At 40.6% G+C, this 72,089-nt stretch overlaps 1 protein-coding gene and 2 long non-coding RNA genes across 3 annotated transcripts; 2 read left to right on the forward strand and 1 right to left on the reverse strand.

Annotated features, from left to right (window-relative positions):
- Positions 1-19,567: 19,567 nt before the first annotated feature.
- Positions 19,568-40,054, forward strand: LOC126401850 (uncharacterized). Its single transcript, XR_007571127.1, has 3 exons — positions 19,568-20,056; positions 25,287-25,355; positions 36,973-40,054. It is a non-coding gene; the product is annotated as an uncharacterized LOC126401850 (long non-coding RNA).
- LOC126402059 (uncharacterized) lies at positions 27,435-34,241 on the reverse strand. Its single transcript, XR_007571156.1, has 6 exons — positions 34,046-34,241; positions 30,281-30,387; positions 30,039-30,077; positions 29,676-29,794; positions 29,132-29,203; positions 27,435-27,633 (listed from the first exon to the last, which is right to left on the reverse strand). It is a non-coding gene; the product is annotated as an uncharacterized LOC126402059 (long non-coding RNA).
- Positions 40,055-40,522: 468 nt separating the features above from the next.
- Positions 40,523-44,533, forward strand: LOC126402009 (transcription factor Sox-1a-like). The gene has a single exon (XM_050063643.1). It carries the CDS (start codon positions 40,839-40,841, stop codon positions 41,901-41,903), a length of 1,065 nt encoding a protein of 354 aa, XP_049919600.1. The 5' UTR covers positions 40,523-40,838; the 3' UTR covers positions 41,904-44,533.
- Positions 44,534-72,089: the final 27,556 nt, after the last annotated feature.

Consider the following 72,089-nt stretch of genomic DNA (forward strand, 5'->3'; position numbering starts at 1 on the left):
TAGTCCGGGACTGTTCATTTGGATATATGGAGGTAAATTGTATCTGTGTTATACTTTTAATAGTCATCAGTTGTTTTAATTGAAACATTTGATGTCAAATGTTACGTCTGCCCCAACATGCAGGAGTGATTGTAAGAGCATATGTGGTATGAGAGGCATTTTATTAAAACGAAATTCGACATTTACAACAGTGCACAAATGTGTGTCTAAAGCCCTTGTCCTAACAGTTGATGTGCTAAATATCTTCCAGCAGTGCAAAATTAAAGTCACACACTTCAGCACTACTGCTGGATAATTCAGTTTACTGTATAGACATGCATCATTACGGAAATCCTCATAATTGGTGTTACAAATTGTAATCTACAAAGTCAGTACTAACTATGGCTGTCAAATACACGTTGACGGTGTTGCAGTTGTGTCTTAATAGGTGGGTATATGCTACTGTGGCTTCTCCCCAGGCTTGGAGTACTTCCTGTTTGTTGCTTGGGAGGATGCACTGCCTTAAAGGCTGAGGTCAGCTAATTGCAAAGATTACATGAAAGATAGTATGATGTTTGGCTGCAGTCTTGCTCTGTAAAGCCCCTTTCCCCCTGGACAAAAAACCCACAACACCCACTAACATCTGGCTTTTGTCTGTAATGGGAAAAGTTGCAATCAGCATTCATTCTCGAGCCAAATGTCTCTAGAGTCGTCATCGCCTCCAGCTCCAATCAGCAGTGATAGAAACATGACACCCAGGTGGACACGCAGAATTTTGCCCCTTTTCTGGTGCGACCGTCTGTAATTTCTGCAACTCTTTGTCATCTCAGCTACAAATTCTGTCCGTCTTTGTCCATGCAGCGCTAAAAAATCATTTCAGATTTGTTGACGCTGAGTTTAAAAAAAAGAGACTGAATAATAAACATATAAAAAAAACTGTAACATTCTCACTGGGCTTTATACTACTTCCTGTTGTTGTTTAAGAAACCCTGTTTTCAGGCACATTTGTGATGTCAAACTTGACACACCACTAGAAAAGACAGAAAGGCACACTCTATGAGTAAAGGGCAAACAGTCCATCACCTGTTTTTAAAGGGTTTTCCCATGTTATTAAAAGCTTGTGCTGATTTTGGTGGTATAAGGTTGGACAGAGATACTGATTACTACAGTATTTTAGAACTGTACTTAGTTACAGTACTTGAGTAAATGTACTATTACTTCCCTGCACTGCCTAATCAGCTCTGATACCAATGCTCCAGATGAGCTCAGGGCACCTAACAGCGGACCTCCTGTCTGACTGAATGATACGTGCTTTTAAAGAAAAGCTAATGTTGGCTCCGTGTCCTGTCTAACCTTCACAGAGAGAGTGCTGTCTCCATCTCTTTGCTGGAGTGGCAGATAAGCTATAGGGCAGCCCTCCCAGTGCACTACTGGTAATTTAGGAAATCCTTACTGGCAGGTTGAGATGACACGGCCACTGTGTTTGTGGCAGCGCTCTGTAATTTGCTTGTTTTCCACTCCGCCATAGAGCTGACGCACTGCAGGAGCAGGCAAGCCAAGGAGCATCTCTCTCTCTCTCTCTCTGTCACTGTCTCCCTCCCTATCTCTTTCTCTTGCTCCCTCGCTCATTTGCTCCGGGTTCGCTCTCTCCTATTGTTGTCATTGTGTTATTCAGCTCAGCTCTGTGGCCTCCGAGTAAAAAGAAAAACACAGGCTGCAACCACCACAGAAATCAGAGCCTAATCTCTTACAGCGATGAAATCCACTGCAGGAGTGAAAACGCAGTCCTCTGGCACGTTTGAATACAGGGATTTTTTTAGTTTTCAGAAACTGAATGTGAAATATAAATGAAAAATAAATATCTGTATAATGAGTAGAACTTTTAACAAAACTGAAACTGCCAATCATCGGTCTCTTGTGAAATCCTTTTGATTGAAAGGTGATTTAAAAAGTGTCTAAATATGGAGCTGGTGTTTAACTGTTAATGTCATTATTTCCATTTCCTAAAAATGCTATTTTTCACATATGAAAAATTGCAAAAAAAAAATTAACAGGATTTGGTACAAGAGCCTTCATCTGTCTACTAATGAATGTATGTGCCTCTCTTTTGGCCTGGAGCATTGTAGGGAATTCCTGCCCGGGATATTTTAACAGGGTTATTTTTCCAAAATGAAGTGTAAAATATAAATTCTACTTAAATGTAATTAATACACGTTTTATGAACATTTTCCAAATCATGAAACTGCCAGTCAGTCTCTGTCGAAATATGGATACAGTATTGATGCATGTCTGTTGGTCACTTTTTATGTACTCTTCCTAAAAATGCTCAAACACCCAAAAGAAAACAAACAAAAAATTGCCAAAAAGTGACCTGAGTTTGGTTAAAGCTTGTTTCTTGATGTCTTTGAATGAATCATGAATCTTCTGTGTTCTGCACAGTGTATCGTTTTCCTCCCTGTTGCCCTGGAGCATTATGGGGAATTCCCTCCTGTCATGGCGTACAGCTTTCTCCCTCTTTATCTACTTTCATTAGTCTCTGAATAAAACTATTCAGTTTGAATTGTAATTGTTTTCCGAGGAAAAAGCAGCGTCGGACACAGGCTACATTTGTGTATGTGGAGAGTGTGCGTGTGTGTCTGTGTGTGAGCGCGCATGTGTGTTAAAAGAACTTTGACAAACACCTCCCCTGTTTACCATGGCGACGCCGTGGCCTGTGTTCTCTCGTCTCTACGGTAACCAAGGCCCTGAGCTCTCTTATTGGCTCAGCCATTGAACTCCCAGCTAGAGACAAAAGAGAAGGACCCGGCGCTGGTAATTTCTTATCACCAAATCCCATTAGGCTCAGGGTTTTTCAGGGTTTTTTTTCATTAACCCACACAAAAGTAAAGTGGAAATCACCATACTCAGTCAGCTCAGCCCCTACTGTGCGCCTGACTAGGCCCCCTAATAACATCACTGTGCTCCAGCTCGTCTGGATTAATACAAGAGATACATGCAAAAAGTGCATTAATAGAATCAATCCAAAATGGAAAATAAAAAGCTTTGGTTGTATTTTAAAAGTGCAATACTTAATTATCACATTAAATCCTGATGCCTTTGTGAGAAATCATTGTGAGCAAATGAGAATGGCAGACAAAGATAGCCTCTGTATTATGTAAGTGATACTGTTAATTAATAATTTATTTGTTTCTATAGACGGGTAAGGGACACCCAGAGATGTAGAAATAAATTATCTAAACATAAATAACAAAAACCTAAGAAATAGATAATACTCTAAATCTACTTTTTTTTTTTTCTTTCTGGAGAGGTGAATAATAAGAAAAGGGATTTTAACACCAGCCTTTCACTTTGTATACCATCCTGTTGGTGTTTGCTGGTGGCTCCCTGCATGTAAATAACATATGATATGATCCACAGATTAAACATCCAATAAAGGAACACTCTCCCAAAGTGATCAGGGAATGTGTATGGGAACACATCATGGTCCTGGGAATTTTGAACATCAAACAGTTTCCTGCATTCTAGTAAATTTTATCAAGTGGCAATCTCCGCAGCTAAATAACATGAAGCCTGCAGTTCCTCTAATGGCCACTTGAGGCTGGCTCCAAAACAGAGTAAATCCCCATAGACCCCCATGTTAAAATGCCCAACTTTACAGCAGAAATAAACATGTTTACAGCCTGGTACAAAAAAACAGTTTTGGTCTCTTTAGCTAATTTCAACATTCATGACAACTGTATGGAGGTGATTTTTTTATATAACACACCCATTTTCATTTTATTAAGGCTTAAAATTACCATAATTTACCCCTCGCTCCTCCACAGCTCCACCCTCTCATCCAAATATGGTCTTTTCTGGCTCCAAAAATCCAAGATGGCGACAGTTGAAATGCCAAACTCGATGCTTCTAAACGTGAATCCACAAACCAGTTGCTGACTAAATTGCTGGCATTCACATGGGAGGTTGGGATAGATCCAAGTATAAGTGTTGTAAAAAATGATATGTGGGAAACCTCAAGCAACACTAAACATACAATGCTGCTAACAAATTATATCACATTTGGCGCCTTCTGAGATTAAACACCAGCAGGGTCATTACATCAATGTATGTTGAACCATAAAGTGGATTTTACAGCCAATTCAACCCACGGACATAAAATGCAACACTGAACTCTCAGTCTTCAACAGCGATCTTTTTCTTTCTTTTACAATAATTATACTAAAATCTCAAAGTTAATGAGGTAATGGCTTCGTTAAAAGCATGTATCACCTCTGAGGAGTGCAGGGCCTTAAGTGCTGTTTTGAGCATATCTCAAAGTGATCTTGTAAGAGGGAGGAAATGCTAGGAAAAGGAAAAGCTTGTATGTCCAAGAAACTGGCCAAAAAACAGTTTGTGCTTTGGGCCATCTACATTGTTTTAATTTTGTGCTGAAAAATGCATAAAACTTTATTCCACAGCAGAGTCGGCTGATGATCTCTACTGACATCTCAAGTGCTTTTTCTTCCCGTATTTCCTGTCAGAGTGAAATTTTCACTGTGCACAAAAATATTTGATTGTTAAAGAAACAAGAGTGAATAATGCCAATATATTACTTTCTCAAAAAGTCCTTTCTCAGAGGTCTGGAACAATAAAGCCTACCATAGTAATACCGGTAAACTTGTGAATACCTGCCGTCTTTTTGACATTTCGGCCAATCCAGTCATCATTTCTCCATCTGACACCTCTCAGCGCACTGAATGGGCCTTATATACCTACGGCCATAATCACTGACGTTTCTGCACGAGTGTGTGTGACAGTAGGTGGTGGTTAGGTGTATCTGCTCGTGTGTGCGCGTGATAACCGCCTCTATGAAGTTGGATTGACAGACAAAAGCCTAATCGCTCCTCAGCTCCAGCAGCCAAACAGCTCAGAGGAAGTATTGACCCAAAAGCACCATAATCCCCTTCACCTAACACGGGCAATTTCATGTAATACCTGTAATAACACGCATTTAGCTCAAAGTAGTCATCAAAAGAGCTCTGAGCATCTGATTTTGAAAGGTGAGCTGTTTGAATAAAAGGGACCTGAAGAGTATATCAATCTGTAATAACAACATCGTGGCCCGGACTCGCTTTCTTTTCAACTCCCCTTATCGCCGCTCCTGTGAATCACTTTCACTGGCGTTCTCTCACTCTCTTTGTCTCTCCCTGTCTAAATGTGTTCCTCAAGTTGCTTTGTGCTTTTCAGCTTTTTGGAGTTGTTTTAAAGAAACATATGGAGTCTCGCATGGTAAAGAAAAGCTGTGTCAAGTGGAGGTTTCACTTTCTTTGTATGCGTCTGCAAGTATGTTTCCTTATGTTTGACATTTGAAATGCCTTTGTACGGTACAGTTTGCATACTTCTTGTCATTTCTTGTTCTCTGCTGTCAGTAAGGGTCTTGTACCAGTGTTCAAACATCATGCTAATACAGCAAGACTATTGAGATTACTCTAGAAGTTCTAAAGTTCTCACGTTGTCCAGTTCATGAAAGACGCGGCATGTGTACTGCCCCTTAAACCTCCAATAAAGGTACTATACAGTGCACTCCTGCTGCTTCCCAAACCCCCTAAGCTAGCTATCCTATGAGAGCTGGATACTATTGGTTAGGACAGAGCCTTGATTACCTGGGCCCCCCCAAAATCCAGGATCGCCACTGCTGACTCCTAATCTGGGAACTACTGCATTTAAAGTATTTAGATCCTCTGTGGACAGGTGGGAAACTAATTAATCTTTGCTGCTGAGCAGCTAATAAAACACTGAAAACTTATTTTCTGTGTGCACCATTTCTCTCTGGTGAGATTTAGACAATTGTTGTTTTTCTAAATACCTTGACAGAAATGTGTAACTGTTTCTGCAGGTCTTATTGTTTGTCTTGATTAAGCTCATTATGAGGAGTCATCAGGTCAAACTGTATTAAAATAAAAACAAAAGGAAGCACACACGGTCAAAGTAGTTTTAAAAGCAAAATGTTTAACTTTTTACTTTTCAGATAAACAGGAAACACAAAATCCACTTTTTCTAGCTGGCTGTTTGTGGCTGGATGCCTCTAAAATATTTAGCAGTGAACTTATTTTTGCCGACCAAACCTCACGGCTGAGATTCTTTCTTTTTGTTAGCACTTGTGTGTTTTGCTGCTGCACACAGAGTGTGTATAATGTGAGGCTTAGCGAGGAGAAGTGGTGCACATGATGGAGCACATGGTATTCTCTGTTTGTGTTGGGCTACATACACACACACAGCAATAAAGATCAAGAAAAGAATCACTAGCGTGTTTTTGGAAAACGTATCTAAAAAATACACAGAGGTACGTTCAGGGTCAGTGTTGTGGAGAGTTTATGAGTTTGGAGACTATAGATAGGAGATAGATTTGACTATAGATCGAGTCATTTATCTCACTGGAGTGAAGTGTAGTGCTCCTTGTTTATTCGAATCCAAATATTCAGATTCTGGTTTGAGTATATATGTTTTAGGATCAGAACCTTATTTTCTCAAGCTCTTCGAAACATGTTTTCCCACATGACCTGATGGAGGTATCTGCACAATGACATTGTTAAGTATAAACCCTCTAACCCACTAATGTGCCTCTTCGTGACTGAGCCAATCCTCCTTTGTGAATTATGTGTCATCGATCTTCCAAATTAGCTATATTCCGTCCGTCAACATGAACTTCTGTCTTCACAGGAAACGTTATGTTTGGCAACAATAATTCTTGGTTACATTTAGAAAAATGATCATGGTTTTGGTTAAAATAACCACGAATTTACAGTTACTTAATGAGTATTTCACTTGACGATTATTTCATGTGACATACACCAGTAACTATGATTTGTGGTTAAAAAAACTAAAGATGACTTTGGGTTTCACACTTGAGCAGCAGCGTCCTCTGTGAAAGTCCGGTGTGTGTTTGACCCATCCACAACAACTCTCTCCTTCCTTAATCAGATTTTTTGCTCACTCTTCTAGAGCTGCAATGATAAATGGATTAGTTGTCAACTATTAATTAATCGCCAACTAGTCTTATAATCGATCAGTCAGTTTGAGTGTTTTATTTAAAGACAAAAAAATCTCTTTGGGTTGTGGACAAAACAAGACATCTGAGGACGTCATCTTGGCTTTGGGAAACATTGATCGACATTTTTCACCATTTGCTTACATTTTTAGAATGAACAACTAATCAATTAATCAAGAAAATAATTGAACATTAAAATAATCTTTAATTGCAGCCCTTCTTTTTATTACATAATTCCTGCAGACTGGATTACATTCCAGCCCGGGGCATCTCACTTTGTGAGTCAGTAACAGAAGCTGAAGGCCACTGACCAGGCTGCCATATATGACACCTGGGGAATGACGCAAAAGTCACACGATAACACAAACTAGCTAACCAATTGAGGCAGCGGTAAACCAGCAACTCCTGTGTTCTGCAAGGTAAAATTACTCTTTTGTCAAAGGAATCTGGTGGCTTTGAAGAGAGCGATATTATGCCTTCTCTCCACTCCATCTCCACTCTTATCTACGTCACTGATTTTTGCTAACAGCTGAGTAGGCATTTCCATTTTAGAAAACCCGGAAAAGAACGCAGATACAGTTGACCTTTAACTTTTGAAACACATTCGTAAGAATCACATTCTGTGACAAATAAAAAGTTGAATTCACAAGCAATAAAACACACTAATGATCAGTCCAACAAACACAGGGTGGTTTGCTGGTACTGTCTTGACTGGTATGTCCAGAAGCTAACGGTGGCTAACATTAAGAGGGGCTCTACTCTTTGTCTTATAAACTTTAAAAAAGAAAAAGCATTTTGATATTTTTTGTGCAGGAGATGATGTATTGAGTCTGAAACCTGATCTGATTGACTGCTGAAGAAGTGGTTTGTGTCATCATCATCACATCCTCAATCTTTGCTGTATGCATTCACTCACACACACTTTTTAGCCTGATTTGGTATTTATGTCACAGCGATTAATCAACCTCATCGCTGTCACACACTGATACACACACTACAGTTACACCCTGTACCTGTGTCTAGGTAGTTGTGTGTGTGTGTGTGTGTGTGTGTGTGTGTGCCTCTATCACCATTCTGCTTATCTGCATATTAGCGCTGGACCATCCCTTTAATTTCCTACAGCAGCTGATAACCATCTCATCTCTCGGCCTCTTAGTCACTCCCACACAGCACTCTGAGATTTTATATGAGTGTGTATTTGTTGTTGACTAATACCATCAGTTCTTTCTGTTACCCAACACACACACACACACATACACACACACACACACCGGGACTGTCAGACAGGCATTGACATCGTATTGATTTACTTTTCTCTTTGATAAGTGAAATGATCTGTGTGCCATTAAAAGGAGATGTAGAGAGCGGTGGGGATGAGACAGGAGGTCAAACAAGCTGTGGGAGGTGTTTAATGATATTGAAATGGTGTGCAGGCCATCACAGGGCACTAAAACTCTCCACCAAAACGCAGGTTGATAACAGTCTGAATTGTAATTACATTAGATTCGCAAACTTTTACATTCGCTTACTTTGAATCTGTTAAAAACGTCTCAGTAGAATCAGTTCTTTTTCGTTCCTACTATAGATGTCCAGTGTGACAAACATTGTTTATCATGTGATGATTAAGCCAATCTGACAATCAAACACTTCCCAGGAGTAGGATATGTTGACAGCTGCTGGTCAGTTTGCAATTAAATTTGGTCCACATGATTTTCAGTTACTTCTGACCTTGTGTGTTAACATTACATACACTGCTACATGTAGCTACATGCTAACATCAGGGAAACTTGTAATCTTGGTTGCCGATGTTTATTTCTTTGAGATCTTGGATCATATTCCTGCTGGAACATGTCTGGCTATGAAGATTTTGGTTGAGAAGCTTTCAATGGTGCTTTGTTTACAGTAGAAAGTGCCGCCATACTCTGTTGCAGTCATACCCTAGCTGTGAGCACACTGCTACATGTAGCTACGTGCTAACATCAGAGAAACATATCATCTTTGGTGTTGATGTTGTTACTTTCACGGTTTTATCAAATCAAAAACATGTCCCATTGTGTTTCGAAGCTGTTATTGGTAATTTTTCACAGTAGAACCCAGAAATGCTGACCAATCAGAGCAGACTGGGCTTTTTTGGGAGGGGGGGCTTAAAGAGACAGGTGCTAAAAGGAAGAGTTTCAGACAGAGGGTGAATACAGGTGTTCCAGCACAGACAGTGTGAGGAAAATAAAGTGTTTTTTGAATGTTAAAGCCTGTAAACATGTCCAAAATACAAATATGAACCTGAAAATGAGCATATTAGGTCCTCTTTAATGTAACTGGCTCTGGAGGAAGCAAATTAAACAGCACAATGACTGTCAAACCAAAGCAGAGTGAATAAGTATAACACATCCTGTCCACAAACAACCAGACAAAGATACATTTTTAATATTGCATAGAAAGGACTCGAAGCTTTAGAAACTTGCAGTGACAGGTCAGGTGACCGCCGTTAGTCTGCAGTAGGTGGGTGTTGAGTGTTTTGTGTGCATGTAGCCTGGCGGGCGGTTCACATGTATGGTATTGATTTTTACCTCTGATTTGGTGATGAGATGGTTGTTTTGACTGATAAACAGTCAGACCTAAAATTACATGATGTACATAAATGATATACAGGCTTTATATAGAAATTAATGATTACGCTTTCATGTGACTGCAAAGTGTGTGATTGGATTAATAACATTTTAATATCAGGTGTGAATAAGGGATGAACTGTGAGTCAAATTAGCTCAGTATTATGCTTTTGATGTAACTCTTATGGTTTTTGTGATTTTAGTTTATCCGTAATCTGACTAAACGCGACACATTCATCTGTACATTCAAGTGATCCATTCAGGAGATAAAGTGTGTGTGTGTTGCATGCTGCAAAATGTTTGCGTAGGTGTTTGTGTGTGTGTTACATACTACATATGGTGACAAGAGTGTGTTTGACAGCTCCACAGCAATTATTGCTTCACCTTAATTAACTCTGTGAGGTCTAGGCGAGTGGCCTTGCAGCAGCCTGTGTGTTTGCGCGCGTGTGCACTGTGTGTACTGAGTCACACCGCATCGTGAGGAGGCGAATGCTAATCTGCCATTTGCTATTATTCTGAGAGACCTTGGGTGAGACGAGAGGATGGAGGTAGAGATGGGGNTGTGTGTGTGTGTGTGTGTGTGTGTGTGTGTGTGTGTGTGTGTGTGTGTGTGTGTGTGTGTGTGTGTGTGAGTGTGTGTTGGTTGTAGAAAAGAGAAGTAGTGCGAATTAGAAGTATGAGAGGAGCGAGCGCCTGTATGTGAGAAAGAAGTGAGGCGGTGAGAGGCGTCATGTGTCTGGCGCCCATTATGTACATCTGCACCTCACCAAGGTCGCTGAGAAAGAGAAGAAGTCTGTTAAAGTTTCTTTAAGCACAAATATGTTTGATCAAGTTTGTATTTTACCGAGGACTCAGGTGTAATGGATTTACAGTAGCTGATGTTTGTGACAAAGACAGTTGACCTTGGTGTAATGACTCAGCTCAAAGCCAGTTCCCTGACCAATCATAGGTTGACAGAGTTGACAGAGTTAGCTTGTGACCAGAATATTGGTGGTTCTGTCCTCACAGTGCCATCACTAAGGTGCCCTTGAGCAAGGCCCTTAACCCCACCTGCTCCAGCAGAGCTGCTCTGTAACCATCTGATACAACTGTGTGAACAGGGCCTGACAACAATGGTTGCAAGGTTGCCATTGGCAACTATTTTGAGAAATTGGCAACCAGTGCTTGGCCTTTGGATGCAATCAGTGGCAACCACTTTTTAAAATATGAAAAATAGTGACAGCAAAATGTGCACCCCAAAATAAATCAGTGTCTAATATGTGTTGCATTAGTGATCTTTAAGTATTGCTGTTACAGTCAGCAGTGGAACCTGACAATGCTGCACATACATTGGAGTTAAGGCTGCACACATTAACTGATGACACTCAAAGGATCAGTGTGCAGGATTTAAACTGGTCCTTTTTCACAGGGCATCCTCTAGAAACAAAATATAAATAAATTGTGCCAAAAATTAAATCAACAGAGCACTGATCTCACTTTCATCTTGTCTTACATTCCTGCTGATTAAAAGAAAATCATTGCATCAAAATCAGACTTAAAAATCAGATTCTTCTTCACCTGAATTTAGTGCATCTCCTATGGCTGTCACTGTATTATTTTCTTTTCACGGTACTGTGACTGCTCTACAGCAGCTCTGTTATGAATGTTTGAGTTGACACTGGACAAGGACGGGGATTCAGTGATTCTTCTTGGCCTTCATGCATTCATCACACTGCAGATTGTGATGTTTTTTTCAGGGAGTTTAACAAGTTAGTTACCAGTAGTTCTATGCATATGATTTGTTCTCTCCTAAATCTGAAATACTTCCAAACAACAGATGATGACGGTTGCTGAATGGATGATTTTCGTTTAGCCTGTCTGCAGTTGCAACATTTCGGAAAGTTTTTCATAGACTGTAACTGCAGTCTATGAAAAACGTTAGGTTGCAGTTTAGGGAGTGCTTGATTTGATTTGCAGCAGAGTGGGGCACACATTTTAAATTTCAATAAAACAGCTGATCACGTTTATTTAATTGTGGGAAACCAAAATCGTGATTGTGATTAAAATTCGATAAATTGTGCAGCCCTAATTCATAACTATGTTTTCATGACTGTATAATCATGTTGTCATCAAAATAAGAATCATTGTTTTTTCATTACATATAACGACTATATAACTATATAACAAATGTTTATATCTACATACGGAGTGGCTCCTCTTCCATAGAGTTTGCCATGTTATCTCTACAGTAGCCCAGAATGGACAAACCAAACACTGGCTCTAGATAGGGCCATTCATGTTTTCACCTCGACCACTGTAAGTCTCCTACGTGCTTGGCACACAGGAGACGTTTCAGCTGGTTGTAGTCTGAAACCTCACTTCTAGATGCCACTGAATCCAACACACTGGACCTTTAAGATTAGAAATCTTTAAAGTTTAAGATGAAACATAAACTATAAAGAATTTTTAACTGTGAGTGTGAAAAAAAGAGCTTTTTTCTGTCAGTGAAACTTTGGATGAGTAAAGTGTGTGAATTGCACACAGCAGAACATCTTTATCAGACTTTCTTTTTTTCACAATGCCTAAAGAAAAAGAAATACATCCTATTCCTCTCTTCTACTTCTTTTTTAGCTGCTAAGAATCCGTACTGAAGCCCACAAAGATCAGGTGTTCCTCTGAACTGCTTTGTTGTTCATATTGAATTTACCTGCAGAAATCACTGAGTGAGTAACCGTCTTTTATTTCTCTGTTTCCCAGGCTCGACATGGCATGGCGACTTACGCTGAAGTTGACAACAGAGACGATCAACACCTCTGAAAAAGACGCAACCTGTGCCTGATGCTGACCATCCTTTCCAAAGGTGAGCAGCCTTCAATCAACGTGTTAGATCAATCTGATAAACTTAAAGCAGGCTGTGAAGGTTGCTCTTATTGACTGCATGTTTTTATTGACTCTATAAAACTCGGACACATCACGCTGTCCTTTGTTTGTAGCAGAAGGATACATACTGCATGACCCCCGCGTTGAAGTGCAAAGTTTGGTACAAACGAAAATCCTGGTGGTAATTTTATTTTGACATTCAAATTGTTACATTTTAATTTATGACTTTGGGCTTTTGTACGAGTTTAGTTAGATCAACTGCATCTGTGGCCATTCGTTGCTTGGACCTTCCCACTACAAAAAGTTTTTTTTTTTTTCATCTCTTTCAATCCTCCCAAGGCTGATACCGAGTGTGTGTGTGTGTGTCTGAGTATGTGTATGAGTGTGTGTAAGAAGCTTTCAATGAGATAAACACTTGAGCTACAGATTCTGTGCGGAGGGAAATCTATAATGTTTAATACCAAGGTCAGAGTTATTGTTTCTGTCTCTCTCTGCCTGTACGCTCTGCCACAATAGGCGTATTTTTCTCCCTCAAAGAAGAAAAGTTTCCAATCAAACCCTGCAGCTGAACGCGTGCGCGCAGCATGGATGAGGTGAAGTGTCAACACCTCCATCTGCACCTTAAATCGGCAACTAATTATCAGAGGCCCTTTGAATGAGGACTTCTCTTAGCAGTATCTGGATAAAGCTGGATTTAGTTTTGTCTGATGAACAATACAGGACTTCTACTAAAGTGAGTTTAACCCAAGTACTTTGTGAACACACTCACAGACAAGCAAGCTTTGAAGGACGAGGCTGGTAATATTTTAAAAAAAATTTGCCCTAAAAAAAAATCCCCTCAAAACCTCTTCTTGTTCCTCCGTGCCACAGAGCTCTATTTTTGTCCAAGAACTATTAAAAACACACCAATGAGCCACAATCCTGCTCTTGTTCCATCATTACAGTGTCACTTTATGTTATCATGAATCTAACATATGCAGGATTACCTTTAAACCATCTCATGTTTATTGTGCTCATTGATTAAGTCAGCTCGGGCTGAAACTAACAACATTTTTATTACTATCATTGAACAATCTGCTTATTATTGTCCTCCGTCAATTTATAGTTTAGGCCGTAAAATGTCAGAAAATGGTGGAAAACGTTTGCCAGAGAGTCCAAAATTAAAGATATTCAATTAACTCTCATATATGACACAGAACAGTGTCAAGTCCTTACATTTAAGGGGCAAATATTTGATCATCTTTAAATCCAAATGTGACAGCTGACACTTAAATTTAGCTTCTTATATTGTTGTCAGTTGACAGAGGCATTTTATGTTTTCACATGTTACAGGTTGATACCTAGAATCTTATGTATTTGTAAATCTGTAAATCACTCTATAGCTACTCATAAAAATGGAAGTGGAAGCATTCTTACTAAATTTTGAATAAATAAAGTATTTTAAAAATAAGTATGTTTTAATAGTACAAAATTGTAAAAGAAAAAAAAATCATGATACAAAATGTGTCCATTCTAACCTGTTATAAAATACCTTCAGAATCAGAAAACCTTTACTGTCCCTTGCAAGAAGCAATGGAAATGTGTCTTTGACATGCTCACAGATGTACATAGAATAAAAACACAAGTTAAAACACAGTTTAAACATAGGACGTCAATACAGAATAAATACAGTGAGGACATTAAAAGATTTCATTGTGAGTTGTTGATGATGTTGATGGCGGATGAAATGAATGATTTTTTTACTAAGTTTATTCTTGCTCTGGGGACCCTGTATCTACAGCCTGAGGTTTTGGTGTCACTGCTTAATTAAAAACAGCAGTACACAAGCACTGCCCACACCATCAGATAATATTTGGATAAAATATTTCATTGGATATGAAACATATGAGTTGTGACTGGCAGATGTGGGCTAGGCTTAAGGTAGGATCTACCATAACTTCTATGAGAGACAATGAGTTTTTAGGATTCTAGGACACTCAAGGTTTAACCCGGACGTCTGTTGGAGGGTCCAGGAGATCCTCTCCTGGCACTTAGCCCTGATAAATATGCTTTATTTTGATGCCTTGTTTGCAGTCGAAGTCCACAAAAAGTTCTTAGTGCAAACCAATTTATTTTTTATTGTGAATTATAAAATGGTTGGTGGGCCATACGTTGAGTATTACTGTGACAGAGGGAGAGTAATGAGGGTGGTGATGGGGACGGGCAGTGCAGTGGATTTATAGAAGTGTTTGAAGTGAGGTCCCTCTCCTGAGCGTTGGTTCAATTATCTCAGAGTCAGGAGGAAGGACACCATCAAATAGGACGAGAATATACAGTAATAGTTGTGTTTGGTGGATGCATGGTTTGGATTTTATGTTCCTAAAAATACGCTTATGTTGTCTGCCGGACTGAAAAACTGAATCTTATCAGTGCAGAGCGACAGTATGTGCTACTATATAGAGCGATATATGTAGTGTATGTGTGAGTGTGTGTGTTTTGTGTGTGTGTGTGGCCCAGAAGGAATAGAGTGCTGACAGCACAATGATGAGATGATAATGTATGTTCTTCAGACAGAATGATGGACACGGCTGCTTCCTGCTCTTATCCTGATCATCTGTCCAGTACCACTGACTGAGCAGTGACGCTCCGCAGTCTTCACCCAGTCAACCTAAATACCTACCTGACATGCACGTGGAGGACGGTGTGTGGTGTGTGGAGGGATGAATGATGTATGAAAACTAAAAATCACATGATGTCAGTCAGGACGGCTGCAGGGACAGCTGAATGATTTTTGGATGTATTTTCCAGAGCAACCTCCAAACTAAAATATCTCAACAGATATTGAATGGATTGCCATGAACATGTGACCCACACTAGGAATAAAAAGTTAGCATTTCTCACCCTCTGTCACCACAATCTTTTTAAATACTAGATATTTTTAATGCAGTATCTTTAATTTCCAAACTGTCTCCTTAGCGCCCCCCCCCCCCCCCACCGAACACCTCCCGCCGTCCTCCTGTCATGCACTCGATCCCTCCACCGCTGTCATGTCACTGCTTTTATCTCGTCACCCTAAGCAACACCTCTCCATCTTATTGTCCCGCTGCTGCTATCTGCCTCTTTGTTGCTCTGATGAGGGTCAGCGGGTCAGCCGGAGGGCTTGTCATTAGCTGGAAGTGTGCACGTACATGTGCATACATGTGAAGTGTGTACACAAGATAATAAGGTCCTTTAATGACCGCTGAGAGGAAATTGTAGCGGAGAGGGAAAGTAGCAGGACAAAGCATTTAAAGGAGAAATAAATGAATATATGCGGAAAACAACATTACACACTCGGCCTTTCAAAGTGCTTTGACTTGCCTAAATATAACTTCAAAAACATGATCCAGATTACTTTAAATTTACTGTTAAAAATTAGTTTGTGGAGACAGACTTGCTGCCAGCCCACATGCCTCACTAAATTTAACTCCGAGACACTTAACCCTCAGAAATCGATGTAGAATCATCACAGGAAAATTATATTTTAATGCTATTTTACCAGCTGATATCCTGTTTAAGCGTTCAGCAATTCATGTGTAAATAAAAAGTAAAGAAATTAAACTCCTTAGATATAACATGCCGTATAAATGGAGATATTTATAGTGTGTATTTTCCCCTGACACATGCAGTCACTCTGCCAGGCGTCTCCCTCTTTCTGTCGCCTTCCATGCTGACCAGTTGATGTCTCTCTCTTTCTCTGTGGTGCTTTATCTGTGTCAGCCCAACAATAGGCACCAATAGGAAACTGCTGATGCCGTTGTGGTGGTAGTAAACAAACAGCATCCAGAGCTGTCCACCAGCCTCCCATTCGATCATTTACCGCTCTCGCCACTCTTTTCTCTGGGTAAATTTAGCACATTTCTATCAGCAGTGAGCCTGTGCGATGTTGGAAATAAAAACCTATTTACAGATATGAATTTTTACCACAACACATTAAGCTATATTAAGATGAATCTAACGTTAAAGTGTGCTGGAGGAGAGTGTGTGTTGCTCGCTGGCCTGTCCCTCCAATTTATTGTGTAATGAAAGACTCGCTGGGTATTGACCATGTAGCTTTTCTGTCTATGTGTGTGTGTGAGACCATAGCTTATTGTGCTGGCTGGTAATGAGAGCTGCTTGGCGTGTGCTGCTACCGTCGCTGGGCCTGTTTGTTTAGGTGCTGGTGTTCTGCGTGTGTGTATTTACATACACATGTGCACGTGTGTGTTTGGATGCCACTATTTGTTCAGCTTCGCCTGCTTTCTCAAGGTTGCCTCATCGCAGCCAGGAGACAAGCATAATAGTGGTGTGGGTGTGTGTGTGTGTGTGTGCGCGCGTGTGTTTGCCTGGGGGAATAGAATCTAGAGTAAACACACATGTCCATCTCTTTCCCAGGTGGAGTTGGATGAATGAATGAGCCGACAGTGGTATTGACAAGCTGACCCACTGCTCATGTATGTGTGTGTCGTGTGTGTGTGTGTGTTGCTCTAAAACATGGACGCATGGGAGAGAAATTTGAGTTGCAGCTTGCACACACTTGTTCTGTATTTCAGCAGCAACAGTTGTCAGTTTAACTAATTAGAAATCAACTTATTTACCTTTATGGATTTTTTTTAAACCTGCAAATTACAACATTTACAACTGACATTTTCGGTGAGTAATTAAAGTCCAACGTCTAATTTCAGTCCACTGTCTATTTTTGACATATAGCTTCAGTGTCTGGTCTACATTTCCCATGAGCTGCGAGCGAATCTGGCAAAAAAAAAAAAAAAAAAAACACTGATAATCTACTCTGAACAATATAAGGGATATTAGATATTATACAAGTGATCTAAACATGATATATCAAGAAATATGCAGCTAGTGCTTCCACTTATGTCAGTCGTGTCAAAACAGAGAGCAAGAGAGACGAGCAGTCACACACAAACACACACACAAGCAAATGGAGACAGAGCTTTACGTGTGATTAGAAAGCAGGGGAGCAGAATCGCTTGCTGACTGGTGCAGAGAATCAGGGTGCTTCTGCATCCAGTGTGGACATGGCGTCAGGCTGATAAGTCCAGTGGTTGTTGTTTGTAGATACACTCATTCACACACACAAGTATGCACACAAACAACGAAATGCAAGATCCCAATGTGAAATAATGTGCCTTTCTTTTATAAATGAAAAGTCAAAATCATAAGCAATGAAATGCCAATAGCTTATAGTGGCTAATGTTAGCTTATATTAGCATACTTTAGATCGATATTACCTGGTATTAATGACTCAGTTCACTGACTTCATGACTCCTTTCTATTACGTCACAGTGCTCACCTTGGCTCACTTTAACGCTCGACCCCATTAATCACATAATGAATCACATAGTGGAATTCCATGAAAAACTGAAATTAAACATATTCAGAATCACAAATAGTTCTGTCTGTAAAAAGTAAGATGTGTAGTTAAGGACTTTAAATGCTGACTATGTTTTAGTAAGACTTTAACATTTAAAACAGAGGGTCAACATGAGAACAGACCCAGATTAAGGTGATGAATTCTGCCATCACAACCTGTCTGATGTTGACTAGTAGGGCTGGATTGATATGCTTATTATTACTGCGATTTTTCAGTACTCCAGCTGTACAAGTACCATGACTCAATATTAAGATTATTTGCAATTTTTGTTTACTTTTTTAACACCAGGCCACTAGGAAAAGGTAAATGATGCACTTTTAGAGACTCTATATCATGAGACATTTTAAAAAACGATGCACGTCTCATGTCAGTTAGTCTTTGTGGCGGTTTGTGTAAAAGTGTAGAAAACTTTCTTGCTTACTAAAATGTGTTATATTGACTATAGAATGAATGAAAAACATACTTTTTTTATAAAGTAAACTTAAACTGCTACAATAAGCTGTCCCTGCTCATCAAGCCTGCTGTGTTTCCCATACATTGCTTTATTTGTGGCGGCTGCCTCAGTATCTCCAGCAGGCTGGATCTAATTTGTGTCACTGCAGCAACAGAAAGTTCGCTGATCCGGTGGGGAGTTTACAGCGGGCCGGCTGGATTTGAGTTGCTTATAGCAGCTGAGGGTTTGTCCACCATTGTCTGCTTTCCTACTTCCTACTGTTCTCTTTTCCCACCTAAGTGATAAGCTAACGATATGATGTTGGGGGGGTTTTGCACTGAAAATGTTCTTTTGCCCCTTCAACCAGCAGTTTTAAGCTGAGAGCAGGTCAAAGTTGGAGCAGGAAGTTGGTCTGTACACTGGGATTGACGGATGGATCTGGCCTGTTTAATGTCTTTTTAATTTTAGCAGTTAACATGGTGAGTACTGTGTTAGTATTTATGGTTACGACTGTGAAAATAAGAGCTCAGTTGTAATAAAACCCAATCCCCACAGTCAAATGTGCACCATGGTAATGCATATGCAGTCATCAATTTGTGTGCAGACAGAAGCGTATGTGCTCACTGTTATTAGTCATTACTCACAAGGTAAGCTAAGTGTTAGCATGTAGCACTGAAACCAGTTTTTGGTACGTTCTCTTCTCTTCAGACGATCTATCAAAGTGTAACAGGGTAAACAGGGACACGAGAGAGAGAGAGATGATGCATCGAGCTGCTGTGATAACGTCTCTCTCTTTCAGTCTCTAAAAAGAAAGGGATAAAGGGCCTTTTCTCCATCCCACATGCCAGGCAACTCCCAGCGGCCTCTTTGTTGACACAGCCGCCACAATGGGAACTAAAGGCCTCCCAATGCCTCCCATTATGAGCCTAACCCAGGGCCCAGTCGCTGCGCTGCAGGGTTATCCAGTGCAGGCCAGCCAGCATTGGCCAAAGCCCCCTTGAATATCAGCCTGGATATATAAGACTACCCCCCCTGCCCCCTGCTGCATTGTTCAGCGTTATTCTGCTCCCACAATGGGACATCACACTTTGGAAGTAATTTTCAAAAAGGGGAAGCCAATCAAAAATAATGGCACTTATTGTTTCTCTTTTGACACACATTGCTGAGCGGCCTGCCCCTCCCTCGTCTGTCGCTTTCTCTGCCTGTGTAGCCCTAAACCCCGGGGTTCATTCACGTCTATTATACGGACAAATTAAATAAAACCCAGTATGGGTCGGAGGGGAGCGGAGAGCCACGCTGGCTGTCGGCGGTGGTGCTAGAAAGAGTCAGGGATGGGAGGAACGCCATGGAGGGAAAGACTGAGAAGTCAACAGGGAGAGCAGAGCTTGAGGAGGGCATGAAGGGACGCAAACAGGCCCAGGTGGAAGGACGCTGGAAAAGACATGGCTGCTGAGGGTAGGGACAGAGTTCAGTTTGTGTTGCAGCAAGTCATCAGGTAGGGTTTCAGTTTCCGCTGTTGATGGACACATTAGCTCTGTGGGAATTTAACTGAAGATGTGATGCTGCTAGGCTGAGACAGTGAGAACCTGTGAGGAGTAAGGGGAACATCACTTGGAGACTGTACACTTGGCTTCCATATCTTTCTCCTGCTGTACTCCACGGGAGGAATAGAGTGTGTAAATGACATCCTGGATGGACTAACCGATGGATATATCTCCTGCTTTCTGCCATGGATAGATGGATGCCTGGTGACAGGGAAGGTATGTTGCTACTTACCAAAGGGGGGAGGGCCTATTGAGGCATGAAGGTGTGCATTCGGTGGTTGAGGTTCACTGGCTCATGATCAGCTGCATTTGCAGTAAAGGTTGCTCTACTTCTCGGTTTTAGGTTCAATTCAAATTTAAGATTAAGCTGATAAATGTAATCTCACTGAAAATAATACAAAAAAGTGGATGACTTATCTTTTGACCCTGATGCAGAACAATAACTTTCACTACATGTGCACAGAAATTAAAAGGCGGCTTTCACGTCATTTGAACATTGGTGGAAAAATAATAACATAATTGCATCCACTTGTAGCAGCAGGGTCCCGCACAGAGCTGCTGTACAACTCTGCAGCTACAGAAATGTTCTGGGGTGTCCGGCTGTTTGATGGCTGACTGCAGTTTCTTGATCTGTTAGTTGGAGGTGGAATTAGAAAAACACCGGTCAGGTTTAGTTGATGTTTTGCCTTTCAAAAGCTCTCCACCTGATTGGATTGACATGAGTGCATGAATGGGTTTAACATCACGAGTGGTGTCTTTTTTAAATCTTGTGTTGATCTAAATGTTGGTCAAGACGTCTCATGGCCCTGATGTGACCAAAAAGTTTTTACTCTTTCTAGGTAGCAGGTCAAAAGACGTCTAGACTTGGTTCTTGCTTCAGCCAAGCCCTGCCTACTTGTGACCCCCTCCTGTTGGGTTGCACATCTGTGAGCTATGAGCAGTGAATTAGAGTTGTCGGATTGCTTCATTTTAAGAGGTAAAACTGCTGCATTTGAGAAAAGTCGGAAAAAAGTAAAGACAGTTTTGCATAGCAGAAATGTTTCCTATCATGTTTGTCGTCTTGTGACCTCTCCAATTAATCATTAGAACCCTAAGGGAACCAGACCCACAGGTTGGAAAACACATGTCCGGAAGTCTTGATAAACATTTATTGGAAAAAAATTAACTTTTGAGACGTCAAGGTTTGGTCCCTCTAGGATTGTGCGACTGTTTTTAGGATTGTTGTGGCCTAAAGTCTTGCTCAAGTATGAATCGTGCAGTGAAGAGCAGAAAAAGCCAAATATTACAGCTGTAGAAAAATAAAAAAGGAAAGGTATGAAGACGAGAACGGTGCAGCTGCGTGATAGAGAGGAAGCACGATAAGAAGAAGAGGAGAGGAAGGTGACGTGAGGGACAGGACTGGAACGAAAGGAAGAAGAAAAGGTTGTTGAGGGACGGGAGGAAAGGGCAGGAGGAGGAGAGCTGCTCTTTGGGGTCTTTGAAAGCAGCAGGTCCCGGCCGCTAGCTTGACCCCATTTAGGAGGAGTGAGGGACACGGAGGAGAAGTGTGAGGCAGGAAGAGAGAGGGCGAGACACTCCTCAGCCCTGCACTTAAAGGCCCTCCCCAGGAAGCCCTCATTCTTCCCCTGAGCCCGACACCCCCCACCAACAGCAGAGAAGATGGAGGAAAAAGCCCTCATTTAAGATGAGTGGAGCAGAGAGAGGACCCCCATCCTCCTCTGAGGGGGGCCCTCATATCAAAACTTTCCCTCAGCAGGATGGAGAGAAATGTCAGAGAGAAGGAAAGGTTTAGTGTCTTTTATCATTTGATCTGGATATTGATTTGTGTGTGCAAAGCTTGTCATCAACCCCTTTGACCTTTTCAACATTTTGTGATGTTGAATTCAAAATCGAGCGAACTATTGTTTGTCACTGATCGACATGATATACATTCAAAAAACTCAAGTCGTACAGCAGAAAATAAGTGTTTCAGATCAGTGTAAGTCAATGTAGCCAAGTATATTTACTCAGGTACATGAGAACATTTATTTTGTGGCCTTTATTCCTCTACTGAGCCACATTTTAGAGGAGCATTTGTACATTTGCTTTAATATGTCTATACTTTTACTTAACTAGGATTTTTCATGTGGTGGTATCACTGCTGTGACTTAAAAGATCTGAATATTTCTTCTGTCGCTGCATTTTGGTGCCTAAATTTTGATTCTGTCGGCATTTCTCTTGTACCTGTGTGCTTGTATGTGCTCATTACATAGTGTTACCTTCCTGTTTTCCTAGTTCTGGCCACTGTACTATTAGTCATGACATTTAACTTGTCAGTTTCATTGTAGAGACTCAGACACTACAGTCAGCTTTAGGTTGAGTTCAGATAACTGGCTCCAGTTTAGGTATATTATCATATAGGTATGAAATAGTTCAGTAGTATTGTTTCTCCATGTCTGTGCTATAATGTCGTGTTGTGTTTTTGTAGCTGCAGTAATTGTAGTTGTTTATATAATGGCATTTTTCTCACAACTTTACTTTATGGGCACTTAAAACAGGTTAAAAATGTTCAAGTCTGTCTCAAAACAACTGTCTGATGATACGAACATTGTTCTATGACAGTTCTTGTTGCTCTAATCACTCCTGTTTATCCTGGACATTAAATGACCCCTAATAGAAAAGCCATTTTCACTGTTGACATGGAGACAGTGAAAATGTGTTTGTGGCTTGAGACGTCAGTGTGTCGTTATGAGGCATTACAAAAGTGGTGATGTTTCATGCAGTGGCAGACGTAACAAAAATAGTGCTGGTTCTAACCTTACTAACAGGACTTTTTACATGTTTACACATCAGCGATCAGTTACTCTTCGACAATACTGAGGAACAGTATGGTAGCGTATTTTCAGGCTTCTGATTGGCCAACATCTGCCTCTGCTTCAGGATTGCAGTTATATTGTCTCCTGTTGGTTTGGTATGCTCTTTGCAACACTGTAGCTGTGATTTTGCGGTTTCACTTTGACAGAGATTTTTCTATAACAGTGTGTGTGGACAGGATCTTTTGAGAATGAAAACCCAGTTTTCAAAATACTGGTCCATGTGTGGACCAGGCCACAGACAAATCAAGCTGGTATCTCCTAAGTAGGGCTGTAGTGGTACACTGTGATTTACAAGTTGATGACTGTGAATCTGTCCTTTAAAATGTCAGGACGACAGGTGGATGTGGTTCTTTAAAAAAAGTCTTTCTGACTGTGTTGTCATGTTCAGCTCACAGAACTTTCTGCCCTACAGAATCATTTTCAGATGTGTCAGTTAAAATCAGACATGATGGTGCTGCTGGGGGTTGAGTGGGATTAGCTGGTCTTGGCCACTCAATGACACACACACACACACCTACAATTCTGCCAATGTTGCACAACAGCAGAGAAAACAGCTGACTGTCAACTCGAGAGGTTCAACCTGCTGGGCTGACACCTCTGTGTGTGTGTGTGTGTGTGTGTGTGTGTGTGTGTGTGAGAGAGAGACTTGTAAATGCTCCCAGCCAGGCAGACACGACTAATATTGTTATAAAATCATTTTCAAAGTAAAATAGAGCTTAAAATGAACTTATACAGGACCAAAGGTCTCACTGTGCTGAGGTCCATGTGTGTGTTATGTGTATATGTTTGCATTAGTCAGACAGGTTGGACTGATGCTGATCACTTTAATGTGGTCATTGTTATTGTGTGTGTGTGTGTGTGTGTGTGTGTTGGCTGGGACTGGCTGCTCCCTCAGAGGGACTATCATTGCTGGTAATCCTCTTCATGGTCCACTAATCTGTTTTCGCCGGGGTCACTCCATCGCAGTCCTTCCCTCCCTCCGTCCTCTCTCCTTTCCTTTTTCTTTTCACAGCTCCTCAGTGGGGTTCTCCCGTCTCTCTTTACCTCATCCTGCAAAGGTCAATCCTTCATTCTTTCCTCCGTCTCACCATGTTTCCCTCCATCCTTCCTCCCCCTCCTCTCTGGCTGCCCTTCTCCCTTTAATAACACTAATCTTGGTACATAGAGAATCAAAGCTTTCATGTTTACCTCCTGTCCATCAGAAAATCAAACTCATAATGAGAGATTAGGCATCTTCTCTCCTCCACATCTACCCTTTCCTCCACATCACTGGTTAAGTTATGGACACTGATACCAACCTCTTTTAGGCTAGCTGGCTTCATCCAGTCTTGATGCTAAGCTAGGCTAACCACGTCCAGGCTGCAGCTTTGTACTCTTGGGGGGACAAAAGGGAATTCCCCAATCTGTTACAGCCATATTTTAGAATTGACCAATTGTGTGGCAGAATTGACACAATCTATGAAATTGATGTATCAGCTCCTTCCTCCCCCCTCCGTCTTCTCTCATTCTCTTGTATCCTCATATCCAATCATCCCCTCATCCTTTTTAACCCTTCAGCCTACCTCTGCTCTCACCACCAACAAAACCACAATCAGATTTCTTCATTTCCTCCCACCTCCGACACACACACACACACACACACACACACACACGTAAACAGGGAACTCAAACANCACACACACACACACACACACACGTAAACAGGGGAACTCAAACACATGGTCTAATCATATTTCCTCCTATCTAGAAGCAATCAGTGATAGTGTTGGCTGCTTGCGAGCACTTTGACAATACTGGCAGAGAGGGAGGCTGCACATTCTCTAATTAAATTAAATGTATGTGCTGGTGTGTCAGTGTGTGTGTGTGTGTGTGTGTGTGTGTTTGGGGGGCTTTGATGAGGGAGAGGGAGGTCCAAATAAAATGCAGCCGCTGCATCATCACTGCTTGACCCGCCTGTAGCAGATGGAAGGATGATGGGAAACAAAGGTTTGATGTGAAGAGCTCAGCTGAGAGTATCAAAGGTCAGAGCAGGATGCTGATCAGCACTGCTGCGCGCTAATATAACATCAGTCATTGTTTTCAATCATCTGTTTTAGCACAGCGTTTCTTAGACATAGCATTATATTTTAGTCATTACCAGTCCACATCAATACTTTACTCTTTAGTAGCTTACATTGAATACATTTCTCAGCTACTGCGTCAAACTGCGCTCTGCTGACAAGCATCTGTCAGGTTAGGAATGACAACTTGTAGAAAGCTGATTGTATAGCGATTTGTGGCACCTTGTGAGTGTCACAGGCATTACTTTGTGTCATCAGTGCCAGTGCTGTTAGCTACAGTTAGCGATTTTGATGGACATCTCGGCAGTTTAATGTGGAAGTGAGATGGAAAGGATCTTTTGTTTGATATGTGCTCTTCTCCTGTGCAGCCCTCAATCACATGCTGGTTCCTTAAAGTTGCACTCGGTCATCATAACTTTGAGAACCCCTGGTACAGTACAGATATGTCTACAGGCTATGTCTGTTATTGGAGCAGGAGACACCTTAAATGTCTTCAAAGTGTTGGTAAATATGTCTCTGTTTTCTGTCCAGACTGCTGAATGCCCTCAGGGACTTGAAGAGCCTGGAAGAGACAATGGATCGCATGGAACTAAAAATTTGGTAATTAATCAATTTATTTGATTTCTAACTTAGCACACAGCCTCCCTTCTGTTTCTATAGCAGTGGTTCTAGTATTTGGAATAGTAGTTGTTGTTGTAGTATTTGTGGTAGTAACAGTAATGGTAGAATGATATGAAAAAGTAATTTAAAAAGGTCATAGTGTCATATGTCATGGTATTGTACCAGGGTTCCTGCAGCTCGAGGCGAGTTAGATTCAAGACTTTTTCAGGCTTTTTTTTTGACACTCAGAATGAAACTTAAGACCAGTTTTACAAAAACTAAACTTGAGAAGAAGGAAAACATGAACTATCACCAGATACCTAGGGTTAGGGCCAATTTTGCCCAAACTGATTGTAGGCATACACTCAAATAGTGTTTGGAGATCTGTTGCTGCTGACCCTGGTGTTGATATAAGAGATACTTTAAGATTTTACAATTTAATATTACAAAAAACAATTCATAAAATCCTACTTCCCATGTCTTTACATGTTTAGGGCTTCTGAATGACTGTTTTGTGATATTATAATATCAGTTACCTTATTTTCTGACTAATTAAAAGACTTTTTATGGATGTACAGAAACCCTGAGTTTGCCTTCTAAAATGTCACCAAAAACAGCATTGTATGTCATAAATAATGTGAAAAGATTAATCCATAGAAAAGGTCAGAAAAATACCAGTCATTGTAAGGTACTGCGAAACAATGTCATTTATATGTAAAATACAATAAACCTTGTCAGTATAGTATACTCTGGATCAAACTTGAATGAGTTAGTTTCATGTATTTATGCAGTTGTCACTGAACAACACATCAATAAATACTTATATTTTATCAAAATTCTGGTTTTCTGTGCCATAATCCCTGCATTTCATTTCCCCGAAACACTGGGAGGAGACGCACGTCTCAACTCCCTTTTCCACCTCCGCAGTGGAGCTCTGGACACAGTGCCCTCACAACGGTGAGAACCGAACCCGGCTCTGGCGTCTTCCAAACCGGGAACTGACAGACCACACCACCATGCCACGCACACTTGGAACTGTTCTCTTCGTGTATTTCACCATGCCACGCACACTTGGAACTGTTCTCTTCGTGTATTTGTCTTCTTCATTTTGGGAATGATGTCTCAAAATTCACTGCACCAAATGAGTATTGAACTCTCAGCCTCCAGTCTTCAGACCAGTCTCCTTCCTCTCTGAGCTATCTCATGAGATGCTTCACTATGGTTTAATAGCATATGTCTTCTTCACTTTGGGTTGTTTGACTACAAAATTGAACATACCAACTAAGTATTGAACTCATGATCTCTGGTCCACAGACCAGTGTTCTACCACACTGTGCTATCTGATCAAACATGCTTCATAACTTTCCCATAGTGTATTTGTCTTCTTTCCTTAGGGTGTTGGACCTCAAATTCACTACATTACATCGCGATTAAACGCACCCTCTCCAGTCTTCCAACAAATCTTCTATCACGCTGAACTACCTGAGACATTTAGCCTCTGTTACTACTTCCTTCTCACATTGTGCAGATACTAGTTTTTCCAGAGGTTTTGTGTGTTTGAGTTGAGTGGAAGTGGTATGACCAAGTAGTTCAGGCTGTTAGTAGACTTCTCAGAAGGCAAAGGTTTTAAGGTCCAACACCCAAAGTGAAGAAGACAAATACACAACAGAAGAGTATCATAGTGTGTTGGATCAGATAGCACAGTGTGGTAGAAGACTTGGGCTGTAATCCAGAGGCTGAGAGTTCAATACTTAGCTGGTGCAGTGAATTTTGTCTAAGACACAAAATGAAGAAGACAAATATGCGATTAGTCATTAACCATTTGTGTCATGAGATAGCTCAGAGAGGAAGGAGACTGGTCTGAAGGTTGAGAGTTCAATACTCATTTGGTGCAGTGAATTTTGAGACATCATTCCCAAAATGAAGAAGACAAATACACGAAGAGAACAGTTCCAAGTGTGCGTGGCATGGTGGCGTGGTCTGTCAGTTCCCGGTTTGGAAGGCGCCAGAGCCGGGTTCGGTTCTCACCGTTGTGAGGGCACTGTGTCCAGAGCTTCACTGTGGAAAGGGAGTTGAGACGTGCGTCTCCTCCCGGTGTTTCGGGGAAGTAAAACGCAGGGGTTATGGCACAGAAAACCAGAATTTTACTTTATTCGAACTTATCATTGAGACCAAACAAAGCACTGTGACACTGCAGAACTGACAGTCAGTAGAAGATGGCGACAATGATGTGAAGAAACTTGCTAGCTTCAGGTTGGTTCAGAAGCTGGGCACTTATCTGGGGAGAAAAGAAGAGAAGGATGACATCAGAATTGGCATTAAAGTCACATACATATCAGTGTACATACTAAAACTACAAAATCAATTAATATTACAGAAAAAAACTACAAAACAACAACAAGTTTTTGTAAGTGCTAACTTAGGGAGCCACAAAGGAAAGCTGTACCCTGTGGCATACTATCCACCTTATTCCTAGGGGGTGCTACTTGAGAAAAGATTATTGGTAAAACCTCTGGTGAGATAGCAGAAGTAGCAGTAAGCTAGTTAGTCCCATTGACTGTCTATTGTTAGCTTCATTGGCTAATCATGGTGACTAACCACCAACAGCAGTTCTTCTTTTATGTAATTTGCCTTCAATTTAGCAAACACTGCTTTGTTTGTCAACAATCATTTAACTCAATTAACATTAACTAATTAGCATTTTCTAAATGTTCTTGTGGAGCTCTGGTACCTGTTGCACCTCTACATCTGTAACGTCACTAACAGCCAGACAAAGCTAAATTTGTGGATATAACAACAGTGTTAAACGCGCACCCCGAACAAAAACGGATTGTTTCTGTAACCATCGCCTAGGAATAGGTTGCCACCTGTTCTGTATAATATCGGATTGTCCCGTATTGAAAAAGTAATTAAAGTGTGCCTTACTGAATCAATATGGGACACAATTGGTCCAGTATTTTTGTGCCTACATTAGAAAATTGCCTGTCATAAAATATACTGAGCAGCATACCTTGAATTGTGTTATGTCACCTAGGCTGAGAATGTGTTACTGATTTGCTGTATGTCTTTCATATCATATAAAAATAAATGCTTTAAGTTATACATTTTACACTTTATTTACTATGACAGATTTTCTGCTAAATTCAGTATTATGTTTAATTCAGCAGAGCTCAGATTTAATAAATTAAGCAGTGATTAAACTGTGTAAACTGCGTCGTTAGCTGGGAAACATCACATTTATTCATGGAGCTAAAATTAATACTGAATTATGTTAAATGCTTGCCGAACGTTAGTGTCCGTTCATGAGTCATGTGAAATCATAAATCATCTTTTAGAAGGAGTAGATGCTAACAGTCAGCTAGCGCAGCTCTGTTAAGGGGAATGTTTTAAGGGGAATTGAGCCCATTTTCAAATTCATACATTTTATTCTCATTGTCTTAAGCCCAGTTCAGACCAATAATTCACTGGTGGTGTGTTCCACATGTTTTATTTCCCAATCATCCTAGGAAGAGGATTAGTGTGCAGTTACCAATGGAGAACACTGGTTGCGGTTCAGCGCTGTAAGTCGCGGGATAATTCACGCAACATATCATGGGGGCTAGGAGTAAGGTGGATATTATAACATTTTTCAATTACTTTTTATCACTTTTTTAAATTAGAGTTTTATGGCATACTATACATGAGACTTCTACAACCACTTATACATCACGTACATGACAACTACAACATCAACTACTATGACTACAACTACTGGTACAAGTTAATTTCATAGGTACCACATTTTGGTTTGGTGCACTCCACTTGCCGTCTCCTCTGGGCCCTTCAAGTCCCTTTGTTCATTCAGCAGACTGGACATAAAACAGAGACATTTTCACCCACATTTACAAAACATATAAAGTCTCTCCAGATCCAAACCCTAACCCATTTTTAAACAGACCTTTTGCATCAGTTTTCATGCAAGATACATCAAAACACAGGTGTATATATACTGGGACATACTTGATAATCTGATGATATAATCAAAATGTTCCTGGTGTGATGGTGACAAGGTGTGAAAAGTGATTTCATCACACATAAAGCCCTTTAAGTCACAAAATAGCTCACAATGATAAAATGGAGACTTTCACTGTCTTTCAGTCCATTCATTTGGTCACAAGTGTAACAGAATAGAAAATATATAAAGAAAAAAGAAATAAAACATTCCTGTAAAAGTTCTCAAATGGCAAAATGCCGCAAAAATATCTTCAACACAAAACACATAAAAAAAACTTGAAATAATAAAGTATACAAAGAATATTCTGCTTACTGATGTTTCCTTACTCTGTGAGTTCGTCTGGCATCCTCTGCTTGTCTTTGACCTTGTCTCAGAGGCAGCTGAGCTGCTTCTGAATAACTCCCTGTGGTTCTCTCGCTGCTTCTCCAGCATTGTCTGCAAATGACTAAACACATTACCGACACACAATCATTCAAATATCGAAATCATTTCATTATATGGTATGCCATAAAAATGGCATAAAAAATGTAACAGTATGCAATAAAAAATGTAAAAATAAATCATAAAGTATGTCATAGTAAATTAAAAAAAAGGTCATAGTACAGTATGTCATAAAAAGTCCTTGTATAGTAAATCATAAAAATATCATAAAAATGTTTGACATTCAATAGAGAGGCAAAATTCAGCACCTTCCACCCATGGAAACTTGTTTCGGAAAAGCAACTCTCCTGCAGATGATAGCAATAGACATGCCATGAATTACTTGTTTGTCAATTTAAAAGATAATTTTGCAAGTTGAGAAAGTCGCAGTTGGTTGTAAAACTGTTTAAGTAAGACTGCGAAAATACGCAACAAGAAAGAGAACACAGGCCGCGTAAGTGACGTCAAAACTTCTCCCTCTTGCTGAAGCTACAATACCTGTGTTACGTACCAGGATGTGCTCACAGAGGGTGACGTAACAGGTCTTGCTTGTTCTTTTGCTTCCTAACTTGTGCCATGTCATTATTCAGCAGCTCATTTTTCCAAAACCCCAATAGTCTGAAAAAAAAACAACAACAACAGGACATTAGGACGGACGGTAGGATGGACAACCCGAAAACATAATCACAACCCAAATATAGTGTTTATAGTGTAAATCTGCCTGGACAGAACGCCCATTTGTTCGCATAATCGCCGAAAACAAAGGCCCACTGCTCTAGTGGCCCATTGCTCAAAAAATACAAGCTCTTCCTGTAGTTAGAACCACCAAATTCTAATCAGACCATTGTCGAGTCCAGATGAATGTTTGTCCCAAATTCGAAAAAAATCTTTTAGGGTGTTCTTGAGATATCGCATTTATGAGAATGAGATGGATGCAAGGTCACAATGATCCTGACTTTTGACCACCAAAATCTAATCAGCTCATCAGTGAGTCAAACTGTGCATTTGTGCCAAATTTGAAGAAATTTCGTCTGAGTGTTATTGTGATATTGCATCACGAGAATGGGACAGATAGATCGACGACCCAAAAAACAAACAGCATGTTACTCCAGTGATAATCATTTTAAGTTTGAAGTCAAGTACAGTAAAATACTGATTCTCCAGCTCATGGAAAGGGTTACTATGACATACAGTGATTACATTAATCTATGTGTCACCAAAAAAAAAAAAAATAATGGTGAGATTAACCAAGAAAGAAAGATCCTTAGGTGCAGCCCTAATTGGCACCTGGGAAGGTCTGGTGATCTGTTTGGAGGAGTGTGTATTTTACGAGCAATTGGTGTTTCTTTTTGTGATAACTGGCAGTCGGACAAATGGTCTTTCGGTTAAATGGATTACTGGTGTTTAGGAATAATGAGCAGCCGGAACATTGAATTGCGCCGAAGGAACGGACGAACTGTATGGAGCAGACACGAAGACAGTTAAAAATGCAATCAAAAAATTATTTGTCACTTCCTTTTGACTACTGTTCATATTTTTTACTGAATAAGGTCCCATGAAGTACACCTGAAGGGGAGGGACTTGGTCTCTCTATACACTACTTGGCTACTGCATCAAATTCACCCTTTGTTGGCCTTCTGATTGGTCTACTGACCCACCAACCAGAGTGCTCCTCCCCATAGCAACAGTTGTTAACGTACTGGGATTCGCCAAACATTGCCCCAGGCTGTGTTCTCCCAGGCTCGTTGTTAATGGCATCACGGTGAAACGCAGAGCTTTCTGGCTGGCAAACACGGATAAATCAGTGATTTATATTATTTTAACATGATTAAAAGCTGTGCTTGGGGTGTCTGCAACAGTGATTCCAGATATCCAGAACGTATTCCCGGAGTAGTTTTTATTCCATTTCCAAAACCTAAGGGAAATCATGTCTCCTTTGGATTCGACTCTGTGGACGACCACAATGGCAGTTCAACACATCGACTATCAATAAGTATACTATCATATGCTCGAAAATAAGAGAAGCAATGTGGTTTTCATATTTTATAATAAGTGATGTGATCCAACAATGTTACCCTAGCTACAGACTGTTGTTAGCTCGCTATGCTAACCTGTTGGGCAGGCCTCAGACAGGTCCAGCTCGTATTAAATGTTAACTTGCTGGCAACGTTAACGTTTGTAGAGGACAACATTGCTATTCATATAACGTCAGCTAACTATTACTGTGGTGTTAAACTTGTAAACACTCTCAATATAACGTTAACGTCAGACAAGAGAGCTAGCAACCGCGGAGGGACAGCTCACGTTAGTGGCCATGGCTACCGTCAGACATCGGGACAAAACAACGATTTTCACCAGTTTTCGGATATGTCATGTAATGCCCGTTCACTCAACTGTAGCCACATTTGTTCTCTATCACTGACACCACGTTTTGGACAGAATGATCGATTCAATTCGAATTACGAGAAAGTTAAATCTCCCGGTATTTTCCATTGTTTCCTATGGGAATAAACCCACGCGAGACTAGTTTTGTCGAACCTAGCAACAGTAACCAAGGAGGGCGGGACCATGTGCGGGTCTTGACAAAAGGTGAATTGCAGTTCCTTTAATGAGCGTTTGCCAGGTTAGGAATGACAACTTGGAGAAAGCTGGTTGCATGGCAACTAGTGGCACTTCAGTAGTGTAGCGTGATATATATTCTGTCATCAATGCTCGTGCTGTTAGCTTAAGTTTGTGACTTCAGTGGACAACTTTGCAGTTTAATGTGGGAGTGAGTTGTAAAAGATATTTCGTATGACGTGTGCACTTTTAAGACACTCAGTCATCAATACTTCGATAGCATTTGCTGTGTAGTGAGTGGTATGTAGCACTCATGATTTGGTCCATGTCTGCACTGTTTTTTAAGACATAAAAACAATCTTTCTCCCACTAGTTTCAGACCATTATAGCTGGAGCCTATTAGCGATGAGTGATGTGGCTGCTAATTGCAAAAGTACTCGGTGAGAGATGCTGTTGAAAATGACTGAAGGGCTTATTTACATTGGGAGCTCAATGCTGAACTTCCCTTTTTCAGCACACACAAAACTGATGTGAACATGGATGTGCTCTCCACAACAAGAAAGAGCAGCTCAGAATATATATATTGTTGGGTTGGTTTTGTCTGTTACAACAGCTCTAAGTATGTTACATCTGTGTGAGAAATGACAGAATAAATAGTCTTGAAGCTCTGGTGTAAACGCAGACTTCTCTGCCTAAAGCCTGGGCTGTCTGGCAGACAGGCAAAACCCATTAGCAAGGCTCTGTTAGCGATCGTCTTGTAAACTGAGACCCCGGGCATTCATTAGGCATCAATCAAAGGACGAGGTGCGATGATTAAATGATGAGTGCAAATGCTTAACAGTGTTCGGTACACCAGGCCACTTTACTCTGACACTTGAAAGTGGGGGAAAATGGATGGAAGAAAGATGATGTTAGTCTCCGTGTAGATGGCTGCAACTGGTTAATTTATTCATGGAAGTTATTAAAGAAAGTGAATTTCAAAACCTTGAAGTCAAAGCTTGATGATGCCTCCAAATGCTGTTGGAGCAAAGGGAATTCATTCGCATTGGCTCCCAGTAATCATCATTAAATTGCACTCAATTTAGGAATTCACAGACTTTGTTCCTGTTTCAAAGCTCAGAGTATCAGCAGGCGCCAGTTGAATGGAACACGACCACCAAGTTTGAGTCTGTGATACACTAAAAACTTGAACATGCTTAGGCATCCATCCATTTTCATAGCAGCTCATATGGGTCAGGGTCGCAACGATGAAGAGGCACCTGACTTAGAAACAGGCCAGAATTTTTTACTGAAAGGTAGTTTTAAGGCCTTTATTATTTCAGTGAATATTGAGCTTACATGGTACAGTTTAAATGTGTGCTTAAAGTTTAACTGAGAAAAAATATTAGCACTTTTAAGATATGAGAATAGATGTCTTTGTTTTGACTTATTTATGCTTACCAAGAAGAAGAAATTGAACTGTTCTGCAGTGATAGTGCCCCCTATATTGGTGTTGACCAGAGCGTGTGCATTATGGTACCAGCATTAGCAATTACATCGTCCAATCTGTGTTTTCAGCACTGCCTACGTTAATCCATCTGGAAATAAAGCCATACTGTCATAAAAGTTTTCATAATACAGCATGCCATGAAGATTTCATAAAAAAGACATGCCAAAAATGTCACAAAAATTCACAATACAGTGTGTCATTAAAAAAAATGTTGGTTGCAGAACTCACAGCCATCCAACTTCTTCTCATCAGGATTTTTCTGTGTGCGCATATTGTCCAGGTTCTTCTGTGTTGGGCTTTTTGTCAGTGCAGTGTATTCCTCCACCTGCAGTGAACACAGGTGAGAGCCATATTGGAGGTCTGCTACAACATCAGAGTAGTAGTATGAAAGTCGTTGTATGGTATGTCGGGAAAAGCCATAGTAAAGTATGCCATAAAAAAGTCATAGTGTAGTATTTCACAAAAAAAATGGTGTGGTATGTCAGAAAAAATGTAATAAAAAAAGTCATAGTATAAAGTGTCATTTAAAAAGTCACACTATGTCAAAAAGTCAAAGTCAGTGTATAAAAGTCAGATCACAATGTAACAGCTCTCCCTTCACAGCAGAAATAAAGTAGAAGTACCTTGAGTGACAAAATACACAGCAATAGAAATTACACTGAGCTGATATCTGACAAATGTGTTTCATTCCTTTATGAATGGAGAGAACATAGGGCTTTCAGAAGATACAGTATTTTGCCAAGAGACTACTGATCCGATTTTCTATTAAACGTAATCTCAGCTCTACCAGTATTATTAGATATGCTGAAAAGTTGTCCTTTACATGAAAAAAACCTTTCAGTTTCAACAAAATACTGTTGCAGTACTATTAATGACTATTTTCATCATCAGCTGTGTGAGTGCTGTGGGTCATATTTAAAGTTCAGAAGGCCTGACTGTATTTCTGAGCACTTAATGTGACATATGTCATAGCTTGTTGTTGTATGTATGTATGTACTGTATGCATGCATGTGTGTGTTAGTGTGCTCCCTGCTCTGTCTGTAAGGCTGAGCTCCAGTAGAGCTGACAGCTTGCTGTGACAGAGAGCCTTAAACAAACCCACTGGGTCGGCTGCTGCACAGGAGAAATGCCTTTGATTCTATTAGGCCTGTGTGTGTGTGTGTGTGTGTGTGTGTGTGTGTGTGGCCTGTTGGCTTAGAGATTTCAGGCCTAATAGCAGTGTGAAGATGTGAAGAACATCCTTACTGCTGTGTTTATCTCCAAGCACTCTTTGATCCTGTGCTCTGTCCATGAGTGTGTGTTGAGAAAAACAAAGTAGTGATAGCTAATGCGTGATTATATGTATTCATCAACATGATTGGTTTAGTTCTGATGTCTCTGACTTTTGGTGGCAGTTGGTTACACTGAGTTTCGAAAAATTCAATTTGTCCTTTTTTTCTCAATATAATTCCTCAAACCTTTTGGTTTATGCTAAAAAAGTGTGTTTGAAACAATATATGTTGAAGAGAATCTAAGCTCAAAGGTCCACTTATTGATGATTTGGAGATTTCCACCTCATCTCATGGTTCACTGAGTAAAAGACCATGCGTCTGGATTCTCTTCACCATATATTGCACCCAGAGATCAAGAGTGATCTTCCACCTATAGAATGATGGTTTGACTTGTATGGGTTATTTATATGTGTGAGCTAAAGCTGCAAATACATGACTCATGCATGCATTTGAAAGCCAACAGCTTCTAAAAATGTTCACAGTTCAGGACAAAGTGTTAACCAGGGGGAAGTGGAGGGTGGGCGCTACGCCTCAGCGACAACACCATCCCTATATTAGCAGTACCCGTTGTTTAAGCGCAGTGCAAAGCAGCTGCATGAGCTGGCAAGTGGAATACACACATGCACTAACATGCATGCTCAGCCGGACCTGCTCACCACAACAAACCACAGAGAAGCTCAGACTGCAACACACACTGATAGTGTCCATTATGTCATGGTATCTTCACATGGTTTACTGCTATACTAATGCTCTGAATGTCTCATACAAAACACCAGCAATTAGACCTGTCTACTGGAAGTTGCTTTTTGAGTGGCAAAGACCTGGTGCTGCCAATTTCATTGATGAGCGTAACTGACCTAAGCTATTAACTTCCTAGATGTGAACATTTTACAATGCAGGCTTCAGAATAATTTAGATTAACAACAATAAATATTTATATATTTTGTATAAGTTATTAATTTAAATAGATTCATTTTGCAGCTCACACAATTTTGACTTTTTTTTAGGATTTATATCTACTACTGGGGAATTCTTATATTCAACTTCAATAATTTAATTTATGTTGTGAGTTATTTTAACTGATATGATAATCTGCATTTTGTTGTTATGTTTTTCAAATTTTCTATTTTATCTTTGACTGTATTCACCTGAATGGTAAGACTTTGATAGGGTCATTATCTACATGGCATCATTAACATTATATTACAAAGAACTTCAGTGTAGCTCAGACACAGCGTACACAAGGTTACATTACTTGTCTGCAATTCGCAGTAAAAGCCAAATAACCCCTTAAAACCAAGGTTAAGTCAAAGTAACCCAGAGCAGCAGAAGTGCATGCAGTGTTTCCAGCACTGTCCCATTGGTCCACTGGCTGTCCTGTTCCACACAATACCTGTTACAGTTCTCTCTGGGTATTTCCAGTTAGGCTACGCTGGCTCTACACTGCTGCCTGCTGAATATCTACAACATGTGGGTTACTTGTTCATTTTATTGTAACTACCACACAGGCTGTGCTTAAACTCGTGGAGTTAAGAGGCAAAAAAAAAATATTGCAAGTTACTTATTTTAAGGATTTTAAGAGGTCTGACGAGTCGAAATTATCTATTATTTAACAGTTTTACTCTCTAGAGGCAAACATTTGTCAAAAACAGGATCAAATTAACCCAAATAACCCAATCACACTATTTAACTCTGTTGTACCATGCGATATTAGAGGACAGTTATAAATGATGCCATGTATTGACCTGCATTAGCTGGGTTTGTCAGTATTTGATATCTGTGCATATTTAAATACAGAGAAGAGTTATTGTTTTCTGATTGTGTTTCCTGTCCCTGCTGCTATCAATTCTTTTCAGCTTTATCAAAGATACTGTTTTATTGCAGATATGGAAATCTCTGCTTCACAAACTTCTTCAGGGAAACTCTGTGGGAAGACGAAATCACCCCCAGCAGAACAGCGTGTTTGGACACAGTTGGGAACAATCAGTCCTGCAGGCTTTCATTGATCTGGAGCAGAAGTAGAACCTGTCATGGAACTCCATCTGATGTGTCACCATCCAGCTACAGAGACACTGAATGGATAAACTCAGAAACTCTGCACAAAAATACCATCTTACTATCCAACTTCTGTCTGCTACTTCTCTTTAAATCATGTGTCCCATATCCCACAGACAGACAGCAGCCTGCCTCCTCTCCTTCATATGTAACTTATGAGCACATCAGCTTGTTGAACAAGCAACCAAACAAACACTAGATGGCCGATAAGCTGCATCACATTAAACAGCATGTAAACACACCTGTACTTCTTCTGTTTTAGATGCTGCTAACCACACACTGTCTGCCCATGTTTGTTTACATTATATCTGACTGCAAAGAGGGATGACTAAATATGATTTTAAATAGACTTTGATCAACCCAGTACAGACTGCAGTTCCTTCTCTCTCCACAACACAGAAGAAACATGCAACTTTTTTAAAAACGCGACACTGAATCAGTACTATTAAAATCAGAGCACCTCTCATGTGTTGCTTGATTTGTCTGAATTACTGTCTCAATCATTTTGTAATTGCATTTTGGATATGTATGTAAAGTAGAGCTGCAACAAATAATCAGTTTACTATCATCAGGGGTGTCATGCAATTTAATTATAGTGGGTCATTTTGAAGGTTACGTAATCAACTTTTCTGTCCTGTTTCCTGTTCAAGCACTTAAAAAACGTGCATGGATTTCAACCAGATCATGTGAACTACAAATATTCTATTTCCTCACTTGGAGGAAAAAGTGTCGGATTGTCTTTCCAGCAGCACGACACCCCTGGTTGTCAACTATTAAATTAATCACCAACTATCTGACAATCAATTATTTGGTTTGAGTCATTTTTTAAGAAAAAAAAAGTCAAAATTCTCTGATTTCAGCTTCTTAAATGTGAATAATTTCTGGTTTCTTTGCACCTCTATAACAGAAAATTACCATTTTCTTATATTTTATAGACCAAACAACTAATCGATAAAATAATCAACAATGAAAATAATCATTAACCATTATCACTAATGTAAACAAGCTTTGATTATGCCATCGTCACTCTTAAACATTGTAAAGTTGGTCAAGACACAAGTGCAATGGTTTGTATGAACCACCTGGTGGTCAAAATTCACAAATAGGGCCACTATACTCAGCTCATCAGGCGCCATTTCAGACCCTCATTTCCTCAACAGTGTAATTCAGCTGCAGTAAATCAGCACGGCAAAAAGCATCGCACATGAACCGAGAAAACAATAAAATACAAAGAGCTATGATGTGACAGAGCCGATGATGGTGGTGTCCTTCTTTCTGTTCACTTATCAAACAAAGCCAACACACAGGCGTCGACTCTCAAAGGTCAACATGTCCAAGACAGTGTTGTAAATGAACCATCTGAACGTCCCTGAAAATCTTAATTCTCCATATCAGCTGTTAATTCAGTAATCTATAAAATGCCTCAAGACTGAGAGTAAATTCAATAAGACTCACAATGCCACAAAGTCTCGGCACATGAATCAATAGATGAATAGACAGCACATTAGAACACTGAGCAAAGTGTGCTCACGGACAAGACATTATTATTTAGTCAATGTGAAATATTTCTGCCCATTCGCTGATTTGATTTCCACCTCAAGGACTAACTGCTAAATTTTCATGATATGTTGTACGTTTCAGAGATACAATGTGCTTGTCTCTGTGTGTCCATGTGTTTCTGTGCCGGATGCAAAAAGGCAGAAAGAGAGGAGATTGTGAGTAAAACAGATCATACAAGCCACTTAGCAGCACTATAGCCGACTGGTACAAGGGAGCGAGAGGAAAATCCAGCCATGCCAGCATGCCAATATAGTTTACAGCTCGCTGAGAGGCGGGCCGCACCTGACAGATGCCACTTGGGAGCATAATCCCAGAGGGCTGAAAAGATCCTCCACATGACGGGAAGCCAGTGAAGCAGGAGGAGACTGGAATACCAAATGACAAATCGCAACGTTAAATCAAATATATATCTCTTCCTTTCTTTTCATTAGAGCCAAATGCAAGGAAATTAAAGCATTTCAACAGAGCAACTGTAAAATAACGAGGTGCAATGATTAGTGGGTCAACAAAAATAATAATCAGGGACTACTGTGATGATGGATGAATTTTCTGAATTATTTCTTGAGCAAAACACGAAATATTTGCTGGTTTTAGATACTCAAGTGTTCAGTTTGTCTGGGTCCCTTTGTCTTGTATGATTGTAAACTGAATATCTGAATGTTGTGGACAAAAAGCTCTTGGGAATTTTGGTCTATGTGTATTAGTAATATTAATATTATTGGCAGTAGGAGTATCAGATGCAGGAATAGAAATAGATTTAATATATTTTAACAGTTTAATAACACAGGTATTTTTTGACAACAGCACACTCCTTTCCAGACTCAATAAAATTATATCTTTCAGGAGAACTGCTTGGCAGAATTGTCCTTGATCCTTATTATAAGAACAGGAGCATGTAAGCGGTCTCAGGCCTCCTGCAGCAGGCCCGCAGCTGCAGGTTTATGGCGCCCACATCATATTTCATTACATTATTAAAACGTTATCATGAACAACATATATATTTCTAACATTTATGATAGGATTACAGTAGTTTTTCTAGGAGGGGTTAAATCTCTCCCTCTTTCTCTCGTGCTCTCCCTCAGCTTTGGTGAAACAAACAAAAGGGGCGCTTTGAATGGCACGTGCTCCGGGCGTCAGTCACCTGTTTCCTAGCAACGGGCACAACAGAAAAGCACCTGTGGCTCTGAATAGGAGGCGGTGGAGCCCTTAGTTTGACAAAAACCAGGGAGAATTTTTTTAAAATATATAGTCCTTTCCCCACAGATAATTATATCTATAAATTATATACCCTATTTCTGATTTGGTAATGAGCTTTAAAGGCTACTTGAGTGTTTGTAGTTATGCTCCTAAATTAGCTCCCGTACATTGTGAATATAGAGAACAGCCTATTTTAAATGTAAATATTGTGTACCCAGTTGGGAACATTTGTGCTTGTAGTTGTGATGATGAAGATGATAGGATTATTAAAGCTCTGATGAAACATTCTGCTTTTTTCAACAGCTTCCATATTTACTTTATTTTGATTAAATTCATCTTACTTGTAACATATCTGTTGTTGCGCTGGAGCCAATGTCGTTGTCATTAAACTTATATTTTCTCTGCAGTGAAATATCAGAGCGCACAGACTCTGTGTAGGACATGCGCAAAATTATGGGAATTAAACTGTTTACATGTTGTGTGTTTTTTTTTCCACACACACCAGCTACACACGCAAAACAGATGACAGAGGGAGTAATTTTTAGGTCTCGCGCTCCGACGTCACCAGAACCTCGAGCATGCAAATCACGTCTCCACTCGAGCCTCTCCATTGGCCGTCTCTCGCTCATTTAGCTGCTGTCAAAGCGCGCGGCCCGGGCACGCTCTGGTAACTTTTCCCAGTACAGCTTCAACCAAAGTAAGCTCAAACAACTGGTTTCTATTCTTCGCTGCGCTCGCGGATGACAGCAAAAAAGGCGAAAAGGGGAAGTGAGGAGCAAGTTTACCTCTGAGTGGATTTCATCCTGAGCACCTTTTCATCTCCCTCCGTGTCTTTCACTCTTCATCTGTCTCTTCCTCGGAGGTTTAGCTGCGCGCGGGCCAGCCTGAATGTTTCTGTGTTTTTGACTGAGAAGTGTTGTCCTACAAAGACGAGGTGAATGTACAGCATCATGATGGAAACGGACTTACATTCCCCCGTGGTGCCCCAGACCAACCCATCCAACCCGGGGGGACACGCGGGAGGAGGAGGCGGGGGGCCCGGCGGTAAGGTCCCCCAGGACAGAATCAAGAGACCCATGAACGCCTTCATGGTGTGGTCCCGGGGCCAGCGGAGGAAAATGGCACAGGAGAACCCCAAGATGCACAACTCGGAGATCAGCAAGCGGCTGGGTGCAGAGTGGAAGGTGATGACCGAGGCGGAGAAGAGACCATTCATCGACGAGGCGAAGCGGCTCCGGGCCATGCACATGAAGGAACACCCGGACTACAAGTACCGGCCGCGGAGGAAGACCAAGACGCTGCTGAAGAAGGACAAGTACTCTCTGGCCGGCGGGCTCCTCGGCTCACCTGCGGGTGTCGGGATGGGCGGCGGGCAGCGGCTGGAGAGCCCTGGTGGGGGGCACGCGGGGGCAAATGCGGGCTACGCCACGCACGTGAACGGCTGGGCAAACGGCACATACTCGGGCCAGGTGGCGGCTGCAGCGGCGGCGGCTCACGCGATGATGCAGGAGGCGCAGCTGGCGTACACGCAACACCCAGGCACCGCAGCTCACCCGCACCACCCGCACCCGCATCACCACCCGCATCACCACCCGCACAACCCGCAGCCCGTGCACAGGTATGACATGAGCGCCTTATCTTACAGCCCCATCTCAAACTCTCAGAGCTACATGAGCGCTTCTCCGCCGGGCTACGGCGGGATCACCGGCTACACTCACCAGCACCAAAGCTCCGGTGTCTCCCCAGTGTCCGGGGCGATCGGAGGGACTTTGGGGTCCCTTGTGAAATCTGAGCCTAGCGTGAGCCCCCCGGTTTCCACCGCACGCGCACCACCGCCGTGCCCTACGGGGGACCTGCGGGACATGATCAGCATGTATCTGCCGACCGGAGAGGCGGCGGGGGAGTCCCCCGTTCATAGCAGACTGCACGTGCTCCACCCGCAGCACTACCAGAGCAGCGGCTCCACTCCGGTAAACGGGACGGTTCCCCTGACTCATATTTAAATCTCTAAATGTACTATAAGCACTACAAACCACAACCAAATATTTAAAAACTTAGATGTGGGCGCAGGCTGCTGATGAATTGTAAATTATAGGCGGTTATAGCCATAAAAATGCAATCACTTTGAACAAACTTTTTTATTGTTATTTTTATTTTCTCTCAGTGATGGATTTATGTCTGTCCGAGCTAAAGGAAAGCGCATCCGATTTACTTTTGCTCTCTGGAACAGAGCATGCCAAGTTTTGACACGATTTAAATTATAATCCGTGAAGGCTGGTGCATTTTGAAGGTTATTTTTTTCCGACTTTTTCTGTGGAATTAAAAGGCACCAGCGGTGTGTTTGAGGGATCCTGAAAACCTGTTTAAAGAGGGAACCGTATAATAAATGGAGGGCGGTGTGGAAGATGTGTTTTAAAAAAAAAAAAAGTTTCTAGGCTGCAATTTAAATTGATTTCCAGTTTTAATGCTTGTAAACATGTGAGTCAGTCGGTGTAATTTGAATTTGTTTTTGTTGTTGTAAAATCTTGTAAATTGTGAATAAATAGGCCTACTGAAAACGCTTTAATGCAAGTGTACATAATTTACAATATACTAAGCTTCTTTTTCGGGTTCAAACAATTTTTGCGCTGAGTTTAACACATTAAAAGTGTGAGGTTTGTTGGTTTGTTTTATATTTGCAGGTGGTTTAAAAGGCTCATGGAAACTGTACTTCCGATAGTTGTTTACATTTAATACATTTCTAAAATATATTTAAAAATGCTGACAAGCTTATTGCATCACGCGGGTTTAATGAAATCGTAGCAAAAAATCTGGTCAAATTGTAAATGACAAATAATAATAATAACAGTAATAATAATAAGAACATTACAGGCAGATATGTTTTCTAGGTGATGCCCTTTTTATTTATCGGTCAGGCTCTTAATTAATTATTTCTCCTATAAAAATAGCCTAACTGAAACATTATATTTATCTTTTTTCCCCTAATGGATAGAAATGTTAAACCTTCTAATTACCCTCTTTTTAGTTTACATAAATCTTAATAATAGGCATTTCATCAACATAAATTCACGTTGGACATCAGAATGGGTGATGTGTAAGAATATGGTCTTTTAATTGGGAAAAGTATATGAAACAGACTACATTTTTTCCTGTAATTATTTTTTGTTTTTTGATATTTATATTTAAGTTTTCTGTCCACAATATCCATGATATCTGTAATTGTAGAATTATGTTTATCAGATATAAGATTAATACATTCAGTTTATCTGACAGCCTGTCACTTACAGCTTGCACTAACACTTGTTGGCTGAGGATTTTCTCCACAGAGAGAGGAAGCTAGAAAATATATGCCTAATAATGTCCGATTTTTTGCATAAAATGGGGCCACATTTTAAATCTACACTCTCATGGTTATTATTCATTAATGCCACATGCAACAAAGAAGAAGGAAACAAGAAACAAAACTGATAACAGGGATAAATTCCATTTTCATGAATTATGTTTTGTTATATATTGAATTCCTGTTTCTCTCTCTGTTTCTTGCATTCTTGCAAATGTGAAAATGTATTGAAGATTTTTCTTTCAAAAGCTAAATAGCCTTTTCTATGAGCCAGCTGCAAATATGGAATCATCTACGTGATAAGAAGGCTTCTGTGTTGTCTTATCACAGTTAACTTATTATTTTTGCAGAAATTCTAGCACAATTATTCATCAACTTGATTATGCATCATCTGAAATTTACTTCAGATCCACTTCCACATGTTGATGTTATGGGTCTGTCTGTATATTAGTGCACTCACAGGCCAGTAAGTTTCTTTTTTATTTACCTGCCTCAGGGTCATGACCTCAGTGATTTAGATCTCAAGCAAAAGTAAATCCGACAACAACAGTATCCGCCGGTCAATGGCCTCGACTGGGCCCACTTCAACTGTGCCTCCACCTCACGGGTCCTCCAACCCTGCCCCGTTCCTCTCCCTCAGCATCAAACGCCTGCACCTATGTGTGTGCAAGTCTCCTGGTTGTTAAATTATTTCCTTCTTTAAATTTGATGGCTGAATCACTGGAGGCCCTGGGGTAGGATGGGGCAAGGAGGGAGGAATGAATGAGAGGAGGAGGAGGAGGGAGAAGGCGAGGAGAGGAGGTTTTTGTGTTGGAGGAGAATGGGGATTAGTCCTGGTGTAAGCTGGGGCAGCCCGGGGGTCACCCCTAACAAAAAGCCCGGCAAACAACACCCCTGGTTTTATCAGACTAATTCCCACTCGGGTCTGGACTTAAAAACAAGAGGGCAACGTGGATGCAAATCAAATATAATAAAGCTGTTTCCATGGATGTCAGCTGTTTAAACTGAAGGTATTTATTAGCCCTGAATGATCCCTGTGGGATTTATTATAGTTAAATTCAGATTGCTTTTATTTTTGGGGATTGTTTTTGCTCTTAAAAATTGGATTGATACTCCCTTAATACATAAAAATATAACATATACATTTAAATTAAAGCCAACAAACGTGTACAGTTCTGAGGATGGGGTCATTTTAAAGAAACAATGCATAAATATGTTTTTGTAATTTGTGGAGGTTGTTTAAAAAAGACACATTTCACCACCTTTTTAACTGCATTTTACTACTGCATGACTGATAATTAATAAATGTTAATTATTGTTTTGTCACTGTTTTTTCCACACATTAATATATATATCTCCTGAGCTAACAGGACAGGGATCATTTAAAGAGCAACTTCAGTGGCAGTCAGTATCCATGGCTGCTTATTAATCCCTACATGAATTCCACATTTACAGTGATCGATACTTGATTAATTGATGTGAAGGAAATGTACGGCAAGATTGAAAGGCTGTCAAAGATTTGTTGTGCAGACTTCAAGACACATAAACTGACACTAAAGAGTGTCAGGCGATATTTGTATCGCTGAAAATACAATTAAAACGGGTGCCAGTCATCTACGTTACAAAAAGCTAAGAAACCTACAAGTAAAACACAAAAGTGTCTGTGTGTCGAAGAGAACGCATCACCTCTCTTCATTTTTAAGGTTTTTGGAGCATCTATATACTTAAGTTTATTGAGGGATCAAAAGGAATTTAAAAGATGAAGACATTTTTAAAGAGTGAGCAAAGAAAAAAGTGAATATGCGAGGGAGAGAAAAAAGGCACTCGACTGTTTAGTTGTCACTCATTACAAGTAAAAAGGTGATAAATATTAAATGAATGCCTTTAAACATTGCTCGAGTTGGACTTTTTTAGTCTTCATGATTCAAAACTGGAGGATCAAAAATGGACGGATTTTGCCACAAAAAGCGTTTACTGTACAGCTACTGTGAGGAGCATCAATTCACTAAAGCTCAAGGTATGTCGAGAGATTTCCCTCCAAATACACCAAATATCAAATCCATGAAAAGATATTATAATCTGAGAAGTGTGATGAATCAAATTATCACACCACATGACATCAGGCCTCGCTGCAGCTCAGGTAGGAAGAAACTTATGCAAATGAGGAATATGTGGAGCACTTTAAGGCAAGACTCAGTGTTTGTACTAAGATATTTGGGACTGATCAGTCAGAATTAAAGCTCAGTGGCCCAGGATGCTCCCGTCACTGAGGCTGGGGGTTGGACCCATCCACACATGTGTCTGCAACTTTTCATCCTCTCCTCATGTTGTGCTTGGCACATGCTTGGACACCGCTGCTCTGGCACTTCCCACTCCATAACCCTGTGCACCCCCCTCCCCATCCCGCGTGCTCCCGGTGTCCTAAACGTGGCTAATCGGCATCAGTTTATCACGCCTTCGCATATTTCCCTCCCTCTCCTCCTATAAAAACCCTCACCTCCGACGTTGGACCCGGTTCTGTCATGGGAGATTACGGGGGACCGATTGCACAAGACCGAATGTGGCGCGAGGAGATTAGCCGGGACGCCATAGAAAATAGCAACGGGGCCAACGGATTCCTCGCGAGGGGGCCTTATCGTGCAATTACACGTTGACACGTTTTAACCATTTTTCAGCCTCTTAATCCGAGGGCCCCCTCCTCCCCTTCCCTCCCCGTTCTCTCTCCAAAAGCAGACCTATTGGTGCTGAGGGAGCCTCGCTGCTCTGTCTGACTCACTCCATCACTCTGCTGCTGTCTGAAAAGTCTTTTCTCTCTTTATCAGCCACTGTTTATATTTCAAAACATTTAAAAAGGGAAAACAAACCAGAGAGTTGTTCACAGTTTGTGTCTGTCTATCTCTAGCTCAAAAACTTTAAAAGCTGAATTAGGGAGAAAAAAAAAAGAAGTTTACTCAGGCTTAGAGTTACAAAGTCACTGAAGAACACTGATGACTAAATGAATAAAAGGTAATTACACAGATCAAATTAAACAAGACTAAAAACAGAATTAAGTGCAAGACAAAATCTAAACATGGGAAAAAGAAACTTTATATACACTGGCATCGACTGTCTTTGCAGCTTTCACCAGACCCCAACATAACTAAGTCCAAATTTTACCACTTGTTATTTAATATCATCAAAAGTGCAAAGTGCAAAATTTAATCTTAGAATATGCATATAGGACGACTCTCAGCTCTGCTTGCCACCGTGTTATTTGTACAGAAATAACACTTTATACATTTTGTTATTTAACTTCTTTGTTTTCCTTAAAAGATTTAGCTTTTTGCTGTGCGCTAACAAGCGTGCTCGGGCCAAGGTAAAATATATTGTCAGTCTCAAGGGTGTAGGCTGCGTTTCAACACTGGGGGCAGGGCACATATAAAATTGGGGCTTGGAGGTCCACCACAGGAAATTTTAAGCATCAATTTTTGCCTTTTTTTGCATCGATTTATGGTGGAAATGTATTTAATTTAGTCAAAATAATAGCCCTCTGCTCATGTCATGTTTTTATTGGAGGGGAGACATTACATGTTCTAAATACTTTAGGGAACATGTGCCCTGGGTCCCCCCAAAAGCCACGAATATTATGGGGTCAGATCAGTCTCATAATGAATGAACTCACGCAGGGTTTTTCACGAATGCACATGCTCTGGTTCACAGTTGTATTTCGGACTCACTAATGCACACGATCTGTTTCGCAATGCACACGCTCTGGTTCACAAATATAATGTTTATGCAAACTTGTAATATAAATTCGGAAATGCACACGATCTGTTTCGCAAATGCACACGCTCTGGTTCACAAATATAATTTTAATGCAAACTTGTAATATAAATTCACAGATCATGCGAATCGCTGAATGTGCATTTACAAACTGCTTCTCATTTGTGAACCTCTCTATATTTGTGAAAGAAATCTGTGTGGTGAATTTTGAGACTCCCCTGACGTTGCAGGTCAACGAACATCACCATTGGCTGATAAATCTGTCAATCAAATTTATGATTCTGATTGACAGATTCATCAGTTAATCAGGTGTGTTCACTTTCAGCCAATCGTATGGCTCCTTACATTTTCTCCACACTTTTAAACCAATCGCAGAGCTACTGAGCTACTGTTTGCAGTGTTCAATCAAGGCACGCTAGACTGAAACGGTGGAAGAGACATGGATCAATCTCAACCTGTAAGTAACACATTTATCTTATTATCCCCTCGTTGTAAATCATGCGATGTTATTGAATTATGAGTTGAAGCGTTCTGCTTAGCCAAGTAACATGTTTGAATGAACATAAACTATGAATACACCCTATGTAAGGAGCCATACGATTGGCTGAAAGCAAACACACCTGATTAACTGATGAATCTCTCAACCAGAATCATAAATTTGATTGACAGATTTATCAGCCAATGGTGACGTTCTGCGACATCAGGGGAGTCTCAAAATTCACCACACAGATTTCTCTCACAAATGTAGAGAGGTTCACAAATGAGAAGCAGTTTGTAAATGCACATTCAGCGATTCGCATGATCTGTGAATTTATATTACAAGTGTGCCTCAAAATAATATTTGTGAAGCAGAGCGTGTGCATTTCCGAATTTATATTACAAGTTTGCATAAAAATTTTATTTGTGAACCAGAGCGTGTGCATTTGCGAAACAGATCGTGTGCATTAGTGAGTCCGAAATACAACTGCGAACCAGAGCATGTGTATTCGTGAGAAACCCTGCGTGAGTTCATTCATTATGAGACTGATCTGACCCCATAGAATATGGTCAATCTCTCCTTATACAGCACAGAGGATAAAGAAAATTGCTTTTTTTCCAGTGCAATGATGTACACAATTAAAACAAGCATATGAAATGGCTACAAAAAAACAGGAAGACGATGATACAATTCCTAGGGTAAGTGCAATGACTGTTGATTTAGTGCAGTCTTACATATAAGATGTGTATCACTTCATTAAAGATCACTGAAAGACAGATGAAGCACATTACTTTTAACTGCCCAAAGAAATGATAAAGCAGTATTTATCATAATGATGTCGTGGTTTCTCACCATACATTACTGATGAACTTCAACTGACATCCTGCAGTGGGTTTTGCAGTACCTCTTATAGCAGTCTACAAGTCAAAGATGACACAGTTCTGTATTAGTTGCAGACGATGTAAAAACTTTTCCTACATTAATCTCAGTGTAGACTTTACACTGCAGCCACTGACTTGAGGTTTTTTAACATCAGGCATCAAACGGACTGCATGGTGTGTTGTTCCACCATGCTGCTCAATTCAATTAGGGCCTTTCATGACAATCAATTAGGGAGTACCCCCTGGATCTCCCCAGGGGCCTATAATCATCACACACCGTCTGCTCAGACAGGCACTGGGGAGCCCCGCCCACCAGTGGCAAGGACGCCTCAGTGCTACGTAACAGGGCCACTGGGAGCCCTGAGCAGACAGTTTGTGTTTTAATTCAAGGCATTTTACTTCAGATTATCACCCTGTTTTCTTCACTGGCTGTGTGTTGAATGTAGATTTTCCCCCTTTAAATTTTGCTCGTCTGCACCAATTTTCCTGCGTGTAAGGGGTTTTACCGGGACTGCCTCTTTTTTATGCTTTGGGTTTGTGATAATTGGTAATCACATCCAGGGGTTACAGCTTTGTCGTCTGAAGTGTTGCTGACTGAAACTGCACTGATCGGCAGAGTATTTACTGGGAGATTGAGGTAACTAATCATCACTTTACTGGAGATTTTATACAAAAATACACTCAGTATGGGCAGCAGTGATGGACAATAAATACACTTACTTAAGTACTGTGCTTATGTACATAATGAGGTACTTGTACTTTACTTGAGTGTGTTATTTGCTGCTACTTTCTACTTTTTACTTATGTATTTGACGGCTTTAGTAACTTTGTGGATAAAGATTTCACATACAAAACTGACAATCAGCTTCTAAAATGTGACAGACTGTTAAAGCTTGAACTAACATATACAATTCGCTTCACCTCCACCAGCCGCAACATTAGACAGGATCTCCATCAGTTTGACATATTACAGGTCAGTTCACCAGTGATGGAGAACACTCAGTAGGGGTGTAACAATAAACATGTTCATACAGAACCATTCAGTACGAGGCTTTCAGTTCAGTTTGGTACGAATTACAAATGGGCTTGCAAACTATAAATTTATATTGAAAAGATGCTGGTTGCATTATGGGAAATGCAGGATCAAAATTCATCCATACTCTGAACTACAAGCCAGGATATGTCAGCCTCTGCTGTGCCATTTTGAACATTCTTCAAGTACTAGCAGACTTTTTTTAATACATTTGTATGTTTATCACTACATGTCGTCACTGATTAAAACAGTGTTGTTTATACACATAGGGAATTATTTTTCCTCGGCCCCTCCACACAGAGCTCAAAGGTCATTGTCAGCTAGAGCAGTGGTTCCCAATCTGGGGTCAGGACCCCTGCATGTGGTCATTAGATCAGTCTGAGGCATCATGAATGGGACAGAAAAGAAGAAAGATAATGTTCTGGCACATTTCCTTCATCTTTGCTGCTTTCTTGATAATTACTGGATACTTTATAGTTATTCAGATAAAACAATGTAAGAAAATAACTTTTTGGGTAAACTTCACCCCACTCAAGGACAAATTCAAGCTGTGCCAAAAACATCATAAACCCCCAAGGAGTGGTGGAGATTTTACCTCAAGGCTGTTTCATAGGGCTGCATGCTTTCAGGTGTGTGAACACCTTCTGATTGACTGCAGGATAGATTTGAATTTTTGGAGCATCAAATCCTAGCCAAGGAAAATCCACCTTCAAATAACAGCCCTGACTTCAGAAATTTCTTTTCAACTACGATGAACAAATGCTCACTATCTTTGCTATTCAAATGTTGAAGAACTAGACAGCTTTATAAATAAAGTGTCTCATAATCATGATTGAAGCAGGATCACTTCGCTGACCCCCAGCGTACTTACTTATTATAGTTTCTGCAAACCATGAATACATTACATTAGCACATTTAGTACATACATACTAAAATGATGTAATATATAGTATGGGCTGACCTTTGTCATTGGGATGTGGAGGGGATGATAAAATGTGTGTTACCTGGGCAAGACGCCCCCCAAGCTGCAAACCGCTGCAGATTACTGTTCCCAAAAAAAACAAACGGTTGTTTTCTGGTGACATTTCACGACATTTCGCATTCACATTTCATTTTTAAGCGAAAAGGTCTTTTCCTAACCATAACCAAGCCTAAACCTACGACCAAAACCTTGTGACCCATGCAGTGTCCGAAATAACCAGCCAAGGGGACTGGTAAAATGAAGAAATCCACCTGCCAAGCACATTTCCGACCAGCCAAGATAACAGTTGCAGACCGACAGCAACGGATAGTTTAGTTTATATCGAAAAGGTATATTATTTTTTGGCCAAATTGTACGCACATAGATATGACTGTAGTATTTAACTATTTTAAAACGCTGCTGTAGAACAACTTCACACAGAGGAACCAGGGGACCTCTGAGACAAACCTGAATTATCCTTCAACTACCCATCATTAGTGCTGACTGTTGAGATGTTTTGGTAAGTGGAGTCACTTCAAAAGTTTCCACTGGAAAATCAATTACAAGACTTGATTCTCTTAGCTCTCCTACTCTACCGCATATATTTTTATAACTTAAATTGGAAAACATACAGTAAACGTAGTTCTTAGAGCTGTCCAGGTGCTGAAATAAACAAGTTGCAATAAGCCACAGGATAATAATTCTACTACTTCATGTCATCTAATGGACCTCACAGAGTACTAAACATGACTTCATTTAAACCACTTCAATAATTATAATTTTCCTTCACACTGACCCTCATTTACAAAATGTTCAATATTTTTCAGGAATAAGGAAGTCCTTGACTTAATGATAAATCCAGCACAATAGAGCGCTTCAATATTCCCTGCTGGTCTAAATGCACTGACAGGAAGAACACTATGGTGAAAATGTGTTAAATTTACATGTATATAATTTCAACATCATAAATGTATTCTTCCAAAGAAAATAGCAATGTTTATGTTTCAAGTCATACATGCAGCAGCTGTATCCTACCAGCAAGAAAAGTGAACATTGGACAATAGAAAGCAGGAAAAGCTTCAGTGTTTCTACTTTTAAACAAATTATAAATGCAAGAGCAAAAGTGAGGTCTCCTCAAGCCAATTACCTTGAACACCACGGTACTTTTCCTGGAGAGTTAAGGCAGTTTGGAGCAGAAAGAAAGAAAAGAGGGGGAGAGAAAAGAGGTAGGAATGGAGGAGAACAGGAAACACTAACATGATTACAACTGTAGCTCAGGCTCAGGTAATCACTGGAGTTAAAAGGTCTCCTGCCAGCCCAGAGGCCAATGAACCGCTCCCTCCCTTTCACCTCTGCAGAGGGGAACTCTGTCATTTGCAGATTGCAGGTGAGATCTGGTTCACGTCTCTCCAACCTCCCACCAGTCTGGCCGCCAAAAACACTGGTCAATTAGTGCCAATCATCAGCAATGGTGCCATAATTATTTAGTGGTGTTTGACATGGGGAGACCTGTGTGTGTGTGTGTGTGTGTGTTTGTATTTCACAGATTCAGGTTTTTAACAGCCCATGCAGATGTATTCTAAGTTGAAACTCCAAAAGGCTACAATTCAGTTGTTTTAAATTATACTTTAAATCTAAAAGACTGAAAGTTGTATTGTGTTGAGGGGTCTATATTCTTTCAATCTGTAAATCCATCGGTAAAAAAAAACAAAAAAACAACAACTTTTTTTTCCCTTCCTTTACCTCTGGAGGCACAGCCCGGAGTTTTTCGACTAACGGAAGTGCAGGGGCCTCGGCGATCGCTCAACCCCTTCACTTCCAGCGGTGCCCCCAGGGAATCGCCGTGTTGTTTACAAATACTTCGGGTAGAAAACCAGCAGAGTTTAGCTATATATCATTTTTCAGGTCACTATATCACCGTGTAGACTAATCTGATGTTTGTTAAGTCTATAAACACAATGATTGAACAAACGTTACTATTTCTGTGTGCACGTTTTGTAAATAACATGGTTATCGTAGATTAGCTGGGCTAACCGTTAGCTGTTAACGTTAGCCGTTAGCGGTGTCTGTAATAACCATAGACTGTATAAAATTAAGGTATTAACTCAATAAAAGGTCCGTGAAAAAATTTTTTTTTCTAGCGGATATTTTAGTTACAACGTGATTGAGCTAGCAAAGCAGTGTTGTGTTGCTATGTGTGGTATTTATTCAGTTATGGGAAATCACGATGTCTAGAAAGCATCAGTGGCTGCAGCTGACAGGGACAGTTAGCAAAGCTAACATCAGGATGTCATCTGTTCAAAGCCTCCCATTGTCGGATACGACATGAAACTACTCCAGTTAGCTCAATCATGTTGTAACCAAGACATCCACTGGAAAAAAATTTTTTTTTCACGTTGACGAGACGGTGTTTTGGGTGGAGCGGTCGCTATTAACGCGGAGCTTGCTGTTTCTGTAGGTACACATTTCCTGGGGACACCTGCACGTCTTGGCCACGCCCCCTCCATTGTGATTGGCTAAAGCGCAGCATATTCAAACTCAAACCCCCCCCCCCCTTCTTGGAAGAAGAGGTCCTTCTTCCAGGACGGAAAATGGTAGAACATGGTCAGAAGGAACGTAAGGTATACATGATCTGTGTGTGCTGAGTGAATGAATAGCTTGACTTCTGTACCAACTCATTAAAACTCACTACAACCAAGGTCTGCAGAAGACCATCTCTGAACCAACAACACATCGAACCTTGAAGCAGATGGGCTACAGCAGCAGCAGACCACACCAGGTGCCACCCCTGTCAGCTAACAACAGGAAACTGAGGCTACAATTCGCACGGGCTCACCAAAACTGGACAATAGAAGTTTGGAAAAACGTTGCCTGGTCTGATGAGTCTGGATTTCTGCTGTGACATTCAGATGGTAGGGTCAGAATGTGGTGTAAACAACATGAAAGCATGGATCCACGTCCCCCACCCCACCCCCCACTGGCTCTAATGGCAGTGCAGCAGCAGCAGCAGCAGCAACAACCAATTAGAGCCGCATTGTCTAATTCTTGCCTTAAATGACTTCAGAAACATGTTTTAGTGTACTGTTGGCTGTAAACTAAAATAAAAAAAAATAAAAAAACAAGCCCCGTCCACCAGCCAGAACAACATTCTCATTTTACAGCTAAACAGTACACTAAAATATATTTCTCAAAACATCTATAGGGCTGGGCGGTATGACTAAAATTTTCATATCACGTTTTTTTCACGATATTTGACGGTATTTTGCTCGGGTTCGTCCCACTTGACATGCTGCTGTGTTGTGCTATGGCCTATTCAAGTGCTGGAATTTGTTATTTACATAACAACGTCTGAACACAGGCTCTCGTCCGTTAGAGACTCCTCAGCTCTGATTGGTTGTTTTCATTCACATGCGTAAGGCCATTAGAAGCAAATCAAGGGGGCAGAGGAATATGACTGCTTTCACAGATCTTCTGTCACATGTACTAGTGTGTGAATACAGTGACAGTTTCAACAAATATGACAAAAAGTTATATTTTAAAAGTCACCAACTTTAGGTTTAACCTACTCAACAGTATGTAGAAGTCACCAACCTTAAAATGCTACTTAAATATTAATGCATAGAGTTTAATAATCCTTTAATGTCTGGGAACACAGTGGCTTTGCTACAGCACATTCAGACAGGCTTTCACTAGCTGTTTGTCCAGATAATCTAAACCATGTAATTTGAAGGTAAGACTGAGAGTGCATCAAAAAGTCAACCAAGGAGAAGACTGAACGCAGGTGAGGTTCACGACCATACTAACTCCCGCTTTTCAATTGGAACATATAGCTTTAAGTGTTTACATAGGAGAGCTTTCATGCATGCGTGTGTTTGTGTGTGTGTGTGTGTGTGTGTGTGTGTGTGTGTGTGTGTGTGTGTGTGTGTTTGTTTGTGTGTGCATGCTTGTGTGCGTTTGGGTAAAACAATATGCTAATCTCTGGCGTGGAGTAGAGGGATTTGCTGTTTAAAGGAGAGAGAGAGGAGTATGCTTGTTAGCGATAGCCTGGCTGAAGATTCCTACACACACCCACCTCCCTGATCCACTTCCACGGGCCTTCTAGTGTGTGTGTGTGTGTGTGTGTGTGTGTGTGTGTGTGTGTGTGTGTGTGTGTGTGTCTGATCTGTCGGAATATATGGTTTCACCTATACATTTCCTGTTTCTCAGTCTTTTGCGAATGTTGCATATTGAATATTGATATCTGTATGTGTGTGTGTGTGTGTGTGTGTGTGTGTGTGTGTGTACACAGGAGGATGATCTGTGTTGGCAGCCAGTAGTTGTGGACTCAGATTAAACATGGAGAGGGATTCAGTCTGAGGGTATTTACAGATTCTCATTATAGACTCAGAATATGAGCACACACACACACACACACACACACACACACACACACACTCTCTCTCTCTCTCTCTCTCTCTCTCTCCCTCTCTCTCTCTCTCTCTCTCTAATCTTATCACCTATATAGCTTAATCTGTTTACTGTGATTAGCCCAAATTTGAATGTAACATATTTTACTTTTTCAACCAGGTCTCTCTGCTGGAACTTCAATGTACACAACAATAAATTCAGATGGTAAAAACACAATCATAAAGGTAATAAGTGGGTTTTGTGCAGTGCATGTTGGGATATAGTCCTTTGCCCTATGGTGCTGAACAAGAAAAGTGTTTAAAGACAATGAATACATGACTTGTCATTCTTGTATAATGTGTAAACCTTATCTGACCTCTGGCCTCAACTCACTCATGTATTTCAGAAACTTGTAACCTTCATTTTTATAATCAAATCAAAATGATTTTTAATAATAAGTTCAATTCAATTAGAAAAGCTAAATGACTCACTTAAATGCATAATTTTTCTTTCAATCACAGTTAATTTCTTTTCTTCTCTCACCTCACTCTTAAACTAAAATTATACTTTTGATGTCCACATAGCTGCGAGGGTCTGAGTGACGTATCTACCCATGGCTGTGAGGTACATGTGAACACAATATACCTATGCAGACATGCAATGCAGTGGAAAGAGAACTGCATGTATGTTGACTGGCCGCAGCTCTTTTTGAGTATGGTCAGCAGCAAACTCTAAACAAATGGTAACAACAGTGTCGGAAAATTTTAAGGAGAATCTCTACCCCTCAGTAACAATAAAGTAACTTGCTTCCACCCTGCTCCCACCCTCTGGACGTCACTCCCTAAAGACATCAGAGACTCCTCCTCACTCTCCACCTTCAAGAAAACCCTCAAAACACACCTTTTCAAAACTGCCTACAACCTCTAATTTCAGTGTACTTCGCCCTTTCAGCATTATTTCCCTCTCTACCACTTAGCATTCGCTTCATCATCATTATATTAGTTATAAATCCTACATGGCCACAAATAGAAACATTACCTCATCACTATGAAACAGCTGTGTTTAAAAAAGAAAAAACGTATTACAAATAAATTGCATCTTTCTTTCACTCGCCTCCAAAACAAATGTGTGCACTAGCCAGATCAAAATCTTTACAACACGAGGCACCCATGCTCATGGGAAATGCAGTATTACACTACCGCTTTTGACCACACTATCGCAAAAATCAACACAGAAGTTCCTTAGAGTAAGATAAAATTCCATCCATTTTCATCTGCTTTTCCAGGGCAGGGTCATGGGGGCAGCAGGCTGAGCAAAGCACTTCAGACGTCCCTCTCCCCAGCAACACCTTCCAGCTCCTCCTGGGGAATCCCAAGATATTCCCAAGCCAAATGATTTATATAATTCCTCCAGCATTTTCTGGGTCTGCCCCGGGGCCTCCTACCAGTTGGTCATGCCTGGAATACCTCTAATGGGAGGTCGACCAGGTGGCATCTTAATCAGATGCCCAAACCACCCCAACTGGCCCCTTTTGACGTGAAGGAGCAGAGGCTCTATTCAGAACTCCCTCCGGATGTCCGAGCTCCTCATCTTATCTCTAAGACTGAGCCCAACCACCCTACAAAGGAAACTCATTTCAGCTACTTTTATCCTTGATCTCATTCTTTTGGTCACCACCCAAAGCTCATGAGTGTAGGTGAGGGTCAAACTATGTTTAATTATGTGTTATAAAGCACTACTATTTAAATCCCAGTGTAAATTAAATAAGGAAAACCCTGCTGAGCCGCAGAGCAGAAGCAGCAGATGAAACCCAGCTTGCAGGCTCCACACTCATGTCAAACATCCTCAGGGGGAAACTTTACACAATGCAGCTGCTGTTTAGACACAAACTTTTTCTTGTTTTTTTAAAGTAGACAACTTGGTTGGTGGAGTGGAGAAGGGGAAGGAGGGAGCGATGGCGAGGGATGTGGAAGGATGAGAAAAAACTGAGGGAGGGGAGAGCGGTGCTGAAACACAACGGGAGCATCCATCCTTTAACCGGTGGGGAGTTATCGCCCGACGACAGAGCCTTTCCAAACGCTTTAAAAAGCACATTTGAAGATGTATTAGTGCATCCCTGAATCCACTTGCTGCCAATAGGGGGCTGTTCGCTGGGCTTTGTGCATGTCTCTGTGTATGTATGTGTGTGTGTGTGTGTGTGTGTGTGTATGTATGATTTTTTTTTTTTTGTAGCTCCCTCCAAATTCCCTTAGCGAGCGTTGCTAAGGTGCTTTAGGGATGGGATTAGCTGGAGGCTCATCACACATTCCATAACAGAAAGAAAAAGTATGAGGAGAAAGAGAGAGATAGAGAGGAAGAATTAAAGGAAGAACGCAAGAAAGAGGAAAGGAGGGAGGAAAGAGTGATGAAAAAGAAATGATGGAAAGGCTGGGAAAAAGAAAGCAAGCAATCAATGAGGGAAGGAGGCAAGAAAGGGAAGGAGGGAGTGATGAAAAAGAAGGAATGCTGGGAGAATGAAAAGAAAGGAAGGAGTCAAGAAAGATGAAAAAAGGGAGGAAGCTGTGATGATAAAGAAATGAAAGAAAGACGGATGGCAGGAACGAAGAGAGAGAAAGGAAGGAAGCAAGGAAGAGGAAATGAGGAAATAGTGATAAAAAATTAAAGAAAGTACAGAAGAAAGGAAAGATAGGAAGGAAGGAAGAAAGGGGGAAGAAAGGAAAAAACAAAAACAGTGATCGGGAAATAAAGAGGAAAAAAGTGACAAAGGGTAAAATGGCACAAAAAAAGTAAAGACAAGAGCAATAATAAACAGTGTGGTAGAGAGAGGAGGGGGAGACGTGGGGATGAAAAAGAGGGGAGGAAAAAGAAGGAGGGAACGGTGGAGGAAAGAGTAGGAAGAAAGAGGAGGGGAGCAAAGGAGTGAGCTTGCTGACTGTTGCATCAGCCTGTTAACCGAGGGCAATATGATGAGAATAAGCTGCATAATGAAGCGTGGAGGCAGCTGTAGAAATGTGTCCAGGAAGCCACCTTGTCTCCTCTGCTGTGATGTTTGAAAATCCATCAGAGCAGCAGTCTGGCAGGTTTTGGCATCCTGGTTCACACGACACTGGAGATTAAAGACACGCGGGCAGATGAAACCGCTAATCTTCAAGATCCTGGTTTATTTTTGGTGTGATGTTTCTGTGCTGCACTTCGAGAGATCACCTGTCAATCAAATGGTGTGGGCGGTGCTGAGATGTCTTTGTTGGGTTTGTGGAGATCTTTGCCGTGCTAGCCATCCGACCAGTTCTCACTCCCAACTCGTCAAATACCAAGGCTTGGTCAGTGTCCCTTGGTGGCACATACTGATGACCTAAGGCATCCTTGAGCATCTGTAATAGGGCTGTAGTCTCCTGGTCGACTAGTTGGTCGCGATGCTCTCGTCCGACCAAATTGTCATTAGTCGAATAATCACCGTGTTACTTTAATATGAAAAAAAGTGCTACATCAATAGCTTTCCTGGATTAATCCATTATTTCCTGCGGGGGGGGGGGGGGGGGGATGTAAAATGCCATAGGCTGGTGCTAATAACGTTAGCATGTTGTATTTGCTTGGAAATCGTGTTTAGTATAAGACAGTTGTCTTGTCGGTGAATGTTGTGAGTTGTACAATGTAAAACGCCATAGACTTGTGCTAATAACGTTAGCATGTTGTATTGGTGGGGGAAATGTGTCCAGATAAAGACAAGTGTTTGTCTGTCAGTTCTGCGATTTAATGTGTGTTTTGAATCAACTATATAAATAAAGTTTGATTTGAACTAAACTTCACAGCACTTAACACAGTCCTCCACCGCCGACTAGTGTTTTTGAGGTGTAACTGCAGAGTGACACAGACACACCACCGCAGAAGTAAAAATAACATGCAGATGTTTTTTTTCCTCACAACTAATCGATTAGTTGCAAATTATGTGCAACTTTAGTCAACCAAGATTTACAGCCCTAGTCTGTATGAGACGCACTGGGCCACATCATTATTTCGCTGTCTCTAGTAGACTATAAAGAGCCTTTATAACCTTAATATAAAGTCCGAGGAGGGAGGGATGATCGATGAGTCAATCAAACAAACACAGAACTTTCACCCAGAAAGCCGCTTGTGTGTGTCCAGTGTAAAACTAAAAATCAACAAGCCTTTTATAGGAACAAAGCGGAGTATGTTGTACGACATGTCACATACACAACACATACGTCATCTTACGTTACATTAGTAAGAATGGTACTTATTTTGTTGGATTGGAAAGAGGGGATGACATGCATCAAAGGGACATAGCCTTAGTACATGGGTTGCCTGCCCTACCAGGTGAGATACTGGGTGCCTCGACTGGTACTCACTTTAAACCAAACCATAACCTTTTTTCTAAACCTAACCACGAACTTTTGTTGCCTAAACCCAAGGAAGTAACCCTAAAAATGAAACAAATCTATGTTGGAAGCTTATTTTGAAACACATCTGTATGTATTTAACATGCAACAACCGAGCACCTCTCCTGCATCACAAACTTCTTTGTAAGGAGGCCAGGGTGAATGGATAAGTCAGCAATATGTGTGACTTTTTTCGCATCAACGGTAAGCACTGGTTTCCTTTAACCATGACCATGATATTTTCATAATCTCATCTATCAATCCATGACCACAACCAAGGACTTTTCCATCACTCCTCTGCAGTCTGCAGTTTGGCAAAGTTGAGAGAGCAGCTGTGAAAAACTTTTTAGCTTGCTGTTGGGTTATCCTGTGTTCTGTGTACAATTACACAGTGAAAAAGAACAAAGTCTGATGCTTTAACTGGAAACGTGACATTCAAATCAAGCTATAGACTGTTTAGGGTAGGGCCTAGTTTGTGTTTAAGACCTTGAAATGCCAAAAATATGTCTACAAAGATCCAAAATTAAGAGCAAAAACACAAAGGAGCAAACAAAACCTGCTTTTTTTGTCTTCTCTAAAATCTATCGATTAGTCTGTTAAACAGTTATGAGCTTCACTTTTAGAGAGCCAGGGAAAAAACAGCTAATGTCCATACTGTACATCCAGTGTGTTTGTAAGTGTGTGCATGTGAAGCAGGGGGATAAGGCTAATACCTGTTGCATAGGTGTGGTCTGTTAGATCTCCTGTTACCTGGCCCTCCATTGCAACCTGAGTCTCCTCTGTTTGGACAAATTGACACAGTGAACCGAGCTGACAGGCAGCCAGATTTCCCTCTCTGTTTATTTCCATCTCTCTCCTTTTCTGTTTATCTATCACTCACTTTCTCTCTATCTGTTGACGCATGGAAATAGAATAGAGACAGAAATATTCTTTTGAAGAAATGACAGCATAATTTGTGATAGAAACATGTTTTTTGTTGTTGTTATAGATATTTGAAATGTTATTTTGGATCAAACATTTGATAGAAATTTAGAGACTGCTTCTCTTTTCTTTTTGATTCAGGAATAAATATTTACAGAACTTTTCATAGCTGTTCTGCCATTTTTCTTTCTCCTTCTCTCTCTCACTATGTCTCTATGTCTTTCTTTCTCCCTCCATCCATCCGTTTAGGGTTTCCATGATCTCATTATGTGTCTATGAAAAGGGACAGGTAATGCAATCTGGCATGGCGTGGCACGACTTTGTGTGTGTGTTGATTACCTGAACAACAGTCAACAGAGTCTCTATTTCACCCACTTATCTCGTCTAGAAATAATCATCTAATCAATCGTGCACACACATACACACACATGCATGCATGTAATGTATATTAGTGTGTGTGTGTGTGTGTGTGTGTGTGTGTGTGTGTGTGTGTGTGTGTGTGTGTGTGTGTAAGCACTTCTCTGCAAACTGTGCGTGCACAGGCTACAAACAATCAAGCAGAAACTTGTCATGGCACAAACTTGTTTAACTACAAACCGTTTTGCATTGACTTACATTGATTCCCTGGACACTTAGCTTAACCTTAAAAGAAATACTTCAACACCCCCCAAATTACGTCTTGTATATCAGCTTCACACATCATGTTACATTCAATGTATGAACAATGCTGGTTTTCTCATTATTATCAATTTAAGAACATAGCAGAAGAGGGGGAGAGACGCTGTGCTGCTGCCAGAGGAGCCGCTGAGTGAGTTCTCTCTGTGCGATAACTTACTAAAAGAGTCTGAGAAGTCTGAGGCTGTTTAAAAAACATTCAGGACACCCAGGCTGAACGACGCCAGTTTATTCCACGTTACTGAAGCTGCTCCTCTTTTTGGAACCACCGCAGAGTCCGTGGTAATTTTTCTTTCAGCCATGCTTGTTGTTGCCGTGATTAACAGGTATGCAAGAATAACAGTTTTCTTCACGAAGTCAACACAGGATGAGTAATTTATATACAGATGGTCATTTGGGGGTGGAGTATTCCTTTAACTATGAACACTAGATGCCTAACCCCAGCTTTCACCCTCAGAGCATAAGGGTGTAAGAATCTATATTTTCTTACTGTGGACAAAGACCAAAGCCAACAATGAACTGATCCTACGAACAAGTATTTTCTGGGCAAGAGTACAGGTTGGTTTAAAATGGAAGAAAAGCAATTTAAACACCATTATCATTCCAAAATTTTAAGTTGTAGCTCATAATTTCAGCTCATAAATTCAGCTCATAATTTATTAAATCATGGAATATTTTGCTGACTTTGATATTGTATTAACTCGTATTTCTCTGGTACATGAACAAAAATAAAAAAATCAACTAACACACAGCTAAGTATATGTCCACAGAAAAAAGAAATTAAATGTAGACAACTGATGTATTAAACCGACATGAAAAACAATTATTAACACCCACGGGCACTAAAGGTAGTCTAGCAACCAAACATTTATTCATTCATTTCTTGCCAACATGAGTCAATCCCCACACACTGTCGTGGTAAATACGTACCATTTATTACCTGTTTAAGCAACATTTGCTAAAAATTACAGGGTCCAGCTAATGTAGGTAAATTGCTAAACCTTTTTAATATATATAAACTGAATGTCCTCATTGTCGAGTCAAGTCTTAGACAAAACTTACTGACATTTAAGATACACACAATAACATTAGGTGTATTCCCTAACCCTAACCAAAAACCAATGCTTAACCCTAAATATTTTAACTGGATACATTGTGGGAACCAGCTTTTCACCTTCTAACAGGAGTGGAGTCTCCATAATATGCCTGTGTGAGCAGATTAATGTCCCCACAACATGATTAATACAGGTACCACACACACACACACACACACACACACACACACACACACATAAATGAAGATGTATTACAGCTGTCTGTTGGCCTTGCGCTGAAAGGCTCATTTGAAAACATCCTTCATCTCCCTCTGCATTATATTCAAAGCACAAAAACAGCAAATGATTCATAGAATTTCATTTTCAGCGACTTAAAGAGGTATGTGTTTGTGTCTCTCCAACATAATGCTCAATTGGCAGGTGCCTCTGATATTAAAAATCACATATTGAACCGCAGTAAACACACGACAGCTAGAGAGCTGAAAAATAGATCAATCATGCTGATGGAAGAGAGGGAAAAAAGCAGTGAAAAGAAAGGCAGGAAGAGGGAGGGAGGCCGATCGACTGTAGTTTTGACCTCTCGGCACTTACAAAGCCCCCCTCCCTCAAAAAAAAAAAAGCCTCAGAGCCCTCCACGGCCAGGGCATTTTACTGTATCAATTGCCCCCCCAATCCTGCGCCCTCTCAGCCACCCACCCCACATGGTTGGACAGCCGATAAGTTGGAGCCGAGGACTAAAAGCTCCCGCAGGGTGTGCGACAATAGGACTCCTACAGCCAAGGAAAAGAGAGTGCCCTCTCTCTTCTCCCTCACTTTCTTCCACACTCACTCACTCTCTCTCCGTTCGCTGTAGGGACACATTATGAAAGTCATTATTCTGGCCCTCCAAGTTGCCACAGAAGCTTCGGGGCTTTGACCTGGCCGTCGTGTGTGTGTTTGTGTGTGTGTGTGCGTGTGTACATGTACATAAGCCCTGCAGGATGCCTTCCAGCCCCACTGAGTGTGAGATGAGGAGAATTAAGAGTAATTTTTCCTCAGAGTCCCGACTTCTTTCCCCACAGAGGAGCAATGTCACACATTTTACATTAGTCCTGGAAACACTTTGATATGCACACACACACACAAGCGCCTGGTATGAGGCAAATACCTCAAAGGAGTTCAAATCAAACAACTAATGCGTTTCAAAATAAAAACAGAAAATGCACTGTGTAAAACTGCAGCAACAAGTGTTACTATAAACATCTAATATTGCTACCCGCTGAGGATTTTTCATGTCTTATATTGAAATAATATGCATTAAAGTCAATAGTTAATCAACATCATACTGATGAGTCATTGGAGGTGGAAGACAGAGACAAAACAGAGGCTGAGAGACACTGAAGCTTCCCTGGAAGCAGCCAAAATACTGATTTATTGATTAAGGATCAGGTTTCTGGGAATGTTTCGTTAAATTTAGTTGCTTTCTTTTCGCTCTGCCTCTGAGTCGCCACTGAAATCCATTGTAACCTCAATGAATCATACTGATTACAGCTGCCAGCTTTTGAGAAGGAGCGAACCTTAAAACATTTGAAGCCATTTTCAAGACATCGTTCTTTAGTTTTCTATTTTTGTCCAGTTTGTTACAGATTAAGCTTTATGTTTAAACCGACTGGGTGCAAGGTAGGGTTGGTACAGGACATATGAGGACGATGTATTCGAGAGCTGTGATTGACAAAGAATAGACACATCCTCAGCACATTGCTGCGGTGGATAAAGCATGTGAGGTTCACCCAGGTCAGGTTATCTTTGTGTTGGTTCGTGCAGACTGCGTCTCTGTGAAAAGCTTTTCTTCCACTGCCAAAATTCCAGTTTCAGTACCAGTATAAAACCCAGTTGCTGCAAATTAACAGGGAGCATTAGCCATCAATCATTTTCTAATACACAGAATTTGACATGGAAATCATGGTGCCATAAGCCGAGGTGAGCAGTTATACAGAAGACCGATTCAGATGTCATGAGGATTGATGTACTAACTCTGTAAAGGACCGGCTTTGACATAATAAATTTAGAGTCAGTACCAATTACAGCCACCTAATCTAAATGTTACAGCCAGGTGAGGTTGGCATATCGCTACCGAACAAACTGCATGGACGAGCAGGGAAACTGTATGTTTGCCAGAGAGGAAGACGTATCCACATGCCGATTTTTACATTTTACATCTCCACAAAATTACATGGTTTGTGGATTATCTTGTGGATTATCCCTGGACTATTTTGTGAAGATGCATTGTTACCTTTGCAATGTAAAACTCAGCAAAACTAGACAGTAACTAGTTCATCATCACTATTTCATCATATCTGATGCATTTAAAATCTGAAGTTTAATTCTGCAATATTTGTCAGAAACGTCCTAATTTTTTGTCCGAGACAAAAATGATCATCATCCCCATTGGATCACTAAATCGTCATCATCACCTCTAATCTTTATTGCTGTATTTGTCATGTTAAATATTGTCATCAGAGGTTTCTTTCTGCCGTTATCAGCTCTGCCATCGTCATGATCACTAGCACCTTTACTGTCATCCTCATCATCATCACTGCTGTTGTCGCCCCCTTCATCATCCTGACCTCTCCGTCACTTTCCTCTTTAGGGCCTTTGATTTTTTTCTGGACCTCTTGTCTCTTTTTTGCCAGTGTCTGGAGAGGGCCTTTAGCTTTTAGGCTGAGCGACTGATGGTTAGAGAGAAAAGGGGATAAAAAAAAAAAAAGACGAGAGAGGACGGAAGAAAGAGGGGAATCAGGATGGAGGCTGTAATAGGAGACACGCAGCAGGAGGGCTGTTTACTGTCACTGAAGGAGGAGAAGAGAGAGGTGGGGGGGTGAGACGGAGGGATATGGACAACGAGAGGGAAAGAGGGAAGATTAGGGGAAGATGAATATCGAGGGGCAACGTTCATGGAAAAGACAGACTGCACAGTGATGGAAAATGTTTCTTTAGGCTCACAGAATCTTTCCATACTGTCACATTCACTGTACAAACAACCTTCACGTAACTTCTATAAATTGGCCGACTTGCCAGTTCTGTATTATCACAAATATTACGAGTTTTTCATAAGCTTTGAGCTAGCACCTCCATGGCATATTATGTACTGTACCTAAGGTGGCCAGACCCCAACAAATCAAATGTGGGACAAAGAATACCTTTGTGTGAGACACACCTGGTGCACAGTCTGTATACAATCACGTTTTTCTGTGCATTTCCAGTATTAACTCTTTAACCAGCAGCTGCATGTTGGATGTTCAGTAAGACACAGGACACAGAGAGGTAAGGACTGTGCACCACAGACAGCACACACCCCACGTGTGGCTTTTGACACACAGAATGATAATCTGACCATTTTATCTCATGTCACTTTTTGTTTCATGTTTCTGATTATGTGGCACTGGTTTGTAACATAGTGGTTAAAAATCTGTCTGCTCTTCCACTCGTAGCTGGACGTAGCTGTGTGTACTATATGGAGACATACACACTCACACACACACACACACACACACACACACACACATACACACACACAAGCGCATACACACTAGCTGAGTATCTTCTTCTTTTGTTTCTTTTGTGGTACGCCACTATGCTTAGTAATGCTGCCTTCACCCAGCAAAGTGTAATTCAACAAAGAAAGGTATGAGCTTAAGCAGAAAACCGTCTGTCCTGCAGTGGTTTGATTTTTTAAAACTACAGCCAATCAAATCGCAGGACATTGTCTAAATATGTGGGACATGGGACAAGACGATGTAGTGCAGTCCGGCATAAAACAGCACCTAACTGTACCTGAGCTTTTAACTGTGTAACTACATGACATAAGGTTAAGACAATGCTAGCTAAGGGTCTGTAACCACATAGCATTTTTTTCACTCAAAGCCAGCGTCTTTTTTCAATCGTTCCCAATGAGGAGAGAGTGTACTGTTGTCATAGAAACAAAACCTACGCGCAGCGCTCCAGAGCGCCCTGTCACTGCTTTTCTGTTGAAGAAAAACATTATGTGGACACACATCCTAAGGCTAAAGCTTGCTAACACTGGAGAAAGACTAGATACTAGGTTGCAAGAGGTCACTTGAATAATTCTAGTAAAAGCTGCTCATTAGGCACATACATCGAAAGATTTCTGCATAGGCTACCAGCATAACGAATGACAATAAATTCCACCTCCAACCTTGAACCTTTGATTCATTCCTTCACCAACTTTTCTTTTACTAATAATTAACCATCCATTTCACACTGTTTATCCCAGGTAGGGGTAGAAAGGTAGCCCTACATCCTCTGCAGTTTTTTTTAACTTGATGGTTTTGTGCGTCAACTTTTGTCCATGTCCTTTCCTATTTTAGCACACCAGCTCTCTGACTCTTTTCAAGCCTTTCCCATCACTGGCTCCTGAGCTGAGACCAGCAAGTTAACACCTGCTGCCTGCCAAGGAGCAGTTCTTTCTGTTCTCCGGCTCTGAACATGAACTGGCACCTGGCTTGTTCAAAAGGGATATCAGAGGACTCTGTGAGGGATCTGTGAAGCGCCATGACCAACCAAAATCCAAAGCATTTAACCCGACTATTCAGTACCTAAGCCTCACTTTAAGACCCACTGCTCTGACATTTACTGTCAAATGTCCATTTCGATGAGATAAACACATGAATTTCACATTGTGAGCAGACATCGCCGGAAGCCATGATGTCGGCATGGCGCCAATGTGTGAGGCATGATAGGAATGGCATAAAGCATTGCTTACTGTAATCACATTTTGAGGTTTTCAGGCTGGCCCAAACTGCAATAAATACCTGTCACCTGCACCTTTTCGCCTAACCAGCCAACTTGTGGCTGCATTTTCTTTTTCACTGTCTCTCACTGTGGAATTAAAGCAATCTGCCCACCACAAACTAACAAAAAAATAACATCAAAATTAAATGTAAATGTTCAATTGATCAAGCACTTAATAGTCAGTTAAGTAAGCAATGATATAAGTTCCAATATAAGAGAATAATGGACAAGGTGGAAGCAAAGAGCCTCACAGTGTGTTTCCTCCACAGAGTCTATTATGAGTCAGCCATGAAACTAGTGAGAAACTGTAGGCTTAAAAAAGCACACATATTGTCTGCATGTTAATTGCTTACTGAATATTTGTCCATGAAGTGACAAATCAAATGCTGTGTGTTTTTCTCACAAGACTCCAGAGACACAAACAAAAACAAAACAACACTTAGTACTGATTTGGTGATGAACACATTTGCAGTTCTGTATCTGGAATGAAATAATTTGTGTACCGACGCTCTTAAGAAAATGTCTCTATGCTGCATCTCTCGCACACACACACACACCTCGAGCATGTCTTCCAGACGCTGTTGGGAACATTCACACACTGACACTAATGTATGCTGCTGCTTTGAAGATAGCTGAGCAATAGAGTAGGAGGGAGGAGGGAGAGACAGAAAAAGAAAGGAAATTGGTGAGGGTCTTACTGTGCTTTCTAGCAATCAATAACAAAAAGTCTTCCAAGAGTAAGAGGAGTCGTTACTGACATGTTTAGCTGTAGCTTCTCAGTTAAAATAACGTCCACTGTGTACATGCTGAAAATCTAAAATTCAACATGCAACGGTGTTTACTGTGTAAAATTTGTCGACTTGATCTTTACTGTGGCCACGTCTGTCTAAACAATGAAGGATTCTTTCAAAAATCAGGTACGCACATATGGGGACAATATCTTAACGTTGCATTAGTCTGGCACACAGATGGTCTATAATCAATTAAATCATGCAAAAATATAGCTTTGGGCATTGGTGCAGGACAGTGGGTGCTGCAGCATCCCCTTTTGACAAAGTGTGAAACAACACAGTCTGTACATTTTTGGCTATTTTACCATAACTTATGGGCTATCTGAACATCTGTATTAATTTTTTTTACAGTACATGATAGGGTGCCTGTAAGAAAATATATGAAAAAAAGGAATCACTGATGTAAGTATGTCTGAGAGCAGTTTTCCTGTAGCCCCTGTGTGAGCATGTGCACATACATAGTCATGCGGACACATTGGGCCTCATTCACAAACAGTATGTACACAGGAATCTGTGCTGAAACTGTGCATACAAATGTCTAACAGAAATCTGGGATTTATCAATACTTTCTTACCTCAACTTTTTAATACTCTGCAAACAAATTTAGAACAGCCTTGACCATACATACGTACAAACGATAAAGGCCAAACTGTCTTAGAAAATGTTGAGACTAGGGCTGCACGATTCTGGAAACCTATGATTGTGCCTGATACAAGAGACACAATGCAAGGCAAGGCAAGGCAAGTTTATTTGTTGAGCACAATTCGTAGACAAAGTAATTCAAAGTGCTTTACAGAACAAGAAAATGCATTAAAATCACAATACAAAATAAAAACATAAATAATCATTATAAACTCTGGTCAGCAAAGAGGGAACACTCCTGTTTTTAGCTTAAATGCAACAGCTGACAGCCTGACACTGACCGTAAAAACAATAAACTTTAGTCTCTTGTCTTCTCTTACAGCTTTTGAACAATTTTAACAATAATATCAATGTTGAACAACATTTTTCTGAGGTAGGTATTCCAGGCCTGGAATTAAGTCATTTTTAGGGCAAGGCCACTTTGGCCTTTGATAAATACAAATTTATTGGGGTATCACGGCCAAAATGTGGGGCACCAAGGCCAAAACCAATGGCGCAATAACAATATGTGCTAACTACATTGAATGAAGACAAAACAATATATGTGTTGAAAAACAGTACTGAGTTTATTAAAACTGTAAACTGAACATTTGACTTTTCCACAAAATGCTGTGTGATAAATGTTATTAAATTAAAATGTGAACAATTCATAATATTCATTGTTATTGTTATGATAAAATAAAGTCTAAATGGACTAAGGAAGATCAAAATTAAAGGTTTCAACACCATGCATTTGACAGGAGTATTCACCTAACATAGCCTACATATCTTTAATTATATAATTATTTATATGTTTCTATGTATATTTTTACATAAATCCCCAATATTTTATTTGCCTTTAAAAAAAATCCTCTTCCTTCATTTCATTTGACAGTGTTTACTGTATTGTATTATATGTATTAATTCTCTACAGAATCTTGAGCCCTCTTCCTCAGAGAGGATCTTTGCCTCCCAGTTTGTTCCTGGCTGCAGAGCAGAGTGAACCGTCTTTCTTCTCAGAGGATCTTTGTCCCATGAGAGCAGGCAGATTTGGCGATTTGACAGTCACTAGAAGCACATTATGACCCTTTGTAAAAGTTTCTGTGTGATACCTGTGTTGTACATGAGCTAACGTTAGCGGCTAAGGACTGAGAGGCTGTCCGGTGTGTGTGTGTGTGTGTGTGTCTGTCTGAGGAGTGTCAGTACGTTAACTTGTAAGGGGTCCTCCTCACGTTGTTGGCTCTCTCCTGCTCTTGCTGCTTTCCAAACTGCCGGCCGGCTATCGCTCTGCATCACGTGGTATAACGCTGCGTTGTTGGGAGCGCTTCTTTTCATGCAGATGATGTCCTGACTCCCGGCACGGGCGGGGGCGGCAGAATGGCCATCATTGAAAAATTAGATCGCATATGCATATGAATCAAGATCACGATTTTATTACGATAAATCGTGCAGCCCTAGTTGACACACACCATTTTATTTGATGCATAACATATAAAAACCGTAATTATTTCAATGGGTTTCATAGACAATATTTAAAACTGTTAATTTACAAATGCTTCTGTCAAATGTATTAAACAATTATAAAATTGACACCCTTTCATCCTCATCTACAGTATTGCTAATCAAAAAAAAATCAACTATGAAAACATGTTTCCCAGTTTTTATTTTATGGATAGCCAACTAATTACTTGGTAGCCTATTACTGTACGTTCACGGCAGAAGCTTCCAAAGAGGCAAAGTCTGTTGCAGACGCCCAAGAAGCACGACTGTCAATAATATTTGTGGCAGCTTTGGTCGCTCTAGTCGCTCATCGTGCGAATCATTGAACGTTCGATCATGCTTGTCAATTTAAAGGAGACGCAAAGTGGACTACTGGCTTGAAAGCAGCGTAGTTGCTGCTTGCTGTTGTCCAGTGAAAAAGCTCATAGTTGGCCTACAGAAAGTTATGTTTGGTCAATGAAAACAGAAAACATATATCATCCCATTCAAACCAAGCAAGGAAGATTTGCATGCAAAGTCGCAACATTAGCCTGCAATTCTCTCCTCTATTACTAACATTACACACTTTAAAACTCAACAGACCAACCAACTACCTCCACGATGCGGTCCCAAACCTCATTCTTTTATTTTGGTCTCTGTAACCAAACAGCGACACATAATAAAGGACTGAGTGGGCGCGAACACAAGTAATCAACTTCTCGATATCCATTGTCGGAACAAGTGTGCTGTAGGAACTGAAGTTACATGGCTTGTTCTCTGGGACCCGCTTCATCGAAGCACATCAGCAGTCCAATTGGTTGCCACCAAACCGCGTCAGAGCTCATTACCATAAAGTCAAACAAGTTTTAACTCCCCTCCGGAACCGCTCTAGTCGCTTTGGTCACCCAAGACGTGCAGCTGATGGCCAGGCCACCCAAGTCGCCGGGCTCTCATTGAAAATGAATGACTTTCCGCCGCTCTGATGTGAGTTGACTCGTCTAAATAAAGAGCTGAAATCTACTAGATTCAACAGGTACAAGGCCTTTTGTCGATTTTCTTTATGTAATATTGTACATTATTTTTCCAAGAGTGACAAAATACTGCCAACACAAAGTTTACTTAAGTCTATTTAAAGATGTTCTACCCCAAAATACAAGCAAACAAATAAGCCACGACTAAAAAGAACCACTGTGGACACTATTACTGCATTCTATAGAAGCCGACTGGCAGCGTCTGTGAGTGGGAAGCTGGTGAGGGATCATGTTTTTATTGCTGCTCTCCTTTTCTGCAAAACTCTTATCCTTTCTACAGTGCATCCTTCATAGGTCGAAGGTGAGCAAGAATGACGGCAGGGGATTTCTTCAGAACAAACTGAGAGAAAACTGAAAAATACAAGAAAATTAAAGGGAACTGCTTTCAAGAGGTAAAGTTAACATTTGCACATTTTGCACTGACCTCCGAAACTAAGCATGAAAGATTCTGCATTACATTTATATAAACTGCCATCATAAAAAAAAAGACTTGGTCAATGATGATGAACTGCAGGTCACCACTTAAAATGGTTTTTCACACTGGCTTGGAATATCCTTGGAAGCCTCTAGGTTTAAGAAGAATAAAATAAGAACATTTCTTTAAAGGAATGGGCTACTTTGAAAGCTTTCGATGACATATAGCATACAACCTATACAGCCTTTTCAGAAGTCACGGAACTTCATGTTCAAATGACCGTGAGAACCAAGTGCCCCCACACTTACACTGTTAATAAAAAGATCTTCAAGTATGATGTGTTTGGGCTGATGCTTCATTTCTGTCAATGTTATAAGTTAAACTGTAGAGTAGTGGCTTTTATGTTAAAATACCAGGACAGTGAAATATAGCTATTTTATTGTCTGGACTTTGATTTACTGTATGCAGTGTTTTGACAGTACAGTGCACGGTATTACTCTACTATTCAGTCAGTTCATGTTTGAACTCCTAATGTACTACCAGTGTAATTTCATGCACAGAAGTCAGAAAGTTTCACTTCTGTCAGCCTCAAAATTGTTGTGTTAATGCTTTCTGCACAGCTATTTCTGTCACACTTATGATACTCCATACCACCACTGAAAGTTGTCATAACAGGTGTAATCTAAAAGCAAGGAAAGCCTCCACTGTAGGTGTATCAACTAATCATCACAGTCTCCCTCAGTCCAGGGTGACAGCTTCAAACGTCGTCCTTTTGTCGGACCAACCCCAAAACCCAAAGACGATTAATCTACAACACAGAAAAGCCATGAATTCTCACACATTTAAGAAGCAGAGTACATTTGGCTTTTTTGAACAATACTCCCAACAATAAATTATCTTTCTGCCAAGTGACTGAATGCTTAAATGGAAACTTCAGTATTGTTCAACCTGGACCCTATTTGCCAAGTTTTTGTGTCAAGGGTACAAATACAGACAACAATTTGGTCCAGCATTGAGAGAGAGCACTGCAGCCTGCAACTGTGAAACAGGCTGCAGTGTAACCACTCAAAGCAATATCATGATGTCAATGTATGTCCATGAAAAGCTTGTTTTTGCCACTGACAGGCTCAGATTGCTCAGACAAAAACTATGATAAAAATCTTTTGTCAACA

This window comes from Epinephelus moara, chromosome 15 (genome assembly GCF_006386435.1).
Source record: "Epinephelus moara isolate mb chromosome 15, YSFRI_EMoa_1.0, whole genome shotgun sequence".
Classification (NCBI taxonomy): domain Eukaryota; kingdom Metazoa; phylum Chordata; class Actinopteri; order Perciformes; family Serranidae; genus Epinephelus; species Epinephelus moara.

Bases quoted from the DNA above. Each gene is read 5' to 3' on its own strand.
- LOC126402009 (XM_050063643.1), top strand. From the start codon at position 40,839: ATGTACAGCATCATGATGGAAACGGACTTACATTCCCCCGTGGTGCCC.